The 72089-nt window shown below is 36.1% G+C and overlaps 1 protein-coding gene and 1 non-coding gene across 2 annotated transcripts; one reads left to right on the top strand and one right to left on the bottom strand.

Annotated features, from left to right (window-relative positions):
• Positions 1-24363: 24363 nt before the first annotated feature.
• On the top strand, positions 24364-52512 carry LOC129073332 (neuronal acetylcholine receptor subunit alpha-9-like; the record flags this gene model as incomplete). The annotated part of the gene is made up of 4 exons (XM_054576979.1): positions 24364-24594; positions 47402-48027; positions 48131-48301; positions 52491-52512. Coding segments are annotated over exons 1-4 (1050 nt in total), but the record flags the coding sequence as incomplete, so codon positions are not given.
• On the bottom strand, positions 34572-34732 carry LOC129073398 (U1 spliceosomal RNA). The gene has a single exon (XR_008529439.1). It is a non-coding gene; the product is annotated as a U1 spliceosomal RNA (small nuclear RNA).
• Positions 52513-72089: the final 19577 nt, after the last annotated feature.

Genomic DNA, 72089 nt, shown 5'->3' with positions numbered 1-72089 from the left:
TGTTTATTAATTTTCAAATACTTAAAATTTTCCATATGTCTTTCTGTTACGCATACTAGTTGTCATAGAAACAGTACTTTGTGGAAAAAAAAAAAAAAAAAAAAAATAAAAAAAAAAAGGGGGGGGGGGGGGGAATTTGTGATTTAATTTCTTTTAAATTTATTAAGAACTATTTTACACTAAATCTGTATGTCTGTTTTGATAAATATTCCATGTGCACTTGAAAAGAATGTTTATTCATTTGCTTTTTGGGTACAGTCACCTATAAATGTTAATTAAATTATTGTTATAATGTGGCTTGCTGGCCAGGGGGCCAGATGAGTACGAGAGGTCGCGAATAAGCCCCCTGGTCTGGGGTAAGCACATGCGAGCCCAGGCAGGCAGGGGATCCTGCAGCACAAGGAGCGCGCTCAAGGAGCCGGCATGAGAGTGCTGAGAGATCCAAAAAAATAGCCCAGCCCTGACCGAAGAGGTCACAGAGCTGCCCCAAGCACGAGTCAGACAGTAGACTCCTAGAAGGCTCAATCAAAAAACCCAAGGCCCTTTAGGGTCAACAACTGACATCATCAGAGGCAGGCCCAGAAACAAAAGTAAAGGACAAAACTCCTTAACAGACTCTCACAAAAATGGGAAGAAAAAGAAGTTCTCCCTAAATGAGTGGAAAAGGGGACTCCCCACAGAGAGAGCTAGATCAAATAGAGGCAAGAGAAATATCAGATACTGAATTCAAAACAATGGTTCTAAGGAAGCTCAATGAGCTCAGCCAGCTCAAAGAGAACTATGAGAAACTGCAGAGAAACTATCAGGATCTTACAGCAAACTATATCAGCCTGGAAAAGGACATAAAACTATCAAGAAGACACAAGAAGATATGAAAAATACCATTTCTGAATTGAAGAACACAGTAGACGGAACCCAAAGCAGACTGGAAGAAGGCAAGGATCGAATCAGTGAGATGGAGGACAAGGTAGAAAAAAGCTCCCAGAAAGAACAAGAAATGGAAAAACGGCTCAAAAAGAATGAAGAGGCATTTAGGGAAATGCAGGACAACCTGAAACACAATAATATCCGTATATAGGGATACCAGAAGGAGAAGAAGAAGAGCAAGGGATAGAGAACCTCCTCGGAAAAGTAATGATGGAAAATTTCTCTAATTTGAGGAGAGAAAGGCTCTCATGGATCCAGGAGGCACAGAGGACCCCACCCAAGAGGGACTCAAGGAGGTCCACTCAAAGACACATCATCATTAAAATGGCAAATGTCAAAGACAAAGAGAGAATCCTTAAGGGAGCAAAGGAGGAGGAGAGAGTAACATACAAGGGGGCCCCGATACGCCTAGGAGCTGACTTCTCAACAGAAACACTACAAGTCAGAAGGGAATGGCAACAATTATTCCAAGCCATGAAAAGCAAGGGCCTACAGCCAAGGCTGCTCTACCCAGCTAGGCTCTCCATTAAAATAGAAGGGGAAATACGGAGTTTCCCAGACAAGATAAGGCTAAAAGAATACATCTCTACCAAACCAGCACTCCAAGATATGCTAAGGGGACTAGTTTAAGCAGATGAAGGAAACGAATGAGAGAGAGAGGAACACAGGTACAAAGAGAAAAGATGAATAAGTTTCTATCAGTAATATCTCTCAATGTGAATGAACTAAATACCCCAATCAAAAGACACAGGGTACCTGAATGGATAAGAGCACATGATCCACACATATGCTGCCTACAAGAGACCCACCACAGAGTAAGAGACCTACACAGATTGAAAGTAAAGGGATATAAAAAAATATTCCAAGCAAATGGGCAGGAGAAAAAGGCTGGGGTTGCAATATTTGTATCAGACAAAGTAGATTTCAAAACAAAGGACATAAAGAGAGACCCAGAGGGGCACTTTATCATACTTAAAGGAAGAATCTATCAAGAAGACATCAACATTGTAAACTTATATGCTCCCAATATAGGAGCCTCCAAGTTTATAAAGAAATTGTTGGATGACTTCAAAAACGATATAGACAGCAACACACTGATAGTAGGGGATCAACACTCCACTGTCAAAAATGGACAGATCTTCCAAACAAAACATTAATAAATATGTTCTGCGGCTGAATGACACACTGAATCAAAGAGACTTAACTGACATATATAGAACCATACATCCCAAAGAAGAAAAATACACATTCTTTTCAAATGTTCATGGCAGTTTTTCAAAGATAGACCACATGATAGGACACAAAGCAAACCTCAACAAATTCAGAAAAATTGAAATAATACCAAACATTTTCTCGGACCACAAGGGATTGAAACTGGAAATCAACCTCAAAGAGAAACTTCAAAACGTTGCAAACTCATGGAGACTCAACAGTAGGCTATTAAACAATGAATGGGTCAATAATGAGATAAGAGAAGAAATCAAAAAAATTCTGGAAACAAATGAAAATGAACAGACAACAGTCCAAAACCTATGGGACACAGCCAAGGTGGTCCTGAGAGGGAAGTTCATAGCAATACAGGCTTACCTAAAAAAGATAGAAACATTTCAAATAAAAGACCTAACACTACAACGTCAAGAAGTGGAGAAACAACAACAAATAAATCCCAGAGCAAGGAGAAGGAAGGAAATAGTCAAGATTAGAGCAGAACTGAATGACATAGAGACAAAAAGAACAATTCAGAGGGTCAACCAATCCAGAAGCTGGTTCTTTGAAAAGATGAATAAAATTGTCAAGCCTTTAAGCAGACTCATCAAGAAAAAAAGGGAGAGGACCCAAATTAATAATATCAGAAATGAAACAGGAGAAATAACAACTGATACCACAGAAATACAAACGACTGTCAGAAACTACTATCAACAAATATATGCCAAGAAATTTGAAAATCTTGATGAAATGGACAAATTTCTAGAAAAGTACAATCTTCCAACACTGAAGGAGGAAGAAACAGAAAGCTTGAACAGTTCGATAACAGCTGGGGAAATGGAAGCAGTCATCAAGAAACTCCCGGCACACAAAAGACCAGGGCTGGATGGTTTCACAGGATAATTTTACAAAACATTTAAGGAAGAGCTAACCCCTGTCCTTCTCAGACTATTCCAAAAAATCCAAGAGGAGGGAAGACTCCCAGACTCTTTCTATGAGGCCAGCATCACCCTGATCCCAAAACCAGATAAAGACCGTACAAAGAAAGAAAACTACAGCCCAATTTCGCTGATGAACATAGATGCTAAAATCCTCAACAAAATATTGGCAAACTGCATCCAGATATACATTAAAACGATTATCCACCACAATCAATAGGGATTCATCTCCGGCATGCAGCGATGGTTCAATATACGCAAATCAGTAAACGTGATACATCGCATAAATAAAAGAAAAGACAAAAACCACATGATCATCTCGATAGATGCAGAAAAAGCATTCGATAAGGTACACACCCCTTTATGATCAAAACACTCAGCAAAATGGGAATAAATGGGGCATTCCTCAACGTAATAAAGGCCATATATGAAAAACCTACAGCTAATATCATACTCAATGGGTAAAAACTGAAAGCTTTTCCACTAAGATCGGGAACACGACAAGGATGTCCGCTCTCACCGCTTCTTTTCAACATCGTATTGGAAGTCCTAGCCACAGCGGTCAGACAAGAGAAACAGATAAAAGGCATCCAAATAGGAAAGGAGGAAGTAAAGCTATCATTGTTTGCAGATGACATGATAGTGTACATAGAGAACCCTGTAGACTCTACCAAAAAACTACTCAACGTAATAAGTGAATTTGGCAAAACAGCAGGATACAAAGTCATCATCGAGAAATCAAAGGCATTTTTGTATACCAGCAATGCAATAGAAGAAGAAGAAACAGAAAAAAAAAACATTCGATATAGCAAGAAGAAAAATAAAGTACCTAGATATAAATTTAACCAAAGACGTAAAAGACTTGTACGCAGAAAACTATACAACATTGAAGAAAGTAATTAAGGAAGACACAAATAAATGGAAGCATATACTGTGCTCATGGATTGGAAGAATTAATATCATCAAAGTGTCCATAGTACCCAAAGCAATTTTTAGATTCAACGCAATCCCTATTAAGATACCAATGATATATTTCACAGAAATAGAACAGACATTTCAAAAATTTATATGGAACCATAAACAACCCCGAATAGCTGCAGCAATTTTGAGAAAGAAACACAAAGTAGGAGGGATCACAATACTGGACATCAAACTCTACTACAAAGCCGCTATATTCAAAACAATCTGTTACTGTCACAAGAACAGACCCATAGACCAGTGGAACAGAATAGAAAGCCCAGAAAGAAGCCCAGGTCTCTATGGGCAACTAATATTTGACAAAGGGAGCAGAAGCATAAAATGGAGCAATAATAGCCTCTTCAACAAATGGTGTTGGGAGAGCTGGATGGCTACATGCAAAAAATTGAAATTGGATCATCAGCTGACACCATACACAAAAATAAACTCAAGATGGATTCAAGATGGGAAGGAGGGAGGGTGTGCAGTGGAAAAGGAAGGGAAGGGGAAAGTCAAGGAACATATAGCAAGGACTCATGGAGAAAACCAAAGGGGAAGAGCTGAGGGAGGGAAGGAGGGAAGGGGCAAGGCAAAGTGGTGGGGGGTTGGCAGAGACAAATGTATTTGAAAAAATAAATTAAAATTAAAAAAAATTATTGTTATAGTGTTATTTCATTTTTCTAAACCCTTATTTTATCAATTTCTTAGAGAAAGGTGTTGTAATGCTCATCTATAATTGAGAATTGGTGTAGCTCTTCTTTTTTGTACTAACAGTTTTTGTGTCATGTATTATTGAGTTATATATTAGCTCAATGCCCTTTAGGAGCTTTGTAACTTATTGATTCAATGACTCGTTTATAATTATGAAATAAACTCTTTATTATTGCTAATAATTCTTGTTTTGAAGCCTATAATGTTTGACATTAATATAGCCACTCCAACATTCTTATGATTAGTATTTGTGTGGAAGATCTCTTTAAATCCTTTTGATCTTAATCTACATATTCTCTATATTTAAAGTAAGTTTTTTGAAGAACAGATAAAGATTTATGCTGCCTTTTTTTTATCTAATCATATGATATCAGTCATCTAATGAAATTTACTTGTCTATGTAAATTATTTATTGATAGAGTTGGTTTAAATCTGTTCACTTCCTATTTGCCCCATTCCTTCTTTGATCCCTTTTCTCTTATTTTCTTTCTATATTTTGGATTAATTACATATTTTAACATTCCATTTTATTTCCACTATTGGTTTATTAGCTATACTTCTGTGCCTCACTTTCAGTTCTTTGTGACATTAAATATTTATGATCCACTGGTGACAGATGTTTGAGTTTATTTTTCTAAAAATGCCTTAAGTTTCCTTTCATTTAAAAAATAAATTCTCACTAGCTTCACAATTATAGCTTTTCAATTTGTTTTGTGTGTTTTAACCCTTAAAAGGTGCTTTCTCATTGTTGTCCAGCTTACATGGTTTCTGACAGGAATTCTTACATCCTCCCCATGTTACAAAATGTATCTCTTTTCTCTTTTTTTTTAAGTACTTTTATAACTTTTTATTTGTATATTACATGGGAAAAATAACATGTTATTTAGAATGTGATTTGTACAATGTTTTGTTCAAAGTGTTCCAAAGTAAAACAGAAACATTTCATGTATGACATTAGGAAAACTTAACTAAAATATGAACTATAATATATGTATATAATTGTTTGTAGCACCACTGTTCATAACAGCAAAAAGTGGGAACTAGTTTGAATTTTCACTGATAATACTCTGGATAATTAATGTGTGTATTATTCATATTAATGTATTGAAGCTTTTATACAACAGTAAAAATAAAATACAGCTTATGAGCAAGGATGGCTCACTCTTAGAAATTTGGCAAGAAACAGAAGACTTTCTTATGAATTATAACATTTTTTAAAGATTTTATTTATTTATTTTTAGAGAGAGGAGAAGAGAAGGAGAAAGAGAGAAACATGAATGTGTCATTGCCTCTCACATACCTGCTTCTGCCCTGACTGGGAATCAAACCCACAATCTTTTGGTTCACAGGCCCACACTTGATCCACTGAGCCACACCAGCCAGGGGTATCTTTTCGCTGTTTTTTAAGGTGTTGTTTATCTTTATCACTGATTTTCAGCAATTTGAATTTGCTTTGCCTTCATTTGGTTTTCTTTGTTTTTATCCTGTTTTAATTTTATTGAAGTTCTTGAATCCATGGTTTTAGTTATAGTTTTTTTAAAATATGCAAAATATTATTTTATTATTGTTTGTGCCTCCCTTTCTCTCCCCTCTCCTTCTGATGTTGCAATTACATATATATTAGAAAATTTGAAAAGGTTTGAAGGGTTACTAATAATTTATTCAGTCGTTTTTCCTTATTTTTCTTTGTTCCTTCATTTTTATTAGTTTCTCCTATGATGTCCTAAAACTCACATCTTGTTGAAGTGTCTAAACCACTGTTAATCCAATTCAGTAAAATTTAATATCCCATATCATACTTTTTTAATTTCTAGAAGTTTCACTTAGTTATTGTTGCTATGTTTTCTATTTTTTCTTCATTAAGTTTACATTTTCCAGTAAATACTTGAGCATATCAGTTACACCTGAAATGACTATTTTAAAGATCTTGTCTTCTAATAGCAGAAGTTCTGTTATTTCTGGGTATTTTTATAGTGATTAAGTTTTCTCCTGTTTATGAGTCATGTTTTTCTTCTCATGTCTAGTAATCTTTATGAGATTATAAAAATTTTAAACTTTATATTTGTGAGATTCAGAATTTGTTTTATTCATTCAAAGAGTTTTGGACTTTGTTCTGGTAGGCAGTTTCATTACTTGGAAATAAGTTTAATCTTTCTAAGGATCAATTTTACTAGTGCAGACCCAGAGTAGATGATAGTATAAGATGCATTTACTCCCATTTTTAACATGTGATTCCTCTGAGGTGTCTATTGGAATCTCACATGTGAGGAGGACCAAAGTTTTACCACTCTGAAGCTACCTTTTTGCAGTACTGATTTTAAGTTGTTTGTTAAGAAACAAATAGCCAAGATCTGGAAACATCCCAAGGGCCCATCAGTAGATGAGTGGATAAAAACACCTGTGGTACATTTACACAATGGGATACTACATGGTCATAAAAAAAGAAGGAATTCTTACTTTTCCAACAGCATAGATGGATCTGGAGATCATTATGCTAAGTGAAATAAACCAGTCAGAGGAAGACTAATACCATGTAATCTCACTTATATGTGGAATTTAATGAACAAAATAAATTGATAAACAAATTAGAAAGAGAGGTGTGAATACATGGAAATGGCTAACAGCTGTTGGATGAGAAAGGGCAGGGGGTGCTGGATGAAAGAAGATGAAGGGATTAGACAAAGAACAGATATGCATGACAGAAACACAGATAACAATGTGGTGATGGCCAGAGGGATGGGGGGGTGGAGACTGGGTAGAGGAAAGGCAAAGACAGGGAAAATGGGGACATTTGTAATAGTGTCAACAGTAAAAATAAAGTTGAAAAAAAAAACTAAAAGACTCAGAAAAAAAACCTTTGATCTTCTTTTCTGTCCTGTTTAAGATTCTGATAGAAAAACCTGCTTTGTGAAGGAGTCGTAGGGTTTACCCTAGCCTAATTTGAGTTAAATATGGTACATAGAGGGGCTTTAGGTAGGGGTCTGTTAGCGAGATACTCTCTGTGTTGCAGTGAGTTACCTAGTCAGAATTTGCTTGCTATGTATGTTCAGGTTTTCTTTAACTACCTGTAAATCACCCACTCTCACCTCTGAAATCTAAGACCCTGTTCTCCCCATTTTCTCCTTTTTCCGAAATGTCATGTATACCCAGTTCTGCCTCATTGTCTTTGGAATTTTCATGCTTATGTGAATTCCCATATGCATGTATTAAAATTTGATTTTCTCCTATTAATCTGTCTCTGTTAATTTGAGTACTAGCCCAGCTAGAAGAACTTGGAAAGTGTGAAGAAATGTATTACATTTTTTCATCCCTATGAATGAATCCTAGAACAACTTTAATTTGAGGAATTGCGAATTTTACCCCCCTCCCACCTCAGTATATTTCTCTGGGAAGTTATTATTTTCCCACCCTCTTGCAGTTTCTCCAAATGCATATGCAAAATAGATTTAAGCCAAAGACTCAAGGTGACCCTTATGCTGGTTCACAGACCTCTTTTTCTTTGTAGTTTCCTTCTCTCTGGAATTCTATACTACAACTTCTAGCCACTGTGGCCTCTCCAGCTTTCAATCACTATCTCTTTAGTGCAGTGAGAATTTACGGGTCTGTTTGGCTTCCCCCAATCTGTGGCATGGTCTGGAGTTACCTCTAAACTGAAAGCTCAAGAAATTGCATGTCTCCCCTTGAAAACTTCCCTTTTCTCAGGGCCCACAATCCTGCGATTCCTGTTTCCTAATATCTGTGATAAATGTTTTCCAGTGTGTTATATACTTCTCTCGCTCTCAAGTTAATAAAAATTCAAAGAGAACATGAGACTCTGCTACTCCTTCATGATTGTAAACAGACATAATTTTATAATCTTATTGTAAAATCAGCCACCACTATGGAAGACAGTGTGTATTATCTACACCCACTTTGATTATAGAACAATTGAACCGCAGAGAGAATAAGTAACTTGCTTAAGGTCAAATTGGTAATAAATTGTGAAGTACAGTTTAAAAATCAATCTGGAGCTTGTGTTCTTGACCAAATTAGTTATTCTACTAAATTGGTCTTCTGAACAAATTATAAATTTAGTTATTTTGTATCCATTGGACATCTAGCAAAATAGTAAAAGTAGTTTAACTTTTCCTGGTATACTAAATATCCAGATATCAAACTGAATGAAATTATTGTTATGTTACTATATAAAAGTAAGCAGGAAATTTCAACCTGCTTTTGAAAATTTGAAGGTAAACATCATTATTTCCAAACTATAAACACTCAATTATTCATTCATCTAATAAAGATGTATTAATCTTGGTACTGTTCTAGTTGCTGATGACAATATACTTATAGAAAGAGATTTTCTAAATAATAATTTAATCAATAAGCTATAAAAAACTCTAAATCACTTAGTTATTTCTTGCAGAGTCAAAAGTAAATGAGATTATGGGGAGTTTTAAGGTGTGAACCAGGACTAAATTATCTTTGTATCCTCCAAAACAGCCAGCTCATTCACTAACAGGCACTCTGTAAATATTAAATTTAATTAAAAAGCAGTTAGGGAAGAAGTTTGATTTTCAGTGCATAATTTGCCTATATTTCTTGTACTTGCCTAGAAAACCAAGAAGGCTGTCTTTTACCTCAGAAAGCAGCAGTTACTGTTTTTTAAATGAGAAGTGATGATATATTACGTCTGACATTTTCCCAAGTGACCGTTTTATTTAAGTGGTAAATATTTAACAGAAAAGAGGATTGTATATGAACATCCAATACTTTTGTCATGTTTTTAATCTCCACATTTTCAATTCAGTGTATTGCATTCTCCAGAACCATACTCATTTTTTCTCAAAGGCTCATTTGTGCACATTTTCTTGGTTAATCTGATTTTATAACTTGATAATTACTTTATTTTGCTCAATTTTAAATTGATAATTTACTGTTTGTGAATTATTGATAATAGAATAAATGCAATTTCTCTGATTGGTTATAATAATTAAACCATAAAAAAGATTAGAAATTGCATGAGCTTATTCTTTTCTAGTGTGACTACAGGCTTTTATTAATTCAGAATTCAGCCGTCTTTCACGATGTGACTGAATTAGAAAAATATTGAATGTTGAGGCGGAGTGTGTCTTTTCAGGATGGTAGTTAACATTATACTATTATTATTATATACTAACAATTTCTTGAAATAGAATGATATTGGACCAAGAAACTTAATAAAAGTTATTTGTTCTGTTATTTTTTACAGTGGATGCTAATTTGAAAATTGGCCATTAGATATATTTAATGATAATAAGTGATTAATGGAAACAAAATGAATAATGCAGGGAAATACATCAATCCATAATCAGACATCACATTTACAACATTTTAGAGTTTAAAAGGAGTTGTCTACTTCAAACCCCAATTTATATTCAAAGTATCTGCTGTTCAGAGATTAAGAGATTTACCCAAAGTAATATGTAGTTAGTCAGTCAGGACTTCTGATTCACAGTTCAGGATATTCCCATCAATCAATATTGAGTGTTTTCTTTGCTTTTAGCTGCTCACTCATAAGATGTCAAAATCACCATCTCTTTCAAGCCTTTAAAAAATGTCTGTGATTAACCTGCTGTGCTAGGGTGAGAAACAGTTTCTCATACAGGAGTTTACACCTCATTTTCATTTTCCCATGGGGCTCCAAAGTGCACTTGAATTAAATAAGGAAGCAGAAAAGATAAGAGATTGAAGAAAGTCGAAGCATAAGTACTGTTAGAGAGAAAGGGCTACTTGAAACACCTGCTAACAGGTTCAGATGGACTGGGGAAACAAGATAAAGAGGAATGATTCAGGCTGTCAGAAAATGGATTGAGGATTTTTGAATCGAGCAGGTACTGATGGAGAATGACAAAGTATATCCACTTCCAATTAAAAAGTCAGATATATTCTGAAATATTTCTATCACAGTCTGCTATTATTTAGTTCGTACAATATTATAACGACATGAAAAGACTGTTACAAGGTATTTCAGGGTTTGAAAACTTACCTATGAGAATGAAAAATCTCTGGCTCTCAGCAGGGAACATTTTTCTGTTTGCTTGCTTTGTTTCTTTTTCTTGCTTGCATTAATCAGATTCCTTGGAAATTTTGTTTTAAAAAAGACAATTCAATATTTTTCAACAGTATATCACATACCAAAGAAGCATTGTATATTTTTAATTACCATTCCTGGAATCAGAAAGACTGGAAAAACCTGGCAAATCAAAAAATTCATGATATAAAATATATTGTCAAATACTGCTCTAAATTGTTCCCCAAACCTCAAAGAAACAAGTGGACAAGTTCCAAAGTACAGAACACATTTACAAACCAAAAGTAATTAAATAAACCCATCACATTTCTTAAATTCTAAACTTTTTAATTTGTAAAATAAAGTAGCTAGGCAAGAATGTGTAGCTTAATAACACCACAAGAAAGCACTATTCTTTCTGAAACCTGAAATCTTATTTTGTATCAGAAAAATGTAGAATAATGTTTACCTTATTTGGCTTCAATGGGGAAAATGAGTACCTAAATTTCAAGATTATAACATTATAATTAAAAAAAGTCATTTTTCATGTAAATATTTCTAATATCTATTCTACTCCCTGGTATTCTAATAAGGACACTGACCATAATCTAACCATTTCTTGATAGCTCAAGATGAACATTAAGATCATCTTTTATTATACTATGTAAGAGTAAATTTCATGACTATCTTATTAGTTATGCTATTCCCTTCTTAAAGGGAAAATTTGAGGCTTTACTTCTCTTGCCACAAGTATAAGTGGCTTTAACAGTTTCCTCCAGTTTATTCCTGGTTCATTACTTCTACTCTTTTCTGAGCCAGGAAGCCAGATGATCAATCTGTATGTTAAAGCAAAGTCACTACTCTTTGATTAAGAAAAATGCATAGTTCAAGGCTAGGGGTTTTCAGACTATTATAAGGACTCAAAACTTTACCCTTATTTCTAAGATTGTGTCTATGTTCTTGAGAGCTTAGGTTTTATTTTTATTTCTTGGAAAATTAATGTGAGATATTCTGATAAATGTATGTATTAAACAGTTTTATGTGAATCAAAGCAAGCCTGGCACTCAAAAAGACTGTTCAGTTGAGAAAATTTACATTGTAAAAGACAACAGTTAAACTTTTGGTTGGAGGGGGAGAAGTGTAATAGTAATTTGTTCCCATCAGAAGATAGAATTATCCTTCAAGGTTGAGTGGATATAATTGGCCATCATATAACTCACTTGACAAATAGTGCCTTTAGGCAGTGTGGCTATAATAATTGTTCAATTACATACTTTTGGCTTTCAAATGACCAAAGCCATTATTATGCATCACATTAATAGATATACAGGCATAATTTAAGCACATGGATAAAATGTTTTTTGTGGGGGAGGGAGATGAGTTTTGCTTTGAAATTAAGCTGTAATGTAATTACCTGTAATTTTTAGTAATTATAATTCAATTCCCTCTAATCTAATAATGGTGATTATACTTAATCAAATAATTTTAACAAATACAATCTCTGTCATCAAATTGAAATGTAAGAAGACTCTTCCTTTTCGAATTTAATAAAACTGGTAAAAAGTATTTGTTTTTATTAAAATAAAGGTTGTATATTTCAACAATAAAACATCTGGGATTTAAAATGTGTTTACTGTATCTGGAGCAGTCTGAGTACAGAGAAGTTCAAAGTACTTGAATTATTGGTATTTATATAAACTCATTTTATTGACCACATAGGTTTTTGTTTGTGAAATTATATTCAAATCTATTAATATATCCTTAATGACATATATTGCTACACTCAGTTTAACTTTTTGCTTTATATTATCCCTCATATACAGAAAAGAGAGGGAGTGTACATTTTATTTATCATACTCTCATTGGAAATATGAAGGTAAGGTACATTACAGGGTTTTTTTTTCCTTTGAAGAGGAGTGTTTCAAATATGACACTGTATTTATTTTTTAATACTTTATTTATTTATTTTTAGACAGAGAGGAAGTGAGGGAGAAAGAGAGGGAAAGAAATATCAACATGTGGTTGCCTCTCGTGGGTTCCCTACTGGGGACCTGGCCCGCAACCCAGGCATGTGCCCTGACTGGGAATTGAACCGGTGACCCTTTGGTTCACAGGCTGGCACTCAATTCACTGAGCCACGCCAGCCAGGGCTAACACTGTATTTCTACAAAAATAATGTTTATTATGCTTGAGGAGCTTTATCCTATATGCCTCAATGGAAGAGCGAGACATCAGGTGACATTTTGAATTCAAAGGAGAGGTGGTTTGCCATAGTTATCATTATAAGCCTAGGATATATGACATTTTCACTTTTATACATGTAACATTAGGAATTCATTTATTATTTATGGAAATGATCAATTTAAAAACCTCACAGTGTATTACCAAATTATAACAGAATCATAAACAAGCTAAAACAAAATTGGAACAGGGGCAGGAAACTAAACAAAGGTAATAATCAGTAGCTTCTTAATAAGGAAAGGCTTTACATCTGAGGCTTTTAGACACTAAGGTAAAATTTATTCTTTTTTTAAAGCAAAGTGAAATGAGAATGCTACCTGGAAAATCATGTTTAATACTTTATTTGACTCCAGGATTTCAAAAACATTTCAGTGCTTCTATCGACAAAAGATTTATTGTCAAATGATTAACTTAACTATTAGAAGATAAATATCTCCAGTCAGAGCTGGAAGGTGAGAGATGAAACGAAAGTCACACTGCGAAGCAGAGTGGATAGGAGAGAGAAAGAGGGAGAGAAACATCAATCTTGGTTGCCTTTCAAGAGCCCACAACCCAGCATGAGCCTTGACCAGGGAATCAAATGTCTGACCTTTAGGCTTCTTGGATGATCCCCAACCCTCTGAGCCACACCAGTCAGGGCTGAGATCTTCATTTATTTATTTTTTAACATGAAAGAACCTAAGACAAAATCAGTTTTAAACACTCAAAACCGCATCCTTGCAAGTGGCTGAATCAGGATTTGAGTTTTTGTTGTCTGGCTGCAAAGATAAGTCTCTTAACTGTGTTGTTACCCTAACAAGTGGTGCAACTTTTAATCCAGTGTTGATTAGCAGTGGAAGGAGTGGACATTCTTGCCTGGTGCTCTCTCTTTGGGAAAAATTCAGCCATTAAGTGTGATGTTTGCTGTAAGGTTTTGGTACTTGTGTGTTATCAAGGACTGCTGGCCAAGATGGAGGCATAGGTAGATATGCTTTGGCTCTTTGCACAACCAAAAGAAGGATAACAACCAACCTAAAAACAAAACACAACTAGAACTGCCAGAAAATGGAACTGTATGGAAGTCCAACAATCAAGGCATTAAAGAGGGAACATTCATCCAGACAGGTAGGAGGGGTGGAGATGGACTGCCTTGGTGAGGTGGCAGCTGGCAGACTCATTTTATTGAGGTGGCAGCTGGCAGACTCATTTTATTGAAATGCCTCAGATGTAAAGCCTTTCCTTATTAAGAAGCTACTGATTATTACCTTTGTTTAGTTTCTTGCCCCTGTTCCAATTTTGTTTTAGCTTTTTTATGATTCTGTTATAATTTGGTAATACACTGTGAGGTTTTTAAATTGATCATTTCCATAAATAATAAATGAATTCCTAATGTTACATGTATAAAAGTGAAAATGGGCAATTCCACATTCCCATGTAAATAAAAACTGGAACAACTGGGGAGCAAGCAATCCCAGCCCAAAATAGACTGTGAAAACTGAGGTTCCAGCACCTGGAAAATAAAGCCTCATAACCTCTGGCTCTAAAATTCTGTGGGGGTTGTGGCAGAAGAATAAACTGCAATTCTCTCAGGAGAGTCTGTTTGAGGGGCCCATGTGGTCCTAGAATGCTTGGGGAATAAGCACCAGGGCAGCAACTGGGAGGGCGCCAGTAACTTCAGTGAAGCAGGAGAAGTGACTGAGAATGGGGTGAGAACTGAGCAAGCAGTATTGTTCCCTCTCTGACCCCTCCCCCACACGTGCAACAATGGCAAAGCAGGTTGCCCCACACTGGTCAATGCCTAAAGCTCCAACCCTTACAATGTAACACGTGCACCAACAAATTCAGGAGACAAAGAAATATGGCCCAAATTAAAGAACAGATCAAATCTCCAGAGAAAAAACTAAGAGACAAAGAGATAGCCAACCTATCAGATGCAGAGTTCAAAACACTGGTAATCAAGGTGCTCAAAGAAATGACCGAGTATAGTTACAAAATAAAGGAAGAAGTGAAGGCTATGCAAAGTGAAATAAAGAAAAATACACAAGGAACCAACAGCACAAAGAAGGAATTCAGGACTCAAAACAATGACTTGGAACAAAAGGAAGAAATAAACATTCAATGGGAACAGAAAAAAGAAACAAGAATTCGAAAAAATGAGAAACTTCGAAACTTCTGGGACAACTTTAAACATACCAACATCTGAATCATAGAGGTGCCAGAGGAGGAGGGGAAGAGCAACAAATTGAAAACCTATTTGAAAAAAAAATAATGAAAGAAAATATCCCCAATTTGGCAAAGGAAATAGACATACAAGCCCAGGAAGCTCCAAGAGCTCCAAACAAATTGGACCCAAAAAGAGTCACATGAAGACATATCATAATTAAAATTCCAAAGGTTAAAGATAAAGAGAGAATCTTAAAAGCAGCAAGAGAAAAGAAGAGAGTTACTTGCAAAGGAGTTCCCATAAGACTCTCAGCTGATTTCTCAAAAGAAACTTTGCAGGCAAGAAGGGACTGCAATAAGTATTCAAAGTCGTTGAAAAGCAAGGACCTACATCGGAGATTACTCTATCCAGCAAAGCTATCATTTAGAATCGAAGGGCAGATAAAGTGTTTCCTAGACAAGGTAAAATTAAAGGAGTTCATCATCCCCAAGCCCTTATTATATGAAATGTTAAAGGGACTTATCTAAGGAACAGAAGAAGATCAAAAACTATGAACAGTAAAATGACAACAAACACAACTATCAACAACTGAACCTGAAAAAAGCAAAAACAAAAACAAACAAAGCAAACAACTAGAACAGGAACAGAATCACCCAGGAATGGAGATCACATGGAGGATTATCAGTGGGGAGGAGGACGGGGGAGACTGGGGGAAAAGGTACAGGGAATAAGAAGCATAACTGTAGGTACAAAAAACACAGGGGGAGGTTAAGAACAGTATAGGAAGTGGAGAAGCCAAAGAACTTATATGTACGATTCATGGACATGGGTGATCTTGCTGGAAGGAATGGAGGTACCAGGCAGAGGGAGGCAAATGGGAGATAAAAATCGGATAACTGTAAGAGCATAATCAGTAAAGTAGACTTAAAATAAATAAATTTAATAAAAAGAAAAATACCTCCACATTTTCTACTTTGTAATGGCTCCTTTTCATTTGTGAAACTTGCATGTGGAGTACTTCCATTTATTGCCCAATTATATTAATACATTGTACATTTTAAATACATTTTAAAAGCATTTCTCCTTTACTATCCTAGTTGAGATACATAATTATTTCTGCTTGCTCTGATTTAAAACTGTGAGATAAGATTGACTTTATGAAGCTAGTTTTGTTCAATAGCAACTTTTCCCCCTTGAAATTTAGGTAGTATCCCTTCAGTTTTAAAAAGAACACATTCATGATATCCTTGGAAAGTGCTGAGATGGGTGAGTAACAAGAAGAAAGGCAGATTCCGTTCTCAGGAAAAAAGCTCCTCATATATCCCGTCTGATCTAAATTTTAGAGTTGGGCTCTGTTTTTATTTAAAAAATACAATTCACATCTTATATTGGTTGCTAAAATAAAATTTCAATAAAGTATATATATACACACATGTCAGTGCAGCAATTGAGGCTAGAAATAGAGACTTGACGTTCATCGCCTGTTTGGCTTTGACAAAACCATGTGCTTTTATGAGAGTCATGGGGACACTGCAGCAGTTAGTATTTTGAAGGCAAAGCCATAGGAAAATTGATTTTTAAAGAATGACTAGAGAAAATAGATCCACAATGAAACAGGAGAAATAATAGTCATAGTTATTAGGAGAACCCAGGAATACTTGTTTCCCAGAAGTCCATGGAACAAAGAGTGTTAAGAAAGAGGAAACAGTCTACCTTCAATTAACAGAGATGCCCAGGACAACAGAGACTGAGTATTTTGTTATATGTAGCAACATGGAAGTTCTATAAATTAATAGACAAAAAGCCCTTTTTTCAGACTCTCTTTGCCAGAGCTATCTGGATCCATAAAGCAATTCTGACCTTAATTGTTTTATGAACCTTTATCCGCAGGGCTAGAAAATTACTAAAAGAACCCTGAAAGTGCAGAGGTTCTGGGAAATTATGAAACAAGACATACCAGACCACAATGACTGCATGACCCAGACCAGACTCTGCACCCAAAGATAACATTGAAACAAATTGCAGCCTAATTGAAACATTCTGCTCTATCACCACCCCCATTACCTGACAAAAGCCCAATGCCCTAACTCCTTGGGGCTGGTGCATTTCTCTGCACCTAGCCTTAACCCTCCCTTGGAAAAGTAGAAATTAAAACTTTTACTCTATGCACTTTCTTCTTATTGTGAATTCTTTTACAGACAGCATCACCAACCACCCTAACATAAAGTAAGTAATAGTGTTATTTCTATTTTAATGATGAGGAAACTAATGACAAAACATAGCTAATTTACCAAACATATTGCTGATATTAAGCAAAGTCAGAATTCAAACTCAAGTCTGAAAACCTGCAGAGCACAAGTCTTTTTATCTCTGCATGATCAACATCTGAATACAGTCCCTGTCCAATATGTTGAATGGATGCATGGGCGAATGGTGACATACAAGTAATTTTGATAGAGTTTTATATATATATATAATATATATATTATATATATAATATATAAATATATAAAGAGAGAGAGAGATGTTTGGATAAAATCCAGCCATTATTAATATGAGAACAGTTTGCGTGACATCCATGTAACCTGGAAAACAAGAATACTGGACTGGAGTGTACGTGTGTGAACAATGACGATTTCACTGTACTAGTCAGTGGGGGCAGTAGATGCTGATGAGTGAGCATGTGTACTGTGTGGCCATAATACTCAAGATGACTGAGCAAGTAGAGCAACAAATCTGTATCAAATTTTGCGTTAAGCTTGAACATTCCTCTGCAGAAACCATCTAGATGATTCAGAAAGGCCGCAGCTATGGGCAACTGGTGATTGGCAGCTTCATCACAACAATGTGCCCCCCTCATGCATTACATTTCATGCAGAATTTTTTCGGGGAAATATCAAATCACCCAGGTGACTCAGCCCCACTACAGCCCAGATTTCGCACCCTGTGACCCCTCTGGCTTTTTCCAAAACTAAAATCACCTTTGAAAGGGAAGAGATTTCAGACTGTCAATGAGATTCAGGAAAATATGATGGGCCAGTTGATGGTGATTGGGAGAACTGTGTGAGGTCCCAAGGTGCTTACTTTGAAGGGGACTCAGGCGTCACTGTCCTATGTATAATGTTTTTCTTTAACAAATGCCTCTGTTTTTCATGTTCCATAGCTGGATACCATCTGAATAGACCCCTCCACCCATACACATATATCTGAGGAAAATTATATACAAACACACACACATTATTAGCTGAATTTTGTTTTACCAAAATTCATACATTGAAATCTTAACTGATGGTACCTTAGAATGTAACTATATTTGGAGATAAGGCCTTTGAAAAAGTAATTAAGGTTAAATGAGGTCAAATGGGTAGGCTTTAATCCAATCTGACTGGTATTCTCAAAAGTAGGTAAGATTCGAACACCTAAAGAGGCCCGAGGGATGCATGAGCACAGAAGATAGGAAATGTGTGGATGCAAGGAGAAGGTGGCCATCTGCAAACCAAGGAGAGAGGCCTTAGAAGAAACTAAACTGTGAAAAATCAATTTCTGTTGTTTAAGCCAAACGGTCTGTGTAATTGCGTCACAGCTGCCTTAGTAAACCATATATATATATATATATATATATATATATATATATATATATATATATATGTTTTTTATATATATGTTTATATATATTGTGTATATATATATTTGGTATTTGGTATATATATATATATATGTGTGTGTGTGTATATATATATATATATACACACACACACACACCCCCAAAAACCTTATAGGATATATTATTTTCTAATATATATAAATACATATAAGTTATAAAATACTAAGACATAGTATAGATATAAAAATATTCATAATAGTGATATGTTCTGATGAAGTTTGGAGAAGAATCAGACTGGGGTACAAAACAAAGTGGCTTGAACAATGTTCTCCACGTTAAATACATGTATAATATAAAATAAAAAGTAAAAATATCACTAATAAGATAATTTTGTTAATTTTGAGAAGTAATATCATGGGTGTTAGTTGCAGTTTTTAATATATTTTTTCTAAATTTTTTAGAAAATATAAATAAACAAAAAATAAATCTTAACAGAATATTACATTATATACCTTTAGAAGCACTGAAACTTCCCATATTGTGACTGAAACTAAGATCTAATTGAAGAAAATCCCTCTGTCTTGAATTTTCAGTTTGCGTGACCTTATGTTGGAGACATTGTTGTACTATTAAATGCAATTGATATTAAAGAATAGCATTAATAAAAAATTATAAATGTAAGTGTGACATTACTGAAGATGGAATGATCATTTTTCAGACCATTTTCTGAAAATGCTTTTTTTTGTTTGTTTCTGTAATTTCTTGAGAATACAGAGGGTATTTTTCCTCTTTTTTTAAACTTATTTTCATTCTTGTCTTGGGACTCTCTGAGTGAAAAGACAAGCCTGATGAAATGTATAGACAGGTAGGAATTGTTGAGCAGAAGGATGAGTCCTACTGGGAATTTTCCAACTCATTTCTACTAGGTAAGCACATGATCTAACTTTCTCAGAGATAAAAGTAATGCATGTAAATACACTAAATCTTTCCCGAAGTTTAAAATTAGAGTTGATCTTGTTTAAAATGCAAGAGTTGCAATCTACCTTGAAGTAAGGAGGTATTGTAGTAATTTACCAACCTTTACAAAATCAATACAGTCATTTCTAGCCTATCCAGCTCTCCCAAATTTTGCATTTTTGACATTTTTACAAAATTATCTCCTAGCATCACTGTAGTAATTTGCATTGATTGCAATGCACTTGATCAGAGACAAAGCAATAAACTGCAGGCCCTAATGCTGCTAAAGTCAGCAAATAAGCCAGTTATGGTTTCACTTTTTTTTTTATTTTTGCATTTTTAGACCTTCAAAAAAAACACAAATTGTATCAGAGAATTTTTGTGTTCTTGAACTTAGAAACCATCTTCCTACCAGGCTTGGCTATACCATCTAAGCTAACTTCATTACCCTAAATGTTAATAATTGCATTTCAATAATGGCTTTCATTAAAGTACCTCCAGGCATTTAACACACATCAATTAAGGTACAGCACGCCCCTGTGAAGCAGGTCAGGATTATTATATCCTCTGAGACACAATGAGGTTACTGATTGAAGGTCATGGAGCAAATTAACAACCAAGTAAGTAGTAGAAGACTACAGTTCAAACTAAACTCTTATTTTCTCTCTTAATATTATATTTGGTTTCCTAATGCTTTCTGCATTTTATTTACTTTAATTATAAATGAAGTAGAAATTCAATACTTCAAATACTGTGAACTTAAAACACATAACTGTAGGTAGCTTAACCAATTCAGATCTACACAAGATTGATCAATTTATGTTACAATTTTTAAACATCGCTTGGGTGAACTTCCTGCTCATGACAAATTATTAGTCCAAGCCACATGGATTTTAAATATTAATGCTGGTATTTATCTTTATGCATAATTTCCCCATAAATCTCCTAAGTAAAATTATACTTATTTATGGGTTGAATTACTCATTATACTTCCTATAGAAGCCAAGTCAGAACTCAAAATTATACATAGTGAATAACTGATCAATGCCATACCCTGAGAGGCACTAAAATAAAGAGTTAATAAATAAATAATTGCTTCCTGATAGAAAAAAAGGATGTTAAAAACAGTATAGGAAATGGAGAAGCCAAAGAAGTTATATGCATGATCCATGGACATGAACTAAGGGAGGGAATTGCTATAAGGAATGGGGGTACTTGGTGGAGAGGGGCAAAGGGAGAAAAATGGAGCAACTTTAATATCATAATCAATAAAATATATTTTTAAAAGAAATAATTGCTTCCTGATAGAGTATTTTGTAGTGCCTAGTTGGAAAATTATCTTGCTTTGACAGGCATTTCATTATGGAGTTTAAGAGCATGGTTCAGAGAAACTCAGCTAGAAAAGGTTTGGCAAAGAGAAACTAAAATGATGGAAAGAGAGGTGAGGCACTCCCACATGCTCAGGCAACAATATCAGGTCTTATGTGTCTAAGAAGATGAAAGCTGTGGGAGATATGGTAAAATTTAATAAAACCAAGAAGTGTGTGGCAAAAGTGTTTAGGGCCTTGAAATAGGACCATATAATTTCTTGACTTTTGAAAGAAGTATCTTAAAAGCATGGGGACTATCTGTTTAAACAGCAAGCAAAAATTATATAATGAATGTGTAAATCTTCCCAAGATGGCACTAACGGAAATTATAAATGATTCAAAACTGTGTTTGGTACATTCCGTCATGATTGTTTAACTTTATACCTAACTTACTGGATTACAGATGTTTCAGAAAAACAACCACATAGTAAAAACTATTGTTCATTTTAAACAGATGTTATTTATGAAGTTTATATCTTGGGCACTAGATATTGAATATTCATTTCATTTGTATAAAATGATTTTCCATATAGCATACTTAACTGATTTGAATAAATCACTTGGTCAGTGACTATGCAGAGGCAAAGATGCTCCATTTTCCCTGACAGCTGATGATCTGTTTCATCACCCAACCTCTTAACTTCTGTATCACATTTCTGTTATAGGCAAGGATGTTAAACATGTTTAGAGGGTAAAAATCAGAGTTATGCCTGTGGATAGAGAGACTTTTAGATTTATGTATGTTTATTCAGTTTAAATTTGTTTAATTCAAATATTCTTCATAATTCATCTTCCTCTTTTTGTGGTTCCCTTGTACTGTAGGTTTTTGTTTGTTCGTTTTAGCACTTTCATTGAACTCCCCCAAATCAGTGAAATTTGTTTTAGCATGAAAACTTAAAGGGGTAGAAAACCTTAATGCAGAATATGATACTAACACATAATGTGTAGGTGACAACATTAATGATAAAGTTATTTGGTTCCTAAAAGCCCATTTCACCCAAGATGGGTTTTAATGTGTGTTTTTGTTTTAGTTCTTAGTCATCTTAACGCAACCTGGGTAAGGAGCATGTGATAATCTCTGAACTATGTATAATTTTCATCTAATCAACACCATGTATCTTGCAAATTGTCTGTTTATTATTTTCCAGTTACAGGCACAATTAGTAATGGTGGGTGGGTGACAATAACTACTAAATTTATGTCCTTTTGAACATCATATGGAAAGCTCTGACCCACATTTTGTGGGCCAGCAAATATGACAAAATCATGGGATAATTCTAATACTAAATTTTAAAATGTAAATCAACTTTACATTTTGCACTTCTTTTTTACTCAAAACAGAACTGACTAAAAATTTGGTAACACTTTAATATTTTTAAAAGATTCAATTCATGGTCTTTTATATATAAATCAAGGCCATATAAAAATCAAGAAAACTTACTAACCATTTAAGAATATGAGGGAAGGAATACTCAGTAATAACCTTAGAGCAAGGGCAGTTTTCCATTTTTTACTACATTGTTGGTATGAGCACAGTGTGGGCTGAGAAGGATATGGAGGGAAGGGTGATTACAAATTACTAATTTTAACTGTGTTTTTTATACTAGTATTGAGGTCATTATTTTATAAAGAGCAAAGGATACAAAAGAAAATATCAAGAAGAGTTACCTATTAACTTAGAGGAAGGTTAGTTAGTTTCCCTTATTCTTTGATAAGGCCCAACAAACTTGTGCATGCTATTCTGGCCATCACATGAAGATAAAATGAGATAAAGGAAAGGCCATTGAAGTCATATAACTGAAAAAAAAATAGCTCAGATATGCTTCTCTAATTCCGCTTAAGCATTCTTTAAGTAGAAAAGAAAAACGGTATAACAAAAAAGAAAAAGGGAGAAAGAATACTTCATTTCTCTCAATGGACTTGTTGAGAAAATATCAACTAAAATTGCAATCTTTATGTTATTGCAGATTACTATAATACATGTATTTGATTTTCAAATAAATAAAAAACATAAAATATATAAACACAAAGATATGAAATAACTGCTTGAGCTCCTGGGCAAAATGACAACAAATGAAGTAGTGATTCCCTAAACTATGACTTTTATTCTGTTACTACTTACAGGAAGTGCTGTCAAGAATTCTGTCAGCTATCTATTTGGGAGGACATTTGAGACTTGATTGACACAGACACATCCTATAGAGAAGTAAGGCATGAAAACACTGTAATGCTTAGAATTAATGTACTACAATGCAAAGAGCAAATCTGTAATTATGCACAGAAATTAAAATAGGGATGAATATCCATGAAGCAGAGCAAAAATTGGCTTCCACTTCTGTGCTCTCTGTCTACAGAGTGATAGCATAGGGTTACAACTGAGCACACCGATAGGAAACTTGTCACAGAATTACATTTTTTTTCTTGAAAAAGAAAAAAATCACAATACACAAAATCACTATATAGAGATGGCAAATTCATATTTCCAAAGTACTTACGTTTTGGAGAAAGTGAAAAATATAGACATGCAAATAGCAATTCTGAATACAAGGAAATATTACTAGGTTCAAAATGTAGCATGTAAAGTGTTGTGTGTGTAAAGATAAAGAAGTTATTAATTTCATTGACCATCAATAATGGCCTCACTGAAGAGACAGTACTGAAGTAATTTTGAGATGTGTATTAAAATATGAATTTGCAATGAATAAAAGTATAAGAAAATGAAGCCAGAGGTGTGAATAATAAAATGAAGCATGGAAAGAGAAGGGAGAAAATTTCAAAACATTGGAGAATATCTATAATTAAATAGTGAATAAAGGCAGAAGACTTAGAAAAGAAGAAAGAGAAGATAGGGTCAAATAGAATGCAGCTAGGAGAGAAATGTATTTTATGAAGGAAGGTGAGGGGAGAGGAGAGTATTTTAAAAAGTATGCAGTAACCAAATTCTACTGAGAGATATTCACAGTGCAGTAAACAAAGTTGGTTGATGGATTTTGTAATTAGCTGGTTGTTATATTACAAGAAATTAATAAGAGAGTGTGTAGTAAATTGATATACAAATAAATGAAATATAATCATCATTTTTGGGGTGAGTAAAAGGAGACAGAAAAAGATAGCTTGAGAACAGTGGTGTCCCAAAAAATTTTATCCTTTTTTTTACAGTGAAGAGATTTGAAAATTATTGGGCTAAATAAAATGATCTAGTAAAGCCTAAAGGTAGAAAAAGACAATGAGATACAGAGACAGGCACATATATACATGTACAGAGATTCAACCAGATGAGATATGAGGGGATATGGATCAACAGAAGAGACATTTCTTTCGAAGAAGAGTGGATGGAAGAAAAAGAAATACATGGAGATAAGTGTGTCACCTCAGAAAAGAGGCTGTATAGAAGAAAATGTCAAAAACACACTGTGGGAGAGGAACCTGGAGCAGTTGATTGCAATACAGAAAATGAGAAATTGGAGGTGTACTTTGACAATAGTGTGAGCTTCAAAGGAGGAATGGTAACTGAAAGTAGATGAAGGGACAGTGGAAGGAAAGTAGCTGGGATGAGAGAGGTGAAGGCAAAACTGCTGTCTTGGCCCTGAGAGGAAGAAATTGAGCATCTTCTCTTCCAAGAATAAAGTTTAATAAGTTTATGATTATCCTATATTAATATTATGAGATTTATTAATTTATCTGTACACCAAATGTACAATCCACTTAAATTGTCTGTACATGGTATGAGTTAAGAGTTTAGTTTCATTTTGTTCTTTTTTTTGGTCTTTTTTTATTTTAAAATTTTATTTATAAATGCAACATTACATATTTATATGTAGTGTTTTCTTTTTTTTTTAATTGTTGTTCAATTATAGTTGTCCTCATTTTCCCTCAATATGCTACCCCTGTCCTACCCACCCCCACCTCACAAAATCAATCCCTGTCCCTGGTTGCCTTTGTGTATGGGTCCTTTATAGATGTTCCTTGACTTGACACTTCCCCTCTTTCCCCCATTATCCTCCTCACCCCTCCCTTCTGGTTACAGTTTATTCTTTATTTCCATGTCTCTTGTTTTATTTTGCTCCTTTGTTTTGTTCATTAGATTCCACTTACAGATCATATGATACATGTCTCTCACTGTCTGGCTTATTTCGCTTAGCATAATGCTCTCCAGTTCCATCCATGATGTCCTGAAGGGTAGTAGCTCGCTCTTTCTTTCTGCTGCGTAGTATTCCATTGTGTAAATGTACCAGAGTTTTTTGATCCACTCATTTACTGACGGGGTAATTATGTTGTTTCCAGCACTTGGCTATTGTCAATTGTGTTGCTGTAAACATTAGTGTCAGTTTCATTTTGTTTCACATTAATATCCGGTTGAATCAGCCCACTTAACATAATGTATTTTGTTTTCCCTGTTGTCTTCCATGCCAACTTTGAAATAAGCTAATGCTCTATGTATGTGTAGGTTTGTTCCTGGACTCTCAATTATGTTACATAGTTATATTTGTTTATCTTTGAATCAGTAAAATGTTATCTTAATTACTGTTGAATCATAGTAATATATTTGCTTTTTTTTTACCAGTCATCTAGCAAATTACACCCTCCTACCTTGTTCTTTTTTAAGAGTGACTTGGTTAATTTTCATCCATTATATAACTATTAAGTTTTTTTTTTTAAAATATGTCAGTTTTTACAAAATACATAGTGGAATTTTGCTGTGGGAGTAATGAATGTGCAGACAAATTTGGGAAGAATATCTTTTGAAAAAATGAGCTTTTTAAATCAGTGAACATGCTGTATGCTCCATTTATTTATATCTACATAAATTTTTCTCATGAATATTGAACAACTTTCTGTGTTGAGTTTTCCCATATCTTCCATTAACTTTATTCCTGGGTATATTTTTAAACATTTTTATGTTATTGTAAGTTTTCTTTACGTATACTTGAAGAAATGTCTATTATAACTGGCAAAGCTTAAACTTTCATGTTCTAATTTTTTGAAGTCAGGATGTATATATGCAGCTGGTTTTGATATTGCTTTCATATTCTGCTACCACATGAAATTCACTGATTAATTTTAATAATTTATTCAAATTATATTGTCTGTGGATAATGAGAGCTTCGTTTCTTTCATTATAATACTTACATATTTTATTCCTTTTTATTGATTTTGGCACTGGCTTTGTATCCCACTACAAAATTATGTAGAATATAGAAGTGATGGCGATAGACAACTTTGTTTCTTTCTATATCTTAAAGACAAAGTTTGCAATATTTTTGCTCATAGTTTATAAAAATTAAGGAAGTTCCTTTTATTAACAATATCCTAAAAAGTTATTTTATCATTAGATAGTAAGTTTTATCAATGTTTTTATTTCATTTGTTTGAGCTGATCATACAATGTTATTATTTTTTAATATAAAGGTATGTTGTTAAGGACATACAATTTTAGAATTTTTATATATTTATAGTGTACTGGAACTTAAATTATTGTTGGCTATTCCTATTTCTCCCTGGAAAACATTTATCCCTATCTGTAAAATACACTTTCCCTGATATTAACATAACTATTTTATTTTTTTCAAAGATTTTATTTCTTTTTAGAGAGAGGGGATTGGAGGGAGAAAGAGAGGGAGATAAACATCAATGTGTGGTTGCTTCTCAGTTGCCCCTGGCTGGGGACCTGGCCTGCAACCCAGACATGTGCCCTGACCGGGAAACGAACCAGCGACCTTTTGGTTCACAGGCTGGTGCTCAATCCACTGAGCCACACCAGCCAGGGCTAGTGTAACTATTTTATTTTGTTTTGGCTACTAATTCCATGATATATTTTATCCTTAACTTTACCTTAAAATTTTGTTTTTTTTTAATGATTTGGACATGTTTTAAATAGTATATAATCATATTTAAATATTATGTAACTCACAATTATTTTGTCTTTTAATTGGAGAATGTAGTCTATTTAAATTTAATATAATTACTGATATATTTGGGCTTAAATATACCATCTCACTTTGGCCTTCTATTTTCTTCATATTTGATATTCCCTTTTCTCCCTTAAGCATTTTGGAATTATTCATTCAGCTATAAATTATAATTATTGATATACAGAGTCAATACTCATTTTTATTTCCTTACATATGTATCCTTTCATTGCGTTTCATTGCTTTCCTAATTGACAGGCTGCCATCTGCTAACTTTTCCCTTCTGCCTAGAGGACCTTTTATATTTCCTTAATGTGAGTCTACTGGTGACTAAATTAACAATATTTGCTTTTTTAAAAAAGTCTTTATTTCAAATTTATTCTTAAAAGCTATCTTTGCTTGATGTAGATTTCTATGCATGCAATTAAGTTTTTAAGCACTTTGACAATATTGTTTTAATATATTCTATAATATGTGCATTGCTATTACTCCTTTTGAATTATGTTTTCTGTCCTAAAGCTTTTAAGATATTTTTTGTCATTGGTATATAAGAGTTTTACCCTGGCTGGTGTGGCTCAGTGTATTGAGCACCATCCTGTGAACTGAAAGGTCACTGGTTCAGTTCCCAATGTAGGGTACATGCCTGGGTTGCAGACCAGGTCTCCAGTAGAGGGCACATGAGAAGCAACCACACATTGATGCTTCTCTCCCTCTTTTTCTCCCTCCCTTCTCCTCTCTCTAAAAATAAATAAATAAAATCTTTAAAAAATTAAGAGTTTTATGTTCATGTTCCCAGATATTCTTTACCTTGTATTTATTCTTGTTAAGGTTCATGTGGATTATTACACCTATAACTTAATGCTGCCCATAAATTTTTAAGAATTTTCATCTATTACATTTTCAAATATATATTTGATTCTATTATCCTCTTTTCCCTACTTAGACTATACTTATATGTACAAGCTTTTCAATCTCTCTTTTATTCCTCTTACCATCTTATGTATTTTTAATCCATGCTTTTTTCTCTCTGACTTTATATGTATATTTTCTTTTGATACACATTTTCCAGTTTCTGATTATACCTTTAGCTACCTTTAGTATTCTTGCAAATTCACACATTAGTTTCTTAATATCAATGGTTATACTTCTCAGTTCTCAACCTTTCATTATTTTTTGTGTTCCAGTATAACATTATTTGTGATCACTGAGATTTGATTTGTAAATAATGCTAACTTGTCATGCATGAAAACATTTTATTTTTATTTTTTTCAACTATTTTTAAAAATGTAAAAACACTTCTATCTTGTGGCCCCTACAAAAACTGGGAGTAAGCCAGATTTGGCTCATGGACAAGAGTCAGCTCACCTCTACCTTAAATTCTAGGCCAAAAGCTGCTTTTACAATCCTAAGAAAATTTTGATTAATGATTTTTTTAATGTGACAAGGGATGATGAGATAAATTAACAAAAACATCAGTGCTAATGCACTATTTTTTCAGCTTTCAATTCTTGGCAAAAAAAAAAAAAATGCACTGTCTCTAACCAAATTAGGGTATTTAAAAATTTATCTGATATTTGCATTATCTGGAGCTCCATTGTGTCTGCTTTTCTTGCCTGATTTTAACATTGTTTTTCTTGTTGTTCATGCTTTTTTTACCTCCTATGTGCCCAGTTATTTTGATACAATTAATTCATTTTATATGAAGAAAATGTAGAAATACTTTTAAAGCCTCAGATGATATTATTTTCCTCAAAAGATGATTAACATTTAATTCTGGCAAGGGGCTGGTAGCACTCAAAATTTTCTTAATTCAGTGATAAACATGAACAGTTGAAACTGGGCTCTTTTACTGATTTGAAATGGTATGGTTGGTTTACCTGGGCAATTCTTGCCTGACAGGTGACTCCAATTTTTGATGTTTTAATCAGATTAAGTTATCAATAACTCTGTTGTCCTCTAAGCCTATCTGAAGCATCTCTAGGAAACAACAAATGTTCATAAGGGTAAAAGAAGTTCCATATTTTTGGATAACATCTATGAATTTCAATCTTTAACCAGGTGTTGATTCCATAATATTTCAATGTGTGTTAACACTTACAAACTTTCAAATATATATCTTGTTATTTCCTCCCATTTTCCCCAGGAGAAATATTGCTAAAATACATAATCTGTCAATATAAAAAGTGAATCAAGAGAATCAAGATGGTTGAGGAATGAGTGGAAGTCACACTGACTTTCTCCCAGGACCAACCTGGAATTACAACTAAATTGTGGAAAAATCACCTGGAACAAACAACTGAACAATAGCAATAGAGGAGCCTTAAAATCTTGGACAGACAGAAGAATCAGGTTTAGTGCAATCTAACTGGTAAGGAGTGCGGTAGAGACTCAAGAAGGCAGGCAGGGCACAGATGAGCAACAGCACCAGATGGATACTGAAACGGCCAGTTGGATCCACCGGAGAAGTATGGGGTCTAAAGCATAAGTGGGGATCTCCAGCCTATAGCACCAGAGACCAAGAAGCACATAGATAACAGCCAGCTGAGAAAAGCAGCAGGGTTGCTCTCTGCCAGACATAAGCAGCTGGAGATGCAAAGAAGTATTTAAAGGGCAAACACAAAAATTTTTGTTTCCAGACACTTACCCTGAGCTTCGGCAAAGGAGGGAGAAGAGTGGACTGGAGACACCTGAGGAGAGACTGAGGAGGGAGGCTTTAGGGAGAGAACAGAGAGAGTAGCTGTGGGGATCCCAGTGATGACTCATCCTCCATATAGCAGCAGCCATCTTGCTCAGACAGACCACTCCCCTGAGTGGCAGCAGCATGAGGAGACACAATAGCCCCACCCTCAGGAGGGACTCTGCCCTGCGCTGTGGTGTCTAATCTGGCTTGCTGAATGCAGGGTGACTAGATTAACAGCTGAAGGAGACAGTCATAGACATATAGATTCCTGAAAGTCTTGAATAGACTGCCTAAGGTCAGACAGGGTCAACATCTGACATCATCAGAGGCAAATATAGAAAGAAAAAAGACAGTAGTCTCCTACCATAGAAGTTCACACCACAAAGTCAGGAAATCAAGACAGGTCAATTTAAGAAGCAAAAGCAAAAGAGAAGAGCCTCACAAATAATGGGAAGACAAAAAAAAAAAAAAAATCCACCACTTGAAGGGAAAGGAGGAATCCCCAGAAAGAGAACTAAATGAAATAGAACCAAGTAAACTATCAGATACTGAATCCCAAACAACGTTTCTAAGGACAATCAATGGGCTCAGTGAGCTCAGAGAGAATTACAAAAAGCTACAAGGAAACTATGAGGAACTTACTGCAAACTATATCAGCATGAAAAAGGACATAGAAACTATCAATAAGACACAAGAGGAAATGAAGAATACAATTTCTGAATAGAAGAACACAGTAGAAGGATTCCAAAGCAGGCTAGATGAAGCAGAGGATCTAATCAGGGAGCTGGAGGGTAAGGTATAAAAAACTCCCAGAAAGAGCAAGAAAATGAAAAAAAGGCTAAAAAAAAAATAAAGAGACATTCAGGAAAATTCAGGACAACCTGAAACATAATAATATCCGTATAATAAGGATACCAAAAGAAGAAGAGAAGCAAGGGATAGAGAACCTGTTTGAAAAAGTAATGATGGAAAACTTCCTTAATTGGAGGAGAGAAAAAGTCACATAAGTCCAGGAAGCACAGAGGGTCCCATTCAAGAGGAAACCAATGAGGCTCACTCCAAGACACATCATCATTGAAATGGCAAATATCAAAGACAAACAGAGAATCCTAAAGGAAGCAAGGGAGAAAGGTAATAACATATAAGGGAACCCCGAAACAGCTAGCATCTGACTTCTCAACAGAAACAGTACAAGTCAGAAGGAATGGCAAGAAATATTCCAAGTAATGAAAAGCAAAGGCCTGCAATCAAGACTGCTCTACCCAACAAGGCTCTCAATGAAAATGGAAGGCTAAATAAGGGGTTTCCCAGACAAAAGAAGGCTAAAAGAATACATCTCCACCAAACCAGAAAGTCAAAATAGCACTATCAATAACCATTACTTAATTGACACTTGTAGAATATTATATGTGGTTATATATATAGTATGTCCAGAAAATATCCAGGCATATACTATGAAAAATAGAGACATTTATTGAAGAAGATACAAGACACAAGAAACATTGTATATAGGACAGTGATGCCTCAATTCCCTTCAAATTAGTCACCTTGGGACCTCACATAGTTCTTCCAGTTGCCATCAGCTGCCCCATAGTGTTTTCCTGAATTTCATTGATGGTCTGAAATTTCTTCCCTTTCAAAGGTGATTTTACTTTTGGGAAAAATCAGAAGTCACAGGGCACCAAATATGGGCTGTAGCAGAGCTGATTCCCCTGGGTGATTTGATATTTCACCAAAAAATTCTGCACGAGATGTGATGCATGAACTGGCACATTGTTGTTATGAAGTTGTCAATCATCAGTTGCCCATATTTGTGGCCTTCTGAACCATCTGAATAGTTTCCCTGGAGGAGTGTTCAAGTTTAACACAAAATTTGATGCAGATTCATTGCTCTACTGACTCAGTCATTTTGAATGGGATGGCCACACAGTACACATGCTCACTCAATGGTGCTAACACCCCCACTGACTAGTACAGTGAAGTCATCATTGTTCACACACGTGCATTCCAGTCCACTCTCCTTTCCTGCCAGGTTACATCGACATCACAAAAACCATTCTCATTAAATGAATAGTGGTTGGACTTTTTCCAGACAGACTTTATATACAGGGTCTGGCACAAATAACACCTATTTTATTACAAAATAATTTATCACAAAATCATGAGCACATAATTCTGTAGCATAATAATATTCTCAAGCATACCATATGACATTTTAGGGGGAACTTTCAAAATAAAAGTATAAATTATTACACCCTTATTATTACCCTACCAACCACACTCAAGCAGGAATTACTTCTGCTGGAATATATATATATATATATATATGAATGGATAATATATACTGGGATGGATATATATATATATATATATATATATATATATATATATATATCCATCAATGAACATGGTCGTTTCCATGCATTAGCTATTATATATAATTAAACAATGAACATGGACAATCATATCACTTTTGAGATATTAATTTCATTTTTTGGATATACTTGTATACCCAGAAGTGAGATTGTTATGTCATAGAATGATGGGGGTACCCCATTCCATGCAGAGTCCCCCCAGGTTGCCATGGATGGTGAAAATAAAATAAGTCATTCCATACACTCTCGGTCTGTCAGGAAAGGGGGGTGGTGATTCCTTCTAGTGGAGAATGCCCCAAGCTCTTCTCTTGAAGTGGCTTTTATTGAGAACAATATGCGCAGTGGTATATAGCATGCATGCAAAGCTCATCAATCAATATCAAAAGGCTATGTTTGAAGGAACACAAATATTTGCCTCAGGTCAGGGTCTGGTAGACAGGGCGGTACCCATTTGGCCTTGAAACCTGGGAACTGATCATATTCTATGCTCAATTCCAAACATCAGTACTCATTAACTCAAGGGCATTCTTAGCAAAGTAAGTTTCATAGGATTTAATGCATTCCTTTTCCAGGTCTAACTGTCCCTGGAACCAACTAATCCAGTTTAGGGCTACACTTGCCTTTACTATTGTTGTCAGGCAGCAGGCAGAGCAGACAAAAGATAAGGAGACTTCTTCCAGATAGAATGAGGACTCTGGCCATGACAAAGTTGAGGGGTGAGGGGTTTTTGCCCCTTCTCCATGTCCCCCAAGTCCTTCCTTGATGGCCCCCATGTGACTGTGCTTATCTTAGGTTGCTACTGCCATCAAGGGGTCTTACCCATCATTGACTAAATAGCCATCCTTTGGGGCCAAGCAAGGTGATGTGAGGGAGGCAGGAGCTGCGCCTCTGCCAGGGGGACGGGTTTTGTCTCCTCAGTGGCCTATTTTCCCAAGGTCTCCTTGCTCAGCTCCAGTCTTGGGGCTTTTATGCCTGTTGGCAGGGCTAAAGTCCCTGAAACCAGATGGGACAGTTCCCAACAATATAACGGTTGTACTTTTAATCTTTTGAGGAAACTCCATAATGTGTTCCATAATGACTGCACCAGTTTACATTGCCATCAACAGTGTACAAGGATTCCTTTTTCTCCACACCTGCACCATCATGTGTTATCTTTTGGTAACAAATGTTTTAGATAATTCTCATTTTGATAGGTGTGAGATGATATCTCATTGTGCTTTTGAGGTGCATTTCCTTGATCATTAGTGAAATCGAGCACTTCTTATAGACCTCTTGGATTTTTGTATGCTGTTTTGGAAAAAAAAGTTTATTCAGGTCCTGTGCCCATTTTTAAATGGGATATTTGCTTTTCTTGTTGGTGGTGGTGTTTTATAGAGCTGTATGACTCCTTTATATATTTAAGATGTTAATCTCCTATTTGATATGTGCTTTGCAAGTGTTTCTCCCATTTCATAGGTTACTATTTCTTATTGACTGTTTAGTAGCATTTTAATTTTATGTAGTGTTACTTTAATTTTGTTTTTGTACCTGTGCCTGCTGCCTAACAACAATACTAAAGGTGTCATATCCAAGAAAATATTGCCAAGACTAATGTCAAGGAGCTTTTTCTTTATGTTTCCATCTAGGAGTTTTATGGATTCAAGTCCCACATTCAAGTTTTTAATCCATTTCAGGATATTTTTTGTGTATGGTGAAAAATAAGAGTTCAATTTTATTCTTTTACATATAGATATGCATGTTTTCCAACATCATTTGTTAAAAAGACAATCTTTTACCAATTGTGGCCTTGTCAAAGATTAGTTTACCTTATGTGCGTGGGTTTTCTTTCTGGGCTCTTGATTCTGTTTCATTGGTCTATGCACCTATTTTTAATGCTGTGTAATATAGTTTGAAATCAGTATGTTGATGCCTCCAGCTTTGTTGGTTTTTCTCAAGACAGCTTTGGCTTTTCAGATGCTTCTGTGTTTCCATATGAAATTTTATATTGCTTTTTTTTTCTATTTCTGTTAAAAATAACATTAGAATTTTGTTAGGGATTTCACCAAACCTGAATATCATTTCTGGTAATGTGGACAGTTTAACAATATCAATTCTTCTAATCTGTGACCTATGAGTACCTTTCCATTTATTTGTATCTTTTCCACTTTCTTTCATCTATATCTTATAGTTTTAAAAGTATAATCCTTTACCTCTTTGGTCCAGTTTATTCTTATATAAAGGGGTGGGCAAAAGTAGGTTTACAGTTGTTAGTATGCAAAACACAGTTTATCCTTATATTATTACTTATTGATTATTGTACTATTTCTTTGTATTATAACTTAAACCTACTTTTGCCTACCCCTTAGTATTTTACTTTTTTATGGTATTGTTAACAGGTTCCTTTCTTGATTTGTTTTTATCAGATAAGTTGTTAGGATATAGAAATACAGCTACATTTTATATATTGATTTTGTATCCTGTGACTTTATTGAATATTTGATTAGTTTTACCAGTTTTTTGGTGGAGTCTTGTTTTCTGCCACTGGAGAGTGTGAAGGCAATCCCCCATTACCACAAATCATGCAGTCCAGTTTCCCATATTTGGGGAAATCTCAGGGGTCAGCACTTCTGGAGTTCAATGTAAAAACCTCACCAGGGAAAACCAGCTTTGTGATCATGGTATCTACCCTGCATGGTTAGTATTTTGGAGAAGTCTTAAGCCTTTTTTATATAAGGTGTCTTTTGTCCATTGAGGGCTGTCAAATTATTGCTGATGAGGGGAGATTTGAATGGGCCACCACTAACTGTGCTATCATGCTCCACTATTTATATTTTGAAGAAGGTAATTCTCTGTAGTGTGTATGGTAGAAGGCCTGAAATCAAGGGACAGTATTATGCCATTTCTTTATATCTAGTAAAGTCAAGATGGCTTTAAATGACCTAAACACAAATATTTCTTCCCGCTATTCTCTGGCAGATAAGGTCCAATAGCCAAGCAACCCTCTTTATCAAAGGAACCAAAAACAATTCCTGCTTATTCCAGACCACTAGGTTTCAGTGACTTGACTGACCACAGAATTATTTAAACAAGTGAATCACGTCCTCACACAGGAACTAAGGGACACCGCATCCTCTTGGTAGTATAAAGCCTGCCTCCCACAGCCCTCGGATTTACACTCTGTTTCTGAACACAGTCTCCATGTAGCCTTGAATGAGATGCAGTGTTTTCCTTCCCTGGGCTATGAGTATATAGGACTAGTAAACTGCTATCAGTCTCATCTGTCCAGTGTGTTATGACATGTTAATCCACTTCTATGACATTAAGATAGGCACTCTTCCCTCTTTAATGGGCAGACACAAGGTGATTTACACAGGCAGGCTATAAAATTCATTGCAAGATTTTTTAGAATTAAACTTAATATTTAATTGCTAGATTCCAGTAGTCCCCTCCCAGTCATGACAATAAAAATATCTATAAAAATTGCCAAATATTCTTATTTTGATAGGGATTGCATTGAATCCATAGATTGTTTTGGGTAGTATGAACATTTTAATGATATTAATTCTTCTAAATCCATGAAAACTGTATATGCTTCCATTTATTTGTCTATTCCTTAATTACTTTCTACAGTATTGTGTGGTTTTCTGAGTACAGGTCTTTGGACTCCTTGGTTAGGTTTATTCCTAGATCCTTTATATTTCTTGTTGCTATGGTAAATGGGATTTTTCCTACTTCCTCTTTCTCATATTTTATTGTTGGTGTACAAAAATGCCTTCAGTGACATATATTCCACAGATACAGAAAAAATATTTCAAAAACTTATATGTAACCATAAATCACCACAAATGGCCTCAGCAATTTTGAGAAATAAGTACAAAGTAAGAGGGATCAAAATACCTGATATCAAATTATATTATAAGGCCACTGAAATCAAAACAGGGTGGAAATGGCATAAGAAAAGACACATGGATCAATATGAGAATAGAGAGCACAGAAATAAATCCATATCTCTATGGTGAATTAATATTCAACAAAGGGACAGAGGCATAAAATGAAGTAAAAACATCCTCTTCAATAAATGGTTCTGGGTGATCTGGTGCGTTACATGTAAAAAAAAAAAAAAGAAAAGAAAAAGAAACCAGACCAGCAACTTAAACTATCCACCAGAATAAACTCAAGATGGAGAAAAGACTCAAATGTAAGCCAGGGTGCAATAAAAGTCCTAGAAGGAAATATAGGCAGTAAAATGGCGGACATCCATGCAACAATATCTTAACCAATATATCTCCTGGGGCAAGGAATATAAAAGAAAAATAAACAAATGGGAATATATTAAATTAAAAAGCTACTGCACAGCTAAAGAAAACATCAGCAAAATAAAAAGGGAACAAAATGAATGGGAAAACATATTTGCCAATGATACCTCAGACAAGATATGATCTCCAAAATATATAAAGAACTCATGTGACTCCACATCAGGAAAAGGAGCAATCCAATAAAAAAAATGGGTAAAGGACCTGAATGGACACTTCTTCAAGGAGGACATACAGATGACCCATAGACATATGAAAGAATGCTTAACATCAGTAGCCATCAGAGAAATGTAAATTAAAACCACAGTGAGATACCACTTCACAACTGTCAGAATGGCTATTACTAACAAATCAACAAACAAGTAGTGCTGGTGTGGTTGTGGAGAAAAGGAAACCCTAGTACACACTGTTGTTGGGAATGCAGACTGGTGCAGCCACTGTGGAAAACAGTAAGGAATTTCCTCAAAACACTAAAGATGGAACTGCTTTCTGACCTAGCAATTCCACTGCTGGGATTATACCCTAATAATCCTGAACCACCAATTCAAAAGAACCTATGTACCCCAATGTTCATAGCAGCATCATTTACAATAGCCAAGTGCTGGAAACAACCTGAGTGCCCATCAGTAAATGAGTGGATCAAGAAACAGTTACACAATGGAATACTATGCAGCAGAAAGAAAGAAGGAATTCCTATCCTTCATGACAGCATAGATGGAACTGGACAGTATTATGCTAAGTGAAGTAAGCCAACCAGTGAAAGACAAATACCATACGATCTCACCTATAAGTGGAACCTAGTCAACAAAACAAACAAGTGAGCAAAGTAGAACCAGAGACATGAAAATAAAGAACAAACTTACAGTAACCAAAAGGGTGGGAAGAAAAGGATAATGGGAGAAATAAGGGGAAGGATATAGTCAAGGAACGTGTATAAGGGACCCAAGAAAGGGACAACAGTGTAAGAATTGACTGAGGGAGAGGGATGGGTGGGAGGGGAGGGAGAGAGTGAAGGGGGGAAAACTGGGACAGCTCTAATTTAACAACAATAAATAAATAAAGCATATACATTGCCAAAAAATTACCAAACATTCTTCTGACATAAGACAAAAAGTACAAAGTATAAAACATGATATGAGTTGAAAATTGTAAGTCATAAAATCAAAAGATTTTTCTAAAAAATAGGGAGTTCTAAAGAAAGGGAGGCAAAAACTGTGCGAAAGTAATTGCAATGAGAAAAAGGACTTGAACTCTGAATATATGTATATTATGTTACATATATATTCATAAACTGTTATATATATAGAAATACATACTTGGCTGCTGTGGCTCAGTCGATTGAGTGCTGGACTGTGAACCGAAGTGTCGCTGGTTCGATTCCCTGTCAGGGCACATGCCTGAGTTGTGGCCCAAGTTCCCCAGATGGTGGCATGTGAGAGGCAACTGATCGATGTGTCTCTCATGCATTGATGTTTCTCTCATTCTCTTTCTCCCTCTCTTTCCTTCTCTCTAAAAGTGAATAAATAAAAATATAAAAAAGAAATAGACATATAACATATTTTGTTATAAATTGTATATATTACTTAAAAATAAATAATTATATATAAAATATATGTATGTATTTTTCATATATGTATATACAATGTGTTATAATTGAATGATAAGAAAAAAGGCAAAATATTTAAAAGATAATTTTCAAAAGATCATATATTGATTGCTTACATGTGCATAAAAAGATGTTCAACATTATTAATCACCAGGGAAATACAAATTAAACCACACTGAGAAATCACCACGAAGGAAGAAATTAAAATGACAAACTTTATCAAATATTGGGAAGAATGTGCTTCAGCACAAACTAACTGGTAAGGAGTGCAGTAGAGACTTGAGAAGGCAAGCTGGGTGACCCCATGCAGCAGCATCAGAGGGATATTTAAAAAGCCAATGGGGTCCTCCTGAGAAGAGTGGGCTCTGAACCATATGTGGGGAATCCTCAGCCTACAGCACTAGGGCCCAAAAAGTACACAGATAACAACCAGGTGCGAAAAGTGACAGGGTTGGTCTCTGCCAGAGATGGGTAGCTAGAGATGCAAAGAGCCATTGAAAGGGCCAACAGATACATTTGCATTGGTAGCCACTTACCCTGGGCTCCAGCAAAGGTGGGGGCAGAGTGGGCTGGAGCCACCTGAGGAGAGACTGGGGAGGGAGGTTTGGGGAGGGACACGAGGATATGGCTGGCAGGATCCCGGTGATGATTCATCTGCCATAGGGCAGCAGCCATCTTGCTCAAGCAAACCACTACCCTGAGTGGCAGCAGTGTGAGAGGATATAATAACTATGCCCCCAAGAGGCCGTATCCTGGCCCAGTGGTGCACAAGCCCAATTACTAAGTACAGAGCAGCAGTCACAGATAGTAGATCACTGGCTAAAGGGAGCACAGAGTAGTATAGAGACACTTGAGGTGAGTGTGCAGAGTTGGGCTTTGGTGATAGAACTGAGGGAGTAGCCAGCAGGATCCCGGTGCGGAATCCTCCCCCATATGGCAGCAGCCATCTTGCTCAGGCAGACCACTCCCCTGAGCAGCAACAGCATGAGGACCCAATAACCCAGTTGACAGGAGGGACTCAGCCTGGCCCTGAGGTGCCTAAACTTGATTGCTGAGTGCAGAGTGACTAGATTAACAACTGAAAGAGATAGCCACAGACAGTAGATTCCTGGAAGTCTCTAACAGACTACCTAAGGTCAGACAGGGACAACATGTGACTTCATCAGAGGCAGATTCAAAAGAAAATGAAAAAGAGCAGTCTTCTATCACAGAAGTTAACACCACAAAGTCAGGAAAAAAGACAGATCAATTTAAGAAGCAAAAAAAGAAGAGTCTCTGAAAAAATGGGAAGGCAAAGAAACACTCCCCAATCAAAGGGAAAGGAGAAATCCCCCAAAAGAGAAATGAATTAAACAGAGGCAAGTAAGCTATCAGATATTGAGTTCAAGATAATGGTTCTAAGGAAGCTCAGTTAGCTCAGTAAGCTCAGAGTAAATTAAAAAAAAACCTACAGGGACTCTGTGAGGAAATCACAGGAAATTATAACAGCATGAAAAAGGACATAGAAACAACAACAACAAAAAAAGAAGAGGAAAGGAAGAATTCAATTTCTGAATTGGAGAACACAGTAGAAGGCATCAAAAGTAGGCTTCATGAAGCAGAGGATTGAATCAGTGAGATGGAGGAAAAGGTGGAAAAATGATCCCAAAAAGATCAAGAAATTAATAAGAGACTCAAAGAGAATTAGGAAGAGTAGAAGAAAATGCAGGACAACATGAAATGTAATAATGTCTGTATCATAGGGATACCAGAAAGAGAGGAGGAGCAAGGCATAGAGAACCTGTTTGAAAAAGTAATGGTGGAAAACTTCCTTAATTGGAGGAGAGAAAAAGTCACACAAGTCCAGGAAGCAGAGAGGGTCCCATTCAAGAGGAACCCAATAAGGCCCACTCCAACACATATCATGATTAAAATGACAAATATCAAAGACAAAGAGAGAATCCTAAAAGCATCAAGGGAGAAACAGGAAGTAACATACAAGGGAGTCCCGATATGGCTAGCAGCTGACTTCTCAACAGAAACACTACAAGCCAGAAGGGAATGGCAAGAAATATTTCAAGTAATGAAAAGCAAAAGCCTGCAACCAAGACTGCTCTACCCAGCAAGGGTCCCAATAAAAATAGAAGGCAAAATAAGGAGTTTCCCAAACAAAAGAAGGCTAAAAAATTACATTTCCCCTAAACCAACACAGCAAGATATGATAAAAAGGTTGCTTTAAGACGATAAAAAAAGTGAGAAAGAGAGGAACACAGGTACAAAAGGAAAAAAAAATGACTAAGTATCTATCAATAATAACTTTAAACGTAAGTGGATTAAATACCTCAATCAAAAGTTGTAGGGTAACTAAATGGATAATAAAACATTACCCACACATATGCTGCCTACACACAAGAGACCCGCCTCAGAAAAAAGGACCTACGGAGACTGAAAGTAAAGAGATGAAATAAAATATTCCAAGCAAATGGACAAGGAAAAAAGCAGAGATAGCAATACTTATATCAGAAAAATTAGATTTCAAAACAAAGGCCATAAGAAGAGATCCAGTAGGACACTTCATAATACTGAAAGGAAGAATCCATCAAGAAGATATAAACATTGAAAACTTATATACATCCAACAAAGGAGCACCCCAATATATAAGGAAAATCTTGGAGGACTTCAAGAAAGATATAGACAGCAACACACTGAGAGTAGGGGATTTTAACACCTCATTGTCAAAAATGCATAGATGTTCCAAACAAAACAACAACAATGATAATGTGGAACTCAACAATACATCAGATCAAATGGACTTAACTGACATATATAGAACCTTTCATCCCAGAAAAGAAAAATACACATTTTTTTCAAATGTACACGGAACATTTGGAAACATAGACCAAATGATAGGACACAAAACAAGACTCAACAAATTCAGAAAAATTGAAATCATAACATACATTTTTCCAGACCATAAGGGCATGAATCTACAAACCAACCTCAAGCAAAACACTGCAAACATTCAAACTCAGGGAGTCTGAATAGCATGCTAATACACAATGAATGGGTCAATAATGAGAACAAAGAAGAAATCAAAAACTTTCTGGAAACAAATGAAAATGAACACACAACTCTCCAAAATCTATGGGACACAGCAAAGGCAGTCTTAAGATGGAATTTCATAGCAATACAGGTGTACCTTAAAAAGATAGAAAGATTTCAAATAAATGACGTAACCCTCCAGCTTCAAGAACTGGAGGAATAAAACCAAACAAAGTCCAGAGCAAGTAAAAGCAAGGAAATAATCAAGATCAAAACATAATTGAATAACATAGAGACTAAAAGAACAATTCAAAGGATCAAACAATCCAGGAGCTGGTCTTTGAAAAGATAAACAAAATCAACAAGCCTTTAAGCACACTCATCAAGGCAAAGAGGGCGAGGACCTAATAAATAATATTAGAAATGAAAGAGGAGAAATAACAACTGTTACAACAGAAATACAAAGGGTTGTAAGAAATTACTATGCACAGATATATGCCAAGAAATTTGAAAACCAGGGTGAAATGGGCCAATTTCTAGAAAAATGTACCTTTCCTACACAGAATGAAGAAAAAGCAGAAAGCCTAAACAGACCGATAACAGCTGTGGAAATTGAAGCAATAATCAAAAAACTCCCAGTACACAAAAGCCCTGGACTGGACAGTTTCACAGATTTTTACAAACATTTAAGGAAGAGCTAAACCCTGTCCTTCTCAGACTGTTCCAAAAAACCCAAGACAAAACTCCCAAACTCTTTTTATGAGGCCAGCATCATCCTACTCCCAAAACCAGATAAAGACACAACCAAGAAAGAAAATTACAGGCCAATATTGCTGATAAACATAGATACTAAAATCCTCAACAAAATATTGGCACACCTTATCCAGCAATACATTAAAAAGACCATGAGCCATGATCAAATGGGATTCATCCCATGGATGCAAGGATGGTTCAATATTCACAATCAATAAAGGTGATACATCACATAAACAAAAGGAAGGACAAAACCACATGTTAATTTCAATAGATGCAGCAAAAGCATTTGATAAGGTACAGCATCCATTTATGGTAAAAACACTCAGAAAAGTGGGAATAAAAGGGGCATAACTCAACATAATAAAGGCCATATATGCAAAACTTAAAGCCAACCTCATACTCAATGGACAAAAACTAAAAGCTTTACCAATAAGTTTGGGAACAAGACAAGGATGTCTACTTTTCCCACTTCTATTCAACATAGTATTGGAAGTCCTAGCCACAGAGATCAGACAAGAAAAGGAATTAAAAGATATCCAAAAGGAAAAGAGAAAGTAAAACTATCATTTTTGTCAGATGAAATGATAGTGTATATAGAAAACCTCATAGACTCCACAAAAAACTACTCGACCTAATAAGTGAATTTGGCAAAACTGTAAGATACAAAGTCAGTATTCAGAAATCAAAAGCACTTTTGTACACCAACAATGAAATATCTGAAGCAGAAATCAGGAAAAAAATTACATTTGCTATAGCAATCAGAAAAATAAATTACCTAGAAAGAAACTTAACCAAGGAGGTAAAAGTCCTCTAAGCAGGAAACTATATAACACTGAAGATAGAAATTAAGGAAGACACAAATAAATGGAAGCATATACCATATTAATGGATTGGAAGAATTAACATCATCGAAATGCCCATACTACCCAAAGCAATTTATAGATTCAACGCAATCCCTATTAAAATCCCAATATTATATTTCAGAGACATACAACAAACATTTTAAAAAATTTATATGGAACCATAAATGAACCCAAATAGCCACAGCAATTATGAGAAAGAAGAACAAAGCAGGAAGGAACACAATACCTGACATCAAACTATTTCACAAGTCCACCATTATCAAAACAGTCTGGTACTGACATGAAAACAGACACATAGATCAATGGAACAGAATAGAGAGCCCAGAAATAAACCCATGTCTCTGTGGTCAATTAATATTTGACAAAGGGGGCAGAAGCAGAAAATGGAGAAGCATAAAATAGCCCCTTCAACAAATGGTCTTGGGAGAAATGAACAGCTAGATGAAAAAAAATGAAATTCAACCACCAATTGACACCATACACAAAAATAAGCTCAAATGGATAAAAGACTTAAATATATGTCACAATGCCATAAAAGTCCTAGAGGAGAACATGGGAAAGAAACTCTCAGATATCCCATGCAGCAATAGTTTCACTGATATGTCCTGTAGAGCAAGGGATATATAGAAAATAATAAACAAATGGGACTACATCAGCATGAGAAGGTTCTGCATGGCTATAGAAAATATCAGCCAAATGAAAAGGGAACCAACTGTATTGGGAAAATATATTTGTGAATGATACCTTAGAGAAGGGTTTGATCTCCAAAATATATAAAGAACTCACATGACTCCACTCCAGGAAGACATACAATCCAAATAAAAAATGGGCAAAGGACCTGAAAAGACTCTTCTCCAAGGAGGACATACACAGGGCCCAGAGACATATGAATGGATGCTCAGCATCACTAGCCATCAGAGAAGTGGAAATTAAAACCACAAGGTGATACCACATCACACTGGTCAGAATAGCCACCATGAACACATCAATAAAAAACAGATTCTGGTGAGGCTCTGGAGAAAAAGGAGCCCTAGTACACTGTTGGTGGGAATGTAGACTGGTGCAGCGACTGTGGAAAACAGATTTGAATTTCCTCAAAAAGCTAAAAATGGAACTGTCTTTTGACTCAACTATTTCACTGCTGGGATTATACCTTAAGAATCCTGAAACACCAATACAAAAGCAGTTATGGACCCCAATGTTCATAAGAGCACAATTTACAATAGCCAAGTGCTGGAAGCAACCTAAGTGTCCATCAGTACATGAGTGGATCAAAACACTATGGTACATTTACACAATGGAATCCTATGCAGCAGAAAAACAGAAAGAGCTACTACCCTTCACGACAGCATGTATGGAACTTGAGAGCATTATGGTAAGTGAAATAAGCAAGGCAGTGAAAGACAAATACCATAAGATCTCACCTATAAGTGGAACCTAATCAGCAAAGCAAGCAGGAAAGGAAAATATGACTAGCAACATTGAAAGAAAGAAGAAACTGACAGAGATAGGATGGAGGGAAGGGGTAGTGGGGAGGGGAAAAGGAAGGGTCAGATCGAAGAAAAGGTGTGAAGGACACATGGATGAAGCCCAGGTGGGGAAGGATTGCGGGAGGGAGTTTGGGGTTGGTGGGGCAGGGGAAAGTGGTGCTGGGTAAATGGAGACAAATGTATTTGAACAATAAAAAAGTTTTTTTAATTAAAAAAATCTTATCATATTGTACATTTCAGAGATGTGCAGCTTATTTTATGTCATTTATACCTCAATAAAGTACAAAAGATAAAAATTTAGAAAAGAAAATTTTGCGAAAGGATCACACAAATGGTATTAGGGAACTTCGACATTATATATGTAATACAATATATATTCTGTGAGGGAGAATTCACTGACATTGTTATCCCATACAACACATGTTGCAATAGAGCTTCCTTATTCTAATCCTGAAAGGGCTTCCAAGCTATTTATTGCACACTAATTTATTCCACTGGGCTTTTTTCTGCAGTGACACCCAATCACAGCACAGCAGAATACATGCATCAGCTACACTATTCTTGCCTTGTCTTTGGGTTAAAAATAGAAACAAATCTAATTTTGTATATCTAGATTTTGCAAATTGCTATAAAGTTTGTCTACTGATAGTACTGTGCCTCCTCTTTGCTTAGCCATCTCATGGACAAGTGAAGAATTTTGCACTTCTGGCACTGTGAAGCAGTAAAAATGTAAATATTTATCAAGAGTAAACACTTTTAAATATTAAGGATCTGCATTTTTCTGATTAGGTCCAATATGTTTAGGAAGACTATCATTTATCTTGTAGAATCAGTTAGAAAAGTCAATATTTACATATATACATCAAATAATATTAAAAGACCATGTAATGTATTTTGTTAATGCCATACAGAGAAGAAACTAAGTAGAAATATTCAATATCTGAATTAATTTTTATAACATCAGCATTGTTTTGCCATTACATTGTGTTTACTGTTTAATACATGGCTCAGAGAAAAGAATCATTATTTACTTCCTAAAAATGTATAGTTTAAATCAAATGATGCTTACATAAGAAGAAAACAGTAGTTGAGTGGATGTGGGCAGATGGAATTTTCAATGCATGCCTTCCTCAAAATATTGAGAAAAAAATTATCCTTCTGTAAGGTGAATTTTCTCTTATTTCATCAAAGATTTACATAGTAGAGATTGTGATGCTGCACCCAGACTCCCCTTCAGTAATGATGAACTTACTCCTCGTTTTAGCCTCAACTCTTAGCCCTCTTTGGAGATTGCCTCAAGTGAAGTAAATTCCCTTACCTAAGTTTCCCTACTTGAGCCAGACTCTATCAAATTAATGATCAGTGTGAAAGTTTAAAAGCCCAGCCCCATTGCTTCTATTTTCGATAGCTCTAGTGGGTGGTCCCAGCTCTTGGGCTCCCAAGGAGGACAAGCTGAAACCTTACTTGGGATTGTATCACAGCTCAATTTACCCTTCTGTCTAATCCTCCTTTGTTCCTGTCATTTCTATAGGTGTTGATTCTAAGAGTACTAACTATTAAACCTCCTGTATGGTAAATCTGGCTTCAGAGTCTGCTTCCCAGAGATCTCAATTTATGGTATGGTATGAGAAGCTTATTATAAGATATTTAATGTTACATTGTTCAAGTGTTTTATATATTAGCCCTAAAGCTTTCTATAGATAACCACTCTATTCCACTAAGCAGACAATATTTCTCAGGGACTTTGATTACCATAAGTATACTTTAATTCAGGCTTTGTTACTGAAATAGAAAATATCATTAAGGAATCTATAAATACGTGTAGACCTTATTCTTATCTCTGCAATATCATTCTTAATATTGGTTAGGGCCATGGCATAATTTAGAGCTATGGGGAATTTAAAACTTTTTACTAAGTGTAACAAATCTCTGTTCATTCTCTCTATGGTCTGAATGTTTGTGTTCCCCCAAAATGTGTATGTTAAAATCCTAATGCCCAATGTAATGTTATTAGAAGGAGGGGTCTTTGGGGAATGATTAGATCATGAGAATAGAGTGTTCATGAATGATGTTAGTGCTCTATTAAAAGAGATCCCGCAAAGTTCCCTAGCCCCTTAACACCATGAGAACACATAGCCAGAAGTTAGCTGTCTACAACCAGGAAGAGGACTCTCATACAACCATGCTGGCACCTTGATCTTGGACTTTTATCCTCCAGAAGTGTGAGAAATAAATTTGTCATTTATAAGTTACCAAGTCTATGATATTGTGTTATATCAGCTTGAAGAGACTAAGGCAATATTATACAGAAAAGTATTCTTATAGAGATGCATTTTAAATATGTCAAAATGACCATAATTCTACAATGGTTTTATTTTTATTGACTTGTGAAATATAGGCAGTTTTTATTACAAGTAGTTCTAAATAAATTGTGGCATATTTTTCTACAATTAATATACATTCAACCTGTAGTCTTTCATATTAAGACTAGCGGTTGAAATATTCATGCGAAAAAAAATCATTATGTGATTGTATCCGATTAAAATTTTATTGCCTAGTTCCAGACTCATGAAACTATAACATTTTCTTCCACTGGGTGGCAATTCTTAGACAAAATCACTTTGAAATGACCTGCTTTACAATGTAGTGTATTTTCAGCTTCTATGTGCTGTTAATTAGCCAATTGTGTGTTTTGAAGGGTGTTTAACCTTTCTTTCATGTGGTAAGGTTAAAAAAATTAGAAAAAAGAAAGCTGGAAGAGTAGTTTATTTTTAGAATAAATTTTCCAGCCCAATCATCTGTGCTACATTGCCTGAATTCCAAAACTTGTTTGACTTAAAATTACAACTATAGAATTAACCATTCTCAAAGTTATTTTTCTCAATAATATTTATTCTCCCAAATCCTAGAAAAATTGGAACAATATTATTCTAACACATAATCTAAATACCTGCATAATAATAGAGTAGAATTATACACACACACACACACACAGGGGTGGGAAAAAGTAAGTTTATAATTGTAATACAAATAAATAACACAATAATTAATAAATAATAATACAAAAATAACCTGTTTCAGGTACCTACTTTTGTCCGCCCCTTAAACTATGTAAGGAATTCAAGATATAGGAAATTAATCAAAGCAACCTTGTCTTTACTTCCCCCTTCCTCGCTACAGTCGCAAATTATAGATTTCTTTCTTCTATTGTTTCCATCATGTAGTACTAGGCTCCACTACAAAGTCAGAGAGGAAAGTTTGAGATAAATGTACTTTAGTGGTGTGCTGAAGTCAACACGAACTGGTTTAAAAGTGTTGACAGTGTGGAGACTTCTCTGACTTCATTGAGGATATGGAGTGGGAGATCTATGGCATGCCTGCTGTGAAGAATGTGAAGTCCTATGATTGCCACTTTGAGTCTTATCCCGATGTGACATTCACTCTCTTGAAGAAAAGGTCCACCTTCTATATTGTCAATATCCTCATCTCTTGCATCCTCATATCTTTTCTGGCTCCCTTGAGTTTTTGTCTCTCTGCAGCCTCTGGGGAAAAGGTCTCCTTGGGAGTGACCATCTTGTTGGCTATGACTGTATTTCAGCTCAAGTTGGCAGAGATCATGCTGAATTCAGAAAATATCCCTCTGATAGGAAACTATTACATAGCCACGATGGTCTTGATCACAGCCTCCACTGCCTTGATCATTATGGTGATGATTCTGCACTTCTGTGGAGTCAATGCCTGGCCAGTGCCATATTGGGCCAAGGTGGTTATACTGAAATACACATTTACAATCTTGCTCGTCTACAACATGGATGAGAGTCTCTTTAGCCTCTGCCATGATAAGGAACAGGATCACCTTATGAAGATTTATGACAAACTTCCAGAGTCTAATCTGAATACAGATAGGCACAAAGGCCTTCCCAGAAAAAATGAGATGAACAAACTCATGGACACAGACAATGGGGGAGATTGACTGTGTGAGTGGGCGGAGTGTGCAGGATAGGGATGGGGAAAAGGCAGAATAATTGTAACTGAACAACAATAAATAAAAGAAGAATGACTTGGAGTACCAGGGAGAGAACCTGCAGGTTGCTTTGAGTTACTGTGCATGGTACAAAGTGCTGATGAGGAATATCAACTACATTGCCAAGTGCCTCAAAGACCACAAGGCCACCAAATCCAAGGGGAGTGAATGGAAGAAGGTTGTGAAAGTCATAGACCGACACACACACGATTTTTAAAAACTGTTCACTGTGTGCTTCTATTCCAAATCCACAAGTTTAGTGAGGTCACATCAGTAGCTTAAAATTGACATGGTAGGAATATGTAGACCATAGAAACTGGGAAACATTATAAATCAAAACTTTTATCCCCATGAGAGGCAGTTGTTAAACACCAGCTCATCACTTCAATTCCTATGTAAGAAGTGATATGCTAGTGAGCCAGCTCTCTGAAATGCGCACAATAAACCTTATTGATCCAGTGTGAGCCAGCCTCAGCATACCATTGTATATAACTGCATTAACCCCATTTATATAAAACTTGTGAAATTATCAATGCAGTGCCTTCATTGTGAACAAAGTTGGCATTTTCAGCATGATAAAATTTTAAAACATCCAAAGAACAGTATTGCTTTTGTAGTAAGAATGCAGTGTACCAGCCTCTTAGAATATGAATTCCATTCCCTTCCTGATTAAAAATTCAGAAAGTTATCAGCAATGTAGAATGCTTGAATACTTATTTCATCTAGATTCATATTCTCTCTCTCCTTTTAATTATTGATAATTATTTTATTAGTTTGATATTCACCATCTTCCATATTTTATCTGGAGACATTTTAAGCTAAAATATTTAATTATTAAGTATTTAAACATAGAAAATAAAGAACACATTATAACAAATAGTAATTACCACAAGCTACATTTAACAAAGATTAACATTTTGCCCTATTTACTGAAGTTCCTTTTCTCCATATTTTATTACAGAAATGAAACATAAGCCTCGCTAGAATCCCATCCATCACCACCATACACTTCTCCAGAATTACTCACCACCTGAAGTTGATATGTGATATTATCACACATGATCAATGTGTGAAGTAATGTATAGTATATTTGCATACTTAAAGTACTCACATAAATGGTATTACACTGTGCATATGTTTATTTCCTTTCTACAATTTTTAGTTTTGTGATTTATAAATTCTATTGTACTTAAAAATTATGATTCAAACATAGACAAAAGTTGAAAAAATTCACCACCATATATTTTCCATTCAGATTCAACAATCAACATTGCTATATTTTACTCTACTCTTCCTACATAAATATTTCAGCATGGATCTGCTAAGAATTAAACCATTCTCCAATATAACCACAATATCATCATCACACCTAAGAAAATAAATAATAGTTCCATTATATTATCTAATATCTGCTCTCTATTCATTTTCCCCAATTATCACAAAATAGAACCCATCTTTGGTTTTCATCAACCAGTTTCCAACCAGATTCATGCATAACATTGGGTTATTTGTATAATTCCTTTTCAATTAAAAAACCTGTTTATTCTTAAATTAAATTCATTATTTTAAAGTTTCCCAGATAAGTTGCTTTGTAGAATGCCCCATTTTTTTTTGTTTCACTGTTTCTTTATAGCATTAAAAACATGTATAAAGGATCCATGGACAAAGACAATGGGGTGGGGAGGATTGAATGTGGGATATATCAGGTGCATAGGGCAGGGGAGAGTAATAGGTGAAAAATGAGGACAACTGTAATTGAACAACAATAAAAACATTTTTAGAGAGTACTTTGTATTTTTGTAAACTGTGAATTTCCTTCTGGTGACTGCCTCACATGTATCTCATGTATTGTAATTTGTAGTACTGTCATTATTAATTCTTAGAAAGCCTGCAATTTTCCTTTGCTCCAAAAATTGTCTAATATTTACAGGCAAAAGTAATTTTCAATTTTTTACATTGTCTTTTTAATTTCCAGATCTTATATAGGATGCTAAGAAATGTTTCTCCATTTTCTCTTTATGATACTTCCTGATGTTTTCCTGATATGGGTCTTCATATTTGATCAAATCTGAGATACTCTATAAGTATTTTGAAAGAACATACACTGTTTATTGTTATACTATAGAGTTTAATACATATCTATAAAATATACTCAATTATGTTGTTTTTATTTCCTATATTCTTACCTATTCATGCTTTTTCATTCTTCACTCTTCTTCATTCTTCATTCTTCACTCAATATTTTATATTGAGTGTGGTATATTGATGTTTCCCATTATTAAAGTTTTTGCATATTTCTTTTATCTTGCATATTTCTCCATGTATTGCCCGTACTTTCTCCTTTAAATAGGCAGTTACTGTCTAAGTTTATATTACATGCAGATACTAATTGTTGTGACTTCATTTGAATGTGGCTTTTAGTATATAAAATATACTTGTTGCTCTAGTTTGACTTTTTTCCCTGAATTTAACTTTCTTTGCATTTCTTCCTTTGTAAAATTGAGTTCTGCATTACAGTTTTAATTTACAAGTTTAAAGAAAGGTTTTAGAGATTGGTATCAAAATACTTACTTGTAATTTAGATTTATGCACTACTTTTTTTTTTCTTTATGGTTGTTTGGGGATAGCGATTTTTCATCAGTTGAAATATTTTTATTCATATACCTGTTTTATTTGCCCAGTTGCTTTGTGTAAAGATATTCTCTCTGTCTCTCACCCTTTCCCCCACTGTGTGTGTGTGTTCCAATTCCTACTCATGTAGTGGACAAAGTTCATACCTGAAGCACATTCTCGTCTGTTTCTTTACTAAAATGTTGTTTATTTAATAAATGATGCTAATGTTGGGAGTGGTAGGAGTAAAGAAAAAAGTTGTCAGTTTTTTTTTCTTCCTTTTTCAGGATTCTGCTGTTTTCCTCTCTTATTTTTTCTTTCTTTTCACTATTATCATTCTCAAGGGCACAATCTCATTCTCTATCTCCTCCCTCCAAATAAAATTTCTCTAATACTACCACTTTCAGTGTAATTATAATTTTAAGCTTCATCCTTGTATCTGGTGTTCTGGACTACCAAGAGCGAAACCATTGTTTAATAATTTGGCTCTTAACATTGAATGTTCTCTTTCTGAGGATAATTTTTTCTCTGCTTCATTACTTCTGCCAATACTCTCACCTGTATGTCACAGAGTCTCCTTTCATTTATTCATTTATTGTTTCTATTATATTAAGTATATTTTACTGATTATGCTGTTGTAATAGTCCCAATTTTTTTCCTGTGCCCCCATCCACTGCGTACCCCACTTCCCTCAAGCAAACCTCCCACCCGATGTAGTTCATCTCCATCAGTCATGCACATAAGTTCTTTGGCTTCTCCCTTTCCTATCTATTGTTTTTTTTTCATACTCTATTTTATTTATATATTTTTTCAAATATATTTGTCTCTGCCTATCCCTCAACACTTTCCCTTGCCCCTTCCCTCCTTCCCTCCCTCAGCTCTTCCCCTTTGGTTTTGTCCATGAGTCCTTGCTATATGTTCCTTGAGTTTCCCCTTCCCTTCCTTTTCCCTGTCCCCTCTCCATCCTTCGCTCTTGTCTCTCTTGGTTTCTTTTATTTTCAGTGTTGCTGGTCTTATTTTCCTTGCATCTTTGTATTGTAGGTTAGGTTCTGCTTATAGGTGAGATCATACGGTATTTGTCTTTCACCCCCTTGCTTATTTCGCTTAGCATAATTCTCTCTAGTTCCATCCATGCTGTCGCGAAGTTTAGTAGTTCCTTTTTTCTTTCTGCTGCATAGAATTCCACTGTGTATATGTACCATAATTTTTTGATCCAATCATCTACTGATGAGCATTTAGGTTGCTTCCAAAACTTGGCTAATGTTAATTGTGCTACTATGAACATTGAGATGCATAGGTTCTTTTGTATTGGCGTTTTGGTGTTCTCAGGGTATAGTCCCAGCAGGGGAATCACTGGATTGAAAGGGAGTTCCATTTTCAGCTACTTGAGGAAATTCGACACTGCTTTCCACAGTGGATGCACCAGTCTGCATTTCCACCAACAGTGGACTAGAGTTCCATTTTCTCTACAGCCTTGCCAGCACCTGTTGTTTGTTGATCTGTTTATGAAGGTCATTCTGAACGGTGTGAGGTGGTATCTCATGGTAGTTTTGATCTGCATTACTCTGATGGCTGGTGAGACTGAGCATCATTTCAAATATTTCTGGGCCCTCTGTATCTCCTCTTTGGAAAAGTGTCTGCCCAGGTCCTTTGCCCATTTTTTGATTGGATCGTTTGTCTTCTTGAGGTGGAGTCGAATGAGTTCGTTATATATCTTGGCGATCAAACCTCTATTTGATGTAACACTAGCAAATATATTTTCCCATAGGGTTGGCTCCCTTTTCATTTGGCTGATGTTTTCTTTAGCCGTGCAGAAGTTTCTTATTTTGATGAGGTCCCACTTGTTTATTCTTTCCTTTATGTCTCTTGCTTTAGGAGACATATCAGTGAAAAAATTGCTGCGTGGGATACCTGAGAGTTTCCTGCCAATGTTCTCCTCTAGGATTTTGAAGGTGTTGCGACTTCTATTTAAGTCTTTTATCCATCTTGAGTTTATTTTTGTATATGGTATCAGCTGATGATCCAATTTCAATTTTTTGCATGTAGCCGTCCAGCTCTCCCAACACCATTTGTTGAAGAGGCTGTTATTGCTCCATTTTATGCTTCTGCCCCCTTTGTCGAATATTAGATGTCCATAGAGACCTGGGCTTATTTCTGGGCTTTCTATTCTGTTCCACTGGTCTATCGGTCTGTTCTTGTGCCAGTACCAGATTGTTTTGAGTATAGTGGTTTTGTAGTACAGTTTGATGTCTGGTATTGTGATCCCTCCTACTTTGTGTTTCTTTCTGAAAATTGCTGCGGCTATTCGAGGTGATTTATGGTTCCATATAAATTTTTGGAATGTTTGTTCTATTTCTGTGAAGTATGTCATTGGTTTCTTAATAGGGATTGCGTTGAATCTATAAATTGCTTTGGGTAGTATGGACATTTTGATGATATGAATTCTACCAATCCATGAGCACAGTATATGCTTCCATTTATTTGTGTCTTCCTTCATTTCTTTCTTCAATGTTGTATAGATTTCTGCATATAGGTCTCTTACCTCGTTGGTTAAATTTATTCTTAGGCACTTTATTTTACTTGTTACTATATCGAAGGGTATATTTTTTCTGGTTTCTTCTTCTTATATTTCATTGCTGGTGTACAAAAATGCCTTTGATTTCTGAATGTTGGCTTTGTATCCTGCTGTTTTGCCAAATTCACTTTTTAGGTTGAGGAGATTTTTGGTGGAGTCTACAGGGTTCTCTATGTACACTATCATGTCATCTGCAAACAATGATAGTTTTAATTCCTCCTTTCCTATTTGGATGCCTTTTATCTATTTCTCTTGTCTGACCACTGTGGCTAGGACTTCCAATACGACGTTGAAAGGAAGCGGTGAAAGCGGACATCCTTATCGTGTTCCCGATCTTAGCAGGAAAGCTTTCAGTTTTTGGCTGTTGAGTATGATGTTGGCTGTAGGTTTTTCATATATGGCCTTTATTACATTGAAGAATGCCCCATTTATTCCCATTTTGCTGAGTGTTTTGATCATAAATGGGTGCTGTACCTTATTGAATGCTTTTTCTTCACCTATTGAGATGATCATGTGGTTTTTGTCTTTTCTTTTATTTATATAATATATCACGTTTATTGACATGCAGATATTAAACCATCCCTGCATGCCAGGGTTGAATCCCACTTGATAGTGGTGGATAATCTTTTGAATGTATTGCTGGATGCAGTTTACCAACATTTTGTTGAGGATTTTAGCATCTATGTTCATCAGCGAGGTGGGCCTGTAGTTTTCTTTCTTTGTAGGGTCTTAATCTGGTTTTGGAATCAGGGTGATGCTGGCCTCATAGAAAGAGTCTGGGAGTCTTCCCTCCTCTTGGATTTTTTGGAATAGTCTGAGAAGGACAGGGGTTAGCTCTTCCTTAAAAGTTTTGTAAAATTTTCCTGTGAAACCATCTGGCCCTGGGCGTTTGTGTGCTGGGAGTTTCTTGATTACTGCTTCAATTTCTCCAGCTGTTGTTGGTCTCTTCAAGCTTTCTGTTTCTTCCTCCTTCAGTATTGGAAGATTATACCTTTCTAGATATTTGTCCATTTCATCAAGATTCTCAAGTTCCTTGGCATATAATTGTTCATAGTAGTTTTTGACAATCCTTTGTATTTCTGTGGTATAAGCTGTTATTTCTCCTCTTTCATTTCTGATATTATTAATTTGGGTCTTCTCCCTTTTTTTCTTGATGAGTCTGCTTAAAGGCTTGTCGTTTTTATTTATCTTTTCAAGGAACCAGCTTCTGGATTGGTTGATCCTCTGAATTGTACTTTTTGTCTCTATGTCATTCTGTTCTGCTCTAATCTTGCCTATTTCCTTCCTTCTACTTGCTCTGGGATTTATTTGTTGTTGTTTCTCCAGTTCTTGAAGTTGTAGTGTTAGGTCTTTTATTTGAAATGTTTCTATCTTTTTTAGGTAAGTCTGTATTGCTATGAACTTCCCTCTCAGGACTGTCTTTGCTGTGTCCCATAGGTTTTGGACTCTTGTCTGTTCATTTTCATTTGTTTCCAGAAATTTTTTGATTTCTTCTATTATCTAATTCTTGACCCATTCCTTGTTTAATAGTCTACTGTTTAATCTCCATGAGTGTGCAAGTTTTGAAGTTTCTCTTTGAGGTTGATTTCTAGTTTAAATCCCTTGTGGTCCGAGAAAATGTTTGGTATTATTTCATTTTTCCTGAATCTGCTGAGGTTTGCTTTGTGTCCTATCATGTGGTCTATCTTTGAAAAACTGCCATGAGCATTTGAAAGGAATGTGTATTTTTCTTCTTTGGGATGTAAGGTTTTATATATGTCCGTTAAGTCTATTTGATTCAGTGCATCATTGAGCTCCAGAATATCCTTGTTGATGTTTTGTTTGGAAGATCTGTCTATTTTTGACAGTGGGGTGTTGAAATCCCCTACTATCAGTGTGTTGCTGTCTATATCTTTTTTGAAGTCATCCAACAATTTCCTCATATACTTGGTGGCTCCTATATTGGGAGCATATAAGTTTAAAATGTTTATGATTTCTTGATAGGTTCTTCCTTTAAGTATGATAAAGTGTCCCTCTGGGTCTCTTTTTATGGCCTTGTTTTGAAATCTACTTTGTCTGATACAAGTATGGCAACCCCAGCCCTTTTCTCTTGCCCATTTGTTTTGAATATTTTTTTCCATCCCTTTACTTTCAATCTCTGTAGGTCTCTGGCTCTGAGGTGGGTCTCTTGTAGGTAGCATATGCGTGGGTCATGTGTTCTTATCCATTCAGCTAACCTGTGTCTTTTGATTGGGACATTTAGTCCATTCACATTGAGAGATATTACTGATAGAATCTTACTCATCTTTTCTCTTTGTACCTCTGTTCCTCTCTCTAATTCTTTTCCTTCATCTTCTTAAACCAGCTCCTTTAGCATATCTTGGAGTGCTGGTTTGGTAGAGATGTATTCTTTTAGCCTTATCTTGTCTGGGAAACTCCGTATTTCCCCTTCTGTTTTAATTGAGAACCTTGCTGGTTAGAGCAGCCTTGGCTATAGGCCCTTGCTTTTCATGGCTTGGAATATTTGTTGCCATTCCCTTCTGGCTTATAGTGTTTCTTCTGAGCAGTCAGCTCCTAGGTGTATCGGGGCTCCCTGTATGTTACTTTCTCCTTCTCCCTTGCTGCCTTGAGGATTCTCTCTTTTTCTTTGGTAGTTATCATTTTAATGATGATGTGTCTTGGAGTGGACCTCCTTGAGTCCCTCTTGAGTGGTGTCCTCTGTGCCTCATGGATCAGTGGGAGCCTTTCTCTCCTCAAATTAGGGAAGTTTTCCATCATTACTTTTTCGAGGAGGTTCTCTATCCCTTGCTCCTCTTCTCCTTCTGGTATCCCTATTATATGGATATTATTGTGTTTCAGGTTGTCCTGCATTTCCCTAAATGCCTCTTCATTCTTTTCGAGTCTTTTTTTCCATTTCTTGTTCTTTCTCGGAGCTTCTTTCTACCTTATCCTTCATCTCACTGATTTGATCCTCGGCTTTATCCAGCCTGCTCTGGGTTCCTTCTACTGTGTTCTTCAATTCAGAAATGGTATTCTTCATATCCTCTTGTGTCTTCTTGATAGTTCCTTTGTCCTTTTCCAGGTTGATATAGGTTGTTGTAAGATCCTAATAGTTTCTCTGCAGTTTCTCATAGTTGTTTTTGAGCTGGCTGAGCTCATTGAGCTTCCTTAGAACCATTGTTTTGAATTCCATATCTGATAGTTCCCTTGTCTCTATTTCATTTAGTTCTCTCTGCGGGGAGTCCCCTTTTCCACTCATTTGGGTGGAACTTCTTTTTCTTCCTATTTTTGGAAGAAAAAATCTGTTAAGTAATTTACTTATTTATTTATTTATTTTTGCTTTTGTTTCAGTTGGGCTGTCTAGATTTCTTGACTTTGTGGATTAAACTTCTATGGTAGTAGGTGGGTCTTCTTATTTATTTCTTTATTTATTTTTCCCTTTACCTTTCTTTCTGGGCCTGCCTGTGATGATGTCAGTTGTTGACCCTATACAACCTTGGGTTGTTTGTTTGAGCCTTCCAGGAGTCTACTGTCTGTGTCTCACCCCTGCTTTGGGCAGCTCTGTGACCTCTTCGGTCAGGGATGGACTATTTTTTGGGATTGCTTGCATTCTCAGGCCAGTTCTTTGAGCGTGCTCCCGGCGTGGCATGATCCCCCTCCCGTCTGGGCTCACGCGAGCTTGCCCCAGACCAGGAGGCTTATTCGTGACCTCGCGTACTCATCTGGTCCCCCTGCCAGGCGGGCACCCCAGCTCTCGTCAGTTTAGGGTCCTCTATTGTATGTTTTCCCTGCTTTTGACTCTTTGGGTGCATTGCTTGCCCTCGTCAAATGGAGACTATGGAAATGGGAGGAAGTCAGCTCCAGGACTCTCTGGTTAATCCTGTCTCTAGTCTCTCTTCCAGGGACTCTGGGCAGCTCTGTCACCCCTTCGGCCCAGGATCTACTAATTCTGTGAGCAGCTCAGCAATCGTGGACCAGGTGGGTCAAATTAGGCCTGCCCTTGCCACTCTGCACACTCCCTCGTAGGCCATATTGGTGCCAAGCTGCGGAAGACCTTGCCAGCCCGTGGGAGCCCTCACCACCCCACGCGGGTCACACACACGCTCGCCAACCCTCGCCGGCCACTTAACGCAAGTGTGCGCGCCCGCACTGGGTGGCTTTGGGGTGTTCATGTGTGCTTTACAGCTATTGGTTCTTGGGGGATGTGGCCTCTTCCTGCACAATGGAGACTACGGAAGGGAGAAGGAGTTGGGACTCCCCGGTTCCTCCTCCCGTTCTTTCCCCAACGCCTCTGTTTTCAGTCTCTCCTCAGGGGTCTCTGGGCTGTTCTGTGACCCCTTCGGCCAGGGATCCACCACCTGTGCGGACTGCGTTTCTATCGCGGGCAGTCTAGTTCATGCGCACCCCTCTTCTGACTCTTTGGGGGCACGCCTTTCCAGCCCACAATGGAGACTACAGAATGGGGAGGGAGTCGGGACTCCCCGATTCCTCCTCCCATTCTTTCCCCAACACCTCCGTCTCCAGTGTCTCCTCAAGGCTCTCCCAGCCAGTCTGCACTCAGCCCCACACCTCACTCGCGTACAAGCTGTGTGGAGCTCACAAAAGGCAGGTTAATTGATTCCCTTATGCCTGAGCGAGATGGTAGCTGCAGAGTGGGAGGTGCATTATCACCGGGGCTCCACCGGCCGCCGTCTCAGTTCTCTTCTCAAAGTTTTCCTCACCAGTCTTTTCCCAGGCACCAGCCCACGCTGCTGCCACCTCTACCCATAGATCAAGGAGGGTGGCTGCCACTGCAATTTTTCGCTGTCTTCTTTCGTTGTCTCTGGCAGAGAGCACCCCTAAGCTTTTCGGGGTTGCGTTTTCTCTGTATTTTCTTGGTTTTAGCTGCTGTAGTTTAGGGGTCCCTGTTTATGAGTCAGACCCTGTTCTTCTCTGGGAGAGCTAACTGGCCGTTTCAATGTCCTTTTGGTGCTAGTGCCCGTGGGCACCCAGCCCACCCTCTGGAGTCTCCACCGCCCTTCTCACCCGTTGGGATGTGTGAGAGTCAAATCCACTCTCCGTGGATCCAAGGCTCCTCTCCCACTATCGTTGCATTGTTTTCCAAGTGATTACCTCACAGAGTCTCTTAATCCTTCTCCCCCTACTGTCTATATTCACAGTCTTGCATTCAGAGCAGAAATTCTCTTGAAATTTATTGTTTATTTCTCTACATAAATGTAATTTCAAATTTATGATATTCTCTGTCTTGTAGTAATCCAGAGATTGTAGGTTATGTGTGTTTTATATAGTCAGCTTATTGGTCTTATTATATTTGGGGAGGATATATACATACATAGGTGTTCAGATTCTAATGGCTACCTCTTTTCACCACCGAAGCCTCTGGTTGCCTTGTTTGAAATATTCAGAAGATTTTTTATTCTGCTCCTTGGATATTGCAAATTGAAACTCATGGTAGTTCACAAGACTCAAAGAGACACCTGGGAACACTATCGGGAGCAATGGGCAGCATAACTTGCCTATTCTTGTCCTATTTCATTTATTCCATATTTCATCATTTAAAAACTCTCCATATTATTTCATTTGACATTAGTCTATTTTTCTTTTCTAAAAGTTGAGCTAAATAGAATCTCAGATATAATTGACACATAATATCATATTAGTTTAGATGTACAGCATAATGATTTGATATTTGTATATATTGCCAAAATATCACAAAGCTAGTTAACGTACATCACCATAATAGTAACAAAATTTTTTTATATTGTGATGAAAATGTTTAAGCCTTACTCTCTTAGCAACTTTGAATATACATTTTAGTATTATTAACTATAGTAGCCCTGCTACACATTATATCACCATGACATATATTTTATAGCTGGATGTTTGTACTTTTTAACCCCATCACTCATTTTACCAACTTGTCCCCGACAGACACACGGACCGCTGGCAATCACTATTGTGTTCTCTGTATTCATGACTTTTTATTTTTTGTTTTAGATTTAACATATGAGAGAAGTCATAGAGGATTTTTCTTTCTTTTCTGACTTATTCCACTTAGCATATTGCCCGCAAGTTCCTTCCATGTTGTTGGAAATAGCAGGGTAACATTTGCTTTTATGTCTGAATAATATTCCACTATACATATACATACACACATACCCACACACATACACACATAAACACAAGGTCTGTCTGGAAAAAAGTCCAGCCATTGTTAATATAATGAGAACAGTTTGTGCAACACCGATGTAACCTGGCAGCCAAGGAAAGTGTACTGGAATGTGCATACATGAACAACAACAGCTTAACTGTATGGGTCAGTGGGGGCAGTAGACACCATTGAGTGAGCATCACATTCAAAATGACGAGCAAGTCATAGCAATGAATCTGCATCAAATTTTGTGTTAAGCTTAAACATTCTTCCATGGAAACTACTCAGATGATTCAGAAGGCAACAGGTGTGGGCAACTAGTGATTGGCAGCTTCATCATGACAACGTGCTCACTCATACATCATATCTCATGCAGAGTTTTTCAGCAAAGCATCAAACCACCAAGGTGACTCAGACTTCCTACAGCCCAGATTTGGCACCCTGCAGCTTCTGGCTTTTCCCAAAACTAAAATCACCAGTGAAATTCAGGAAAATACAGTGGGGCAGCTGATGCTGATTGTGAGAACTGTGTGAAGTCCCAAGGTGCTTACTTTGAAGAGAACTGAGGTGTCATTGTCATATCTACAATGTTTTTTGTATCTTCTTCAATAAATATCTTTATTTTTTATATTACATGGCTGGATACCCATTCATCCATAAATGAACACTTAGATTGCTTCCATATCTTAGATATTATAAATAATGATACAGTTATCATTGGGGTGCATATATCTTTTTGAATCGATGTTTTAATTTTCTTTGGATAATTACCCAGAAGTAGAAGTGCTGGATCATATGATAGCTCTATTTTAAACTTTTGGAGGGACCTACATAATGTTTTCCATAGTGGCTGAATCAATTTAATTTTCTGCAATAGCATACAAAGTTTCCTTTTTTCTCGATAGTCTCACTAACACTTATTTGCCAACTTTTTTATGTTAGCCACTCTATCAAGTTTGAGGTGGTATCACACTATGGTTTTGATTCGCATTTCCTTGATGATTAGTGATGTTGAGCAACTTTCCTGTACTTGGTGGCCATATGCATGCCTTTTTTGGAAAAAAAAAATTGTAGTCAGATACTGTGTCTATGTTTTCAGTTGGACTATTATTTTTATTATTATTTGCTATCAAGTGGTATTAGTTTTGGTCTATTTGTAATATTAACCCCTAATCAGATGTATGATTTGCAAATATTTTCTCCCATTCCATAGATTTCCTTTTCTTTTGTTGTGGGCTTTCTTTGCTGTGCAGAAGCTGTTTAGCTTAATATAGTCCACTTGTTTATTTTTGCTTTTATTGCCTTTGCTTTTAGTAACAAATCCAAAAAGATTATCAACAAGATCAATGTCAAGAATCTTACCACTATGATTCTTTCAATGAGTTTTATGGTTTCAGGTCTTACATTCAATTCTTTCATCCCCTCTTAGTTAATTTTTGTACATGGGTTAAGGCAGTGGTCCAGTTTCACTCATTCTTTTGCATGTGGCTGTCCAGTTTTTTCAACGCCATTTTTTGAAGTGGTAGTCTTTTATATCCCTTCATTGTGTATTCTTGGCTACCTTGTTATGAATTAATTGATCATATATGCACGGATTTATTTTTGGGCTCCTTATTCTGTTGCATTGTTGTATGTGTCTGTTTTTATGCCAATACCATACTGCTTTGATTACTGTAGCTTTGTAAAATAATTTGACATTAGAGACCATAATAACTACAGCTTTGTTTTTTCCCCCTCAAGATTGTTTAGTTTGTTAGTGGTCATTTATGGTTCCATATAATTTTTAAAATTTTTCATTCTATTTCTGTGAAACAAATGCCATTGGGATTTTGATAGGAATTGCGTTGAATCTGTGAATTCCTGTGGGTTGTATGGACATTTGAACAACATTAATTCTTCCAATCCATGAATATGGGATAACTTTCCGTTTATTTGTATTATCAGTTTCTTTCATCAATGTCTTACACTTTTCCACATACAGGTCTTTCACCTCCTTGGTTAAATTTGTTCCTAGGTATTTTATTTTTTGATGTATTCATAAATAGAATTGTTTTTAAATTTTATTGTCTGCTATTCTTTATTACTTTATAGAAACACGACAATGTTTTGGAGCCTGCAAATATACTGAATTTTTAAAGTATATTTTATTGATTATATTATTACAGTTGTCCCAATTTTCCCACTTTGCCCCTCTCTGCACGGTACCCCCATTCCCTCCAGCAAGCTCCCCTCTTAGTTCATGTCCATGTGTCATGCATATAAGTTCTTTGGTTTCTCCATTTCTTATACTATACTTAACATCCCCCTGTCTATTTTGCACCTACCAATTATACTTCTTAATCCCTGTACCTTTTCCGGTAGTCTCCCCCCTTACCCTCCCAGCTGATAATCTTCCAAATGATCTCCATAACTATGATTCTGTTCCTTTTGTTCTCATTGTTTGCTTATCTTTTTTTTTTTTTTTTAGATTCAGTTGCCGATAGTTGCAAATTTGATGCTTTTTTAATGTTCATAGTTTTGGTCTTTTATCTTCAATAAGTCCCTTTAACTTTCATATAATAAGAGCTTGACTCCCTTAGCTTTATAATTTCTGGGAAGTACTTTATCTGCCCTTCCATTATAAATGATACCTTTGCTGGGTAGAGTAATCTAGGTTGTAGGTCCTTGTTTTTCATCACTTTGGACATTTCTTGCCACTCCCTTCTAGCCTGCAAAGTTTCTTTTAAGAAATTAGCTGATAGTCTTATGGGAACTCCTTTGTAGGTAACTCTTCTTTTATCTTGCCTCTTTTAAGATTCTCTCTTTATCTTTAACCTTTGGCATTCTAATTATGATGTATCTTGTGTAGTCCTCTTTGGATCTAACTTGTTTGGGACTCTCTGTGCTTCCTGGACTTGTATGTCTATTTCTTTCACCAAATTAAGGAAGTTTTCTTTCATTGCTTTTTCAAATAAGTTTTCAATTCCTTGCTTTCTTCTCTTTTTGATGTCCCTATGATTCTGATATGGACATGTTTAAAGATGTCCCAGGGTCTTCTTATACTATCCCTTTAAAAAAAAACAAACTTTTTTTTTTTTGTTCTCGTTCAATGATTATCTCTTCTTTATGTTCCAAATTGTTGATCTGAGTCTAGGCTTCCTTCCCTTCTCTTTATTTCACTCAATGTATCCTTCATTTCTTCCTTTATCTTGTTTCTATACTCAGTGAATTCTTTGAGCATCCTGATCACTAGTGTTTTGCACTCTGCATCTGATAGGTTGACTATCTCATCCCGTTTAGCTCTTTTTCTGGGGTTTTGTTCTTTGTTGTTGTTGTTGTTGTTGTTTTTCATTTGGGCCATATTTCTTTGTCTCCTCAATTTGATAGCCTCCTTGTGTTTGTTTCTGTGTATTAGGTAGAGTTACTTTGACTCCCTGTTGAAAGCACCTGCAAATTGTGTGGGGCAGGGACTTAAGTAATCACCAGGGTGGGGCAACTCCCTTCACTGTATTGAGTACCTGTGAAAGGGGGAAGGCTTGGAGAAGGGACTGTGCTGTTGCTAGGCTTCTGGTGGTTTTTCTGGCACTCATCCTGTTTCCAGTCAGTTCACCCACTCTCCATATGTGACTGACACCCTTCCAGTGATTGCCCTGATGTTGAATTAAGAGTGGTTAGGTTTAGTGTATGTTTTAAGACTGGGCGGACTCTTTAAATAGAGTTTCCTGAAAATCCAGCAGTTTCTTCCACCACCCCAACCCTCACTGGTGTTTACAGCCAGAAATTACGGTGATTTATCTTCCCTGTTCTGGAGCCCTGGACTGTGCGGTCTGGCCTGGGACAGGGATTGCTTTCTCCGAGGGTATCTTAAGGTATCCTTTCCAACTTTTATTTACCACACATGAATATGGGACCACGTGGGACCGTTCCACCACCACCACCACTACACCATATCTCCTTGCCTTTCTGACCTACCTCTGCATCTTTGTCCCTCCTACTTGTCAAGATGAATGTGGCCTCTTTAAATCCTTGGTTGTTGGACTTCTATATAGTTCAATTTCCTGACAGTTTTGGGTGTTATTTGTTTTGAGCTTTAGTTTCAATTTCTTCTTATGGTTGTGCAAGGAGTCAAAACAAATCTACCTCCATCTTGACCAGAATTCCTGAATTTTTAACTAGTTCTAACAGGTTTTTGGTGGAGTCCTTAGGGTTTTCTCTGTACAGTACCATGTCCTCTGCAAATAGTGACAGTTTTACTACTTCCTCTCTGATTATTATGCCTTTTTCAGTTTAAAAAATATTTTCTAGCATGCATTAATTAACTGGCTTTCTACAAGTTTTGATATGTAGTGTATTTATTAGCTTAATCCTTAATATGTATTACTTTTCATCATGCTTTTTTTTCTGTTGTGTTATTTTTTATTTTCATTTTCATTTTTTTAAATTAATTAATTTATTTTTTCAAATATATAAGTCTCTGCCTACCCCCCACCTCTTTCCCTTGTCCCTTCCCTTCCTCAACTCTTCCCCTTTGGTTTTGTCCATGAGTCCTGCTATATGTTCCTTGACTTTCCCCTTCCCTTCCTTTCCCCCCGCTCCCACTCCCTCCTTTACTATTGTCTCCGTTGGTTTCTTTCCCGTTCAATGTTGCTGGTCTTATTTTCCTTGCATCTTTGTATTGTTGGTTATGTTCCACTTATAGGTGAGATCATACGGTATTTGTCTTTCGCCCCCTGGCTTATTTTGCTTAGCATAATGCTCTCTAGTTCCATCCATGCTGTCACGAAGTTTAGTAGTTCTTTTCTTCTTTCTGCTGCGTAGTATTCCATTGTGTAAATGTACAATAATTTTTTATTCCAATCATCTACTGATGGGCATTTAGGTTGCTTCCAACACTTGACTATTGTCAACTGTGCTGCTATGAACATTGAGGTGCATAGGTTCTTTTGAATTGGTGTTTTGGGATTCTTAGGGTATAGTCCCAGCAGGGGAATCGCTGGATCAAAAGGCAGTTCCATTTTCAGCTTTCTGAGGAAATTCCACACTGCTTTCCACAATGGCTATACCAGTCTGCATTCCCACCAACAGTGGACTAGGGTTCCCTTTCCTCCACAGCCTCGCCAGCACCTGTTTGTTGATCTGTTTCTGATGGCCATTCTGACCGGTGTGAGGTGGTACCTCATGGTGGTTTTGATCTGCATTTCTCTGATGGTTAGTGATGCTGAGAAACCTTTCAAATGTCTCTGGGCCCTCTGTATCTCCTCCTTGGGAAAGCGTCTGCCCAGGTTTTTAGCCCATTTTTTCATTGGATCGTTTGTCTTCTTGGAGTGGAGTTGAGTGAGTTCTTTATATATCTTGGATATCAAACCTCTATTTGATGTAACACTAGCAAATATATTTTCTCATAGGGTTGGCTCCCTTTTCATTTTGCTGCTGTTTTCTTTAGCCGTGCAGAAGTTTCTTATTTTGATGAGGTCCCACTTGTTTATTCTTTCCTTTATGTCCCTTGCTTTAGGAGATATATCAGTGAAAAAATTGCTACGTGGGATACCTGAGAGTTTCCTGCCAATGTTCTCCTCTAGGACTTTTATGGTGTTGCGACTTCTATTTAAGTCTTTTATCCATCTTGAGTTTATTTTTGTGTATGGTGTCAGCGGATGATCCAATTTCAATTTTTTGCATGTAGCCGTCCAGCTCTCCCAACACCATTTGTTGAAGAGGCTGTTATGGCTCCATTTTATGCTTCTGCCCCCTTTGTCAAATATTAGATGCCCATAGAGACCTGGGCTTATTTTTGAGCTTTCTATTCTGTTGCACTGGTCTATGGATCTGTTCTTGTGCCAGTACCAGATTGTTTTGAGTAGTGGCTTTGTAGTACAGTTTGATGTCTGGTATTGTGATCCCTCCTACTTTGTGTTTCTTTCTGAAAATTGCTGCGGCTATTCGGGGTGATTTATGGTTCCATATAAATTTTTGGAATGTTTGTTCTATTTCTGTGAAGTATGTTATTGGTTTCTTAATAAGGATTGCATTGAATCTATAAATTGCTTTGGGTAGTATGGACATTTTGAGGATATGAATTCTTCCAATCCATGAGCACGGTATATGCTTCCATTTATTTGTGTCTTCCTTAATTTCTTTCTTCAATGTTGTATAGATTTCTGCATATAGGTCTTTTACCTCGTTGGTTAAATTTATTCTTAGGCACTTTATTTTACTTGTTACTATATCGAAGGGTATATTTTTTCTGGTTTCTTCTTCTTATATTTCATTGCTGGTGTACAAAAATGCCTTTGATTTCTGAATGTTGGCTTTGTATCCTGCTGTTTTGCCAAATTCACTTTTTAGGTTGAGGTGAGGAGTTTTTTGATAGAGTCTACAGGGTTCTCTATGTACACTATCAGGTCATCTGCAAACAATGATAGCTTTACTTCCTCCTTTCCTATTTGGATGCCTTTTATTTCTTTTTATTGTCTGACAGCTGTGGCTAGGACTTCCAATATGATGTTGAAAAGAAATGGTGAAAGTAGACATCTTTGTCATGTTCCCAATTTTAGTGGGAAAGCTTTTAGTTTTTGCCCATTGAGTATGATGTTGGCTGTAGGTTTTTCATATATGGCCTTTATTACATTAAGAAATGTCCCATTTATTCCCATTTTGCTGAGTGTTTTGGTCATAAATGGGTGCTGTACCTTATCGCATGTTTTTTCTGCATCTATCGAGGTGATCATGTGGTTTTTGTCTTTTCTTTTATTTATGGGATGTATTATGTTTATTGTGTGTTGAATCTATGATTGCTTTGGGTAGTATGGACATTTTAATAATGTTAACTCTTCCTATCCATCAATGTGGTATGTGTTTCTACTTCTTTGTATTTTCTTCAATGTCTTAGAATCTTCCAAGGGCAGGTCTTTTACGTCTTTGCTTAAATTTATCCCTAGGTATTTCATTCTTTTTGAGGCAATCATGAGTGGGGTTTTATTCTTGATTTCCCTTTATGAAAGTTCATTATTGGCATATAAAATGCAACTAGATGCTACTAATGATAGAGGGAACAATCCAACAAGAGGATATAACCATAGTAAACATTTCTGCACCCAACATAAGTGCACCTAAATATGTAAGGCAAATATTGATGAACATAAAGAGGATAGCAACAGAAATAAAATCATAGTAGGGTATTTTAACATTCCATTGACTTCAATGGATAGATACTCCAGAAAGAAAATTAACAAGGAGATAGCAGCCTTAAACCGCACATTAGATCAAAAGGATTGAATTGATATCTTCAGAGCATTTCAACCCAAAGCAGCAGAATATACATACTTTTGAAGTGTATATGGAACATTTCCTAGGATATACCATATACTAGGACCCAAACAAGTCTCAATAAATTTAAGATTGAAATCATATCAAGCATCTTCTCTGGCCACAATTCTATGAATCTAGAAATCAGTCGCAAGAAGAATACTGAAAGATATACAAAGATATGAAAGCTAAATAACATGTTATTAAACAATGAATGGGTCTACAATGAGATCAAGGAAGAAATCAAAAAATACCTTGAAACAAATGAAAATAAGAACACAACCTAAAATCTGTGAGACATAGAAAAAGCATTTGTGAGAAGGTGAAACATTTTTAATGACACTCTCCCATTTTGAAACAAAAGTTACCAAAATTAAAGGGGTGTGTGTGTGTGTGTGTACACACCTGTAAGTATGTAAGTGTGTATATATAAATATCTGTATTTGTTTTTTCTTTAAGAGTTCTGAGCAAAATCTGGCAAAAGTTGAATGTGTTATATGAATGACAATATAAATTTAGACTTCTCCATTTGAAAAACATACCTCACAACATGTGTATCTGTCCCAGCTCCACATTCTGATATCTGACCATTAGCAACCTCTTCAAGGATTTGTAGCTTCATTTAGATATATTGCTTTTCTCTTTTTGCATTTGTCTACATGTGACTAAATTTTCTATAAATGTACTATTACGTAATTTACAAAGGAATATGGATAAACATGAATAAAAATATATGCTGGTTTAATACTATGAAGGCATGTTTTTTGAAGCCCTGAATAATATTTTATCCAGAGTATCCTAGTTTAGTAATGATCATAAAACATTCCATAGGCTGCAGCTTCTGTTGAGTGTGTCAGCCTGTTTTCAGCTCTTGGAGAATGAAGAGGGTGTAGAGCGAACTTAGGATAGTACCTTATGCTCATTCCCATTGCTTTGACTTTGTTTATGCTGATTTCTTTGCCTGGAATTTCCACCATGCTTTTTATTTGAGACTCTCTACAAATTCAATTCCCTCATTTCACACATTCTTGTTCACAAACACTTCTCCATTTTTTTTCTTAGTATCACTAATTATCTCTGATGCCCCTTTCAATGCTACACGAAATGGTATGCTTTGTTTCATTACATACAACTGTCCCTTCACCCCAATTTCTCAGTTTTAAAAGTCTGAAATTTCTCTCTCTAAATCTCTGCTCCCTAATCTAATTCATTTCTCTCTCTTAATTTTTGCACTAGAAGATAATGAGAATTTTTTCTGTAAACGTACTATGCACCAGTAATGTGCTAAGTGATTTACATGCTTTATCAGAGAATATATGTTGAATAAATAGTCACTGAATTGAATTTAGTTGAAAATGATGTACCAAGAGATTCCTTAAAACAGATGGAATTTTCTTTTAACTATATGTGTCCCCTCAAAATCATCTATTGAAGTTCTAACATCCAATTTGATGGTATATGGAGATAGGACCTCTAAAAAGATAATTAGGGGTAAATGAGATCAAAAAGTGGGGTCTTAATATAGTAACACTAGTGTCATTATAAGAATAGAAAGAAAAAGCAGGAGTGCACATACATAGAGAAAAGGCCATATAGAGGACAAAAAGATTTCAAGTCAAGGAGGGAGGCTTCTGGAAAAACAAAACCTGCTGACATATTGATCTGTGATTTCTACCCTCTAGAAATGTAAAAAAAAATAAATAAAATAAAATAAAATAAAATTTTGCTGTTTAAACTTCCCTGTCTGCTGCATTTTGTTATGTAGCCCCAGATGACTACTATACCATGCTAAGCATGAATTATTAGATGAAAACAAAATATTTCAGTAATTTTGATAGGTAATTTCTTATTTCTTGAATGAAATTGTTTAAGCGTTATTTAATATTATCATTCTTAATGTTATTTCAGGAAAGCATATTTGGAATGCCCACTTATCTCTGGAACATAGCTTGTGGTTGTGTGCATAAAGAAAAAAATATCTGCTGATTTTAGTAGAAAAGAAATCAGGATAAGAGTTGAAGGTATAAGTCTTTCATATGCGTTTATATTCAAGCCCAGGCATACATAGTATTCAGACAGATTTTTATATTTAGTCCAAAATATATGTTGAATAACATCAGGTCGGTGACAACAGCAATGATATCAGCCATTCTGCACTTCCTGAAGGGATTTCTGTTTGTCATTTTTGAACAATAAAGTTTTAGACTGGACTGTTCAACTCAATGCTTTGTGCTGAATTGTCTAATGTTTTTCTCATGTCTCTATATTAATTAAATGCATTATATGTTGATAATAATTCATTTAAGGAATTCTTCTCCATGTTGAAAAGGAAAAGAATCCTGGAAGTAAAAAATTAAAGCAGGAGAATCAAGATGGCAGATGAGTGAATGGAAGTCATACTGACTTTCTCCCAGGACCAACCTGGAATTACAACTAAATTGGGGAGAAATCACCTAGAACAGACATGTGAATGATAGCGAGAGAGGAGCCTTTTAGTCTCGGAGACAGAAGAATCAGCTTTAGTGCAATCTAACTGGTAAGCAGTGAAGTACAGACCTGAGAAGGCGGGTGGGGCGCCCACGGGCAGCAGCACCAGAAGGATATCGAATCGACCAGTTGGATTCCCTGAGAAGAGCAGGGTCAAAACCAAAAGCGGGGCTCTCTAGCCCACAGAACCAGAGTCCAAAAAGTACACAGAAAACAGCCAGCTGCGAAAAGCAGCAGGGTTGCTCTCTGCCAGAGATAGGCGGCTGGAGACACAAAGAGCCTTCTACAGGTCCAACACAAAATTTTTATTTGCAGCCACTTACCCTGGTCTCTGGCAAAGGCAGGGGAAGAGTGGGTTAGAGATGCCTGAGAAGAGACTGGGGAAGGAGGCTTTTGGGAGAGAACTGAGAGAGTAGCCAGCAGGAACTCAGTGCTGACTCATCCCCCATGCAGCAATAGCCATTTTGCTCAGGAAGAGGTCACTCCACCTGAGTGGGACCAGGGTCAAGGGACACAATAGCCCCGCCCCTAGATGGGATTCCACTCTGCCATGTGCCACCTAAGTTGCCTGCTGAGTGCTGAGTGGCAGCCAGAGAGAGTAGATCCCTGGCTAAAGGGGACGCAGAGAGGGCTGGTGACACCTGAGGAGAGACTGGGATCAGAGGATTTGGGGAGAGAACTGAGAATAGCTGGTGGGATCCCAGGGCAGAGTCCTGTCCCATATGGCAGCAGTATGAAAGGACCCAATAACTCCACTCCTAGGAGGGACTCTGCACCCCCCTGAGCTGTCTAAGGCGCCCTGATGAATGCAGAGTGAATAGATTAACAGCTGAAGGAGACAGTCACAGAGAGCAGATTTCTGGAAGTCTCAGACAGACTGCCTAAGCTCAGACAGGGTCAACATCTGACATCATCAGAGGCAGATCCAGAAAGTAAAAACAACAGTCTCGTACCATAGAAGTTCACTCCACAAAGTCAGAAAATCAAGACAAATCAACTTAAGAAGCAGAAGCAAAAGAGAAGAGTCTCACAAATAATGGGAAGATGAAGAAACACCCCAAGTCAAGGGGAAAGGAGGAATCCCCAGAAAGAGAACTAGATGCAATAGAGGCAAGTAAACTATCAGATATTGAGTTCCAAACAACGGTTCTAAGGAAGCTAAATGAGCTTAGTGAGCTCAGAGAGAATTACAAAAAACTACAGGGTAACTATGAGGAACTTACTGCAAACTATATCAGCATGAAATAGGACATAGAAATTATCAATAAGAGGCAAGAGGAAATGAAGAATATTATTTCTGAATTGAAGTAGATTCAGTAGAAAGAATCCAAAGCAGGCTCCATGAAACTGAAGACTGAATCAGCGAGCTGGAGGGTAAGGTAGAAAAAAGCTCCCATAAAGAGCAAGAAAATGAAAAGACTCAAAAAGAATGAAGAGGCATTGAGGGAAATGCAGGACAACCTGAAACGTAATAATATCCATATAATAGGGATACCAGAAGGAGAAAAGGATGAGGAAGAGATAGAGAACCTGTTTGAAAAAGTAATGATGGAAAACTTCCTTAATTGGAGGAGGGAAAAAGTCATACAAGTCCAGGAAGCACAAAGGGTCCCATTCAAGAAGAACCCAATGAGGCCCACTCCAAGACACATCATCATTAAAATGGCAAATATCAAAGACAAAGAGAGGATCCTAAAGCAAGCAAGAGAGAAAGAGGTAGTAACATATAAGGGAGCCCCGATATGGCTAAGAGCTGACTTCTCAACAGAAACACTGCAAGCCAGAAGGGAATGGTAAAAAACATTCCAAGTCATGAAAAGCAAAGGCCTGCAACCAAGATTGCTGTACCCAGCAAGGCTTTCAATGAAAATGGAAGGCAAAATAAGGAGTTTCCCAGACAAAAGAAGGCTAAAAGAATACACTTCCGCCAAACTAGCACTGCAAAATATGCTAAAGGGACTGCTTTAGGATGAAGAAAACGTTTCTATGAATACTCAGTTCCTTTCAGAGTTGCCAATTCTTGATATTACCAATATTTTTAATACTAATTAATCTGACTGTGACAATGATGTTAATTTTTCCTTTATTATTTCTTGAATCTAAACCTGTTTTTGTATATTTCTTGACTATTTCTATTATTTTTTTAAAAAAAGCTTTAAATGACTTTTGGTATTCTTTACCCATTTATTGATTAAAGGTTTGTAGAACTTCCTTCCCCGCAAAAAACCAACAAACAAACAAAAAAGAAACAAAAAACCTATTAACCATGTTTTAGATGTGTTGCAAATACTTTTCTATTCTACTCCTTGTCCTTTAATATTTTTATATGTATATTACTATATAGTTAAATGTTCAATATAGTCATATTGTGAATATTTACTTTATAGCTTCTGGGGTTGAATATTTTACTTCGGTCATGAAAAACATTAGTTCTATTTTCTTCTAAAACTCCTTAGATTCTACATACTGATTTTTAACTCACCTGAATATTTCTTGTATAATGTGTGAAATAGGGCTTTATATTTGTTTTATTTCATGTAATAGTGGTCCACGCACCTTATTTGTGGAATAAGCCTTATTTTACCCATTTATTTGAAATATCAACTTAATCATACATATATTAATCAGATACATACATTTGTCTCTAGAATATTCATTATATTTCATTGATCTACTTGATTGTTTCTATGCTGGTGTCATGTTGGTTTAATTGCTGAGAATTTATAATGGTTTTAAATTTGCTTTAATATTTTATAAATAACTGTGACATTTAAAAAATAAATAAAATCAATCTACATTTAAGAAAGAAAGAAAGAGAGGGAGATGGAACTCCTACTTTTTGCAACAACATGGATGGACGTGGAGAATATTAAGCTAAATGAAATAAGCCAGTTGATGAA

Source organism: Pteronotus mesoamericanus, unplaced genomic scaffold, assembly GCF_021234165.1.
Source record: "Pteronotus mesoamericanus isolate MK-2021 breed Mesoamerican mustached bat unplaced genomic scaffold, CSHL_Meso_final contig_40, whole genome shotgun sequence".
Lineage (NCBI taxonomy): Eukaryota > Metazoa > Chordata > Mammalia > Chiroptera > Mormoopidae > Pteronotus > Pteronotus mesoamericanus.
The sequence above is the reverse complement of the archived record's forward strand: the minus strand, read 5'-3'. Positions and strand labels throughout refer to the sequence as shown.